Source organism: Tetrao urogallus, assembly GCF_951394365.1.
Source record: "Tetrao urogallus genome assembly, chromosome: 1".
Taxonomy (NCBI): domain Eukaryota; kingdom Metazoa; phylum Chordata; class Aves; order Galliformes; family Phasianidae; genus Tetrao; species Tetrao urogallus.
This window is the reverse complement of record NC_136813.1, coordinates 77277089-77338969: the sequence shown is the minus strand read 5'-3', so window position 1 is coordinate 77338969 and position 61881 is coordinate 77277089. Positions and strand designations below refer to the sequence as shown.

The window sequence follows — 61881 nt, the reverse complement described above, 5'->3', positions numbered from 1 at the left end:
AAAAATGAATATTATTTATCAGTATTATTTTCTCCAATTTCTTATTAGCGTGTCTAAATTAGAAGTGTAGAATCACAGAATCAATAAGGTTGGAAAAGACCTCTAAGATCACCTAGTCCAGTTCTCGACACATCCCCACCATGCCCATTAAACCTGTTCCTCAGTGCCACATCTCCACGTTTCTTGAACACCTCCAGGGACTCCACCACCTCACTGGGCAGCCTAATCCAGTGCTTCACCACTCTTTCTAACTGTTTCCTAATATCCAAGCTGCAACTCTCCTGGCATAACTTAAATCCGTTACCTCTAATTCTATCAGTGGAGAAGAGGCCAATCCCCACTACACGATGGCTTCTCTCCCAGTCCCAGGAAAAAGGACTGGATTGATCATAGAGCTCATTTCAAAGCAGAACACAGGTTCTCATAACACCCTCTGGTGGTGCTCACGTTCACACCATGCCTGGGCAGCAAAGGTTCCTCTCGGATCTTAGAAGTTAAGCAGCCAGTCTCCCCTTCATACCAAGTCGTGGCAGCACGGCTTCACAACAGAACTGCAATAGTGAATGTATGGTACAGCTGTTTGCACTTGCATTTGCTGTACACGACAATTATTCCCAACAAAGAATACAGACAAATGCTCTAAAACATCTTTCTTATTAAAGAGTGTTTTCCATTGCTAGCTAAAAATTAACAGTATTCTATGAAAACATGAAGCTTGTTTGCGTTTGAATTGTGCTACTGTGTGAGCATGATTAAGCAGGAAAATAAGTATCTACCAAAGTGTTAAAAATAACAAGTACTGAGACCCTAGTAATTGATCAGAAAATGGTGACACATGAACTAAATCATCTCATTTGATTGACTCATTTTCCTTTGCCCACTATTGCTGCCTTGGCCTTGAGCGGTGTGAGAAATCTTAAAAGCCGTAGAAAGTGGAAACTCCTGACCAGCAAATCTTTAGAAGCAAAGAACACAGCTAATTAACTGATAACATGGGAAGAGATTTCCCATTATTTAAATCAGACCGTAGCATTGTTTTGGTTTATCTTAGTTGAAAGGAATTTAGTATTTATTATTCTAGTTACAGCTGAATGACAAACCAAGTAGTGTAGGCGTAATGGGCTGAATAAGTCTGGATGACTGTCTTTGAGGCACGCAGTGGCAACAACCATTCAAGGCGCCATTTCTCAGCCGCTCCCGCCTTCCTCCTCCCAGCCCCTCTCCAGCCGCTGCGCAGGCGCTACCGGCTGCCCTGCCCATGACGTGGTGTCTGCGGATCTGCGCATGCGCCTTGGGACAGAGCCGTGCGCAGGCCGTGACGTAAGCCCCCAACGGTCGCTCACTGGTGGTTGTAGCGGCGCGCTGATCGACGTCATCACAACGCGACGACGCGCTGTTTTACGTCATAACTGCGACTGGCGGGGGCTGCAGTAGCCGGGCGGCACCATGCTCAAGGTGAGGGAGCTGTTGGTGGCCGTCACTGCTTAGCGCGGTCCGCCCGCGGCTGCCCATCCCCACTCCTCAGCCTCTCTCCTCGGCTCGGCCCCGCATTTCCTGCCAGCCCTCCCTGCGGCCGCCCCAGCCCCAAGTGAACCTCGTAGTGGCGAAGAGCTGGCGTGGCTGTGGGCGGGCGGGAGGCGCGGGAATCCTCAAGGCGGGCGGCGCAGCGCGGTGAGACCGGCAGGGGGAGCCCTTGGAGCGGTGCCGAGCACCGGGGCGGGTGCGGAGCTCGGCGCTGCGGGCTGATAACGGGTGTGCACACGTTATTTATGACTGCTGTCCCTGCTACTGCTCTGCTGCTTTGGGGCAGGCTGCCCGGAGCGGCGATGTCACTGTCTGTGGTGGTGGTAGTGGCCGAGAACCGTGTAGATGTGGCAGTAAGGGACGTAGTTAGTGGGCATGGTGCGGGCAGGTTGGACTAGATGCGTTTGTCGTTTCCAGTCCTAAGGATTCTGAGATTCCGCGATTCTGTGTAGTAACTTCATATGCTAGGGCAAATATCAGCCTTCCCAGAAGGTGCAGTGGAGGAATCGTTCTGTTATATTCTTCCCCGGCTTTGACAAGTTGATAATAATGATAACAAGTAAAATGCAAAGCTATAGATGTGAGGAAAAATATGGCACGACTTCTCTTTAATCTTTTAGTTCATATTCCATCACTTGTTCTGAGAACTAATATGCGATTTATTCCTCCTATTGGCGTTTTGTGGTTAAGAACTCGGAGGAGGGCAGTATGGAGCCAGGAGGCTGCCCTGTCCCTGGAGCTGTTCAAGGCCAGATTGGACGGGGCCCTGGGCACCCTGGTTTAGTACTGAATGTGGAGGTTGGTGGCCCTGCATGTGGCAGGGGGGTTGGAGATGCATGATCCTTGGGGTCCCTTCCAACCTAAGCCGTTCTGTGTTTCTATGATCACTGTGGGTCCCTTCCACCTTGAGATATCCTGTTTCTTTGAAATGCAATTGCATTTTCCACTTGGATTTTTAGATATAATTTACTTAGGAGTGTTCTGGTGTCTTCAGATAATGTTTATTTCTTCAGTCAGAAACATGTGGTTTTTTTTTTTCATTAAAGTAAATGCAGAGCCCTGCAGAGCACCCAGACAGAGCCTATTGTCCTTTTTTGGTATCAACTGAACAGCTGTAAGACAGGCAAACTGAGGGCACAGCTCTCCAAAATTGTGATACTAAACCAGTTGGTTTGATAATACATGGTTAATGTGGAGCTAAGATGTGAAGTCCAAATGCAGGCTTTGGAAGTTGGAGGCAGAACTACTCATCTCTCACAATGGTGAATATGAGATTTATTGTGCTTGTATGTATATATGGTACTTGATTACTGGTTATGTCTATCCTGGGAACATAGTATGGAGGGCCATTGCTGTGTAGCTTAGACAGTGCATTAAGAAGAGCTTGATCTCAGACTTCTAATGGTTAACATGTAAATATGAAACTGTCAAAGACTTCCTGCACTTCTGTCTTATGATTATGAGCAGCAGTTGTTTTCTGTTTGAGTAGTTGTGTGGTCGGTTTGGTCTCTTTGAGGAAACCAGGGTTGTTCCATCCTTATGCTCCACGGCTTGCATGCAGACTCGTATGGAAAACTGAAGTACACTGAAGCATTTTGGACTTGTTACTTCTGCTGGTGACGTCTAGAACATAAGTAGTATTTGAAGCAGGAGAACCTTGCCTACTGTGTAATGCAGCAGTCTGGATTTGTTTATCATAATGAAACAAATTATGCTATTAATTTTGGTATTATTTTGTGATGTTGCTCGGTTTCGTTGTTACTTTATACAGTAAACACTCGTGGAAACATTACGTGAAAAATGTGCACGTGTTTATTTCATATAACAAACTTTTGCCATATTTGGGAATTAAACTTTAGATACTTGTCTCTATGCCTTTCCTTGAAGTTGTCTTTTAGTTTGAAATTACTCTGATAAAAGTGGATGGGTGTCTTGATATCTTTTCTAGCCATGTGTTTTATTCTTAAGCATTTGAAAAATCACAGGAAGTAATATTTTACTGAAAGCGTATTTCTCTGAATGAAAATGCATCTTAAATCTTTGCCTTTTCAGTGAGAGAACAGCTTTGCAGTGAAAAAAGGCAAGAATGAGGAAATATATTCTGCAATTATGAATGGTTAGTGGTGTTTGTGCATCTCGGCTAATGGGAGTACGTGAAAAGTCTCTAAGCATCGGTGCTGCAGATTGCTCCCGTCTTTCCTTGGCTCTGAACAGAGCTGACCCAGTCTTTGTGGTGTTCCATTATAGTGCTGTAATAACGTGTCTGTAAATACAAATACAGAAAAACTTCACTTTTAAGTAAGTTTTTCCATACCTTTTGATCCATCAGATCCCTCATGTTTTTTTTCTGAAAAGCAATCCTATGACCTGGTTCTTGTGCTGCCCTCTCCTTCTTCACCCTCCCTTCTCAGACTGCACGGCCCTTTGGTGCTTGTCAGCACAAATATGTTCATGAGTAGGCTCAACTTGGTGACCCCGCATGAAGCTTTCCACCCGTGCAGGACTGACCTGTGGCTAAATGGGCCAGGTTGGTTGCCTCATGATAGGAGGTGTCTGCCATCAAAGCAAGACTGCTGGGAATGGGTGCTGTGGGCAGAGCTAGGCCTAGCTGTAACTGCTGCACAACCAAAGCACAGGCTTATCAAGCAGGAATGAGAGCATGAGACGCTGAAAGGTTTCCTGTTGAACTGCATTTATTGAGTAAAGCATTGTTGTTAATAAGGAGATGTGTTTGCTGGAAAATGCACATGCTTGCTTCATTACACAGCCAGTACTTTTTTTTTTTTTTTTTTGTTTTTTTTTTTTTTTTTTGTTAAAGTGCTCTCTTCTGTAAAGAAATGCAATTTGGTGTAGGTCAAGAATATAAGAAGAATTACATTCACCTTCATTGAGATGGTTGTGTTGTGAGGCTTGAATCTGAGGCATTCAAACTCAGTCACATCTCTCCTACAAAGGCAGGCTGAGAGAGCTGGAGAGAAGGCTTGAAGGAGACCTCACTGTGGCCTAGATAGTGATAGGACAAGGAGGTATGGTTTTAAGCTAAAAGAGGGGAGATTTAGGTTAAATGTTGGGGAAATTTTTCTCTGAGAATCAAAGAATCATTTGAGTTGGAAGGGACCCTTAAAGGTCATCTAGTCCAACTCCACTGCAATGACCAGGGACACCAAAAGCTAGATCAAAGTGCTCAGAGCCCAATCCAGCCTGACCTTGAGTGTCTCCAGGGATATGGGGCATTCACCACTTCTGTGGGCAACCTGTGCTTCACCAGAGAAGCTGTGGTGCCTCGTCCCTGGGGGGAGGCGCTCAAGGCCAGGTTGGATGAGAACCAGGGCAGCCTGAGCTGGTGGGGGGCAGCCCTGCTCATGGCAGGGGTTGGGGCTGGGTGAGCTTTGAGATTCCTTCCAGTCCGAGGCATTCTGTCATTCCTAAAATTGTTAGAAATTGGTGATTGATCTGATGCCTTCAACAACTAGAAATAAAAGGCTGAATTCTTTAGTACTGACTGCATAATAAAAAATAATGGTGCTATGGACAGTCATAAAGCTAAAATATGAATATCATATTCTTAGAATTTATACTGGCAAGGTTGACAAATGTGGGAAAAAATGGAAGACCTTTTGTGAGATGAAAGCTTTTACAGCTACTGTCTCCTTTAGTGTTAGGCTTTTCTAAATACCATCCTAATATTCAAGATGTTATCATATAGGTGCCTGACAGCATTAGATGCTGCACTGCTGACTTTCCCCTCTCCCCTGACTTCCATGTTAATTTGTTGTTTATCATCTACTGGGCCATGTATATAGCTTACATGGGTGGGTGTTCAAACATGTTTGCATTCTGTTTGAACTTACAGATATGTTTGTCTTCCCCTAATGTTTATAGGTAATTCGGCTGGGGGCCACCCCAGTAAGCCTGAGCTTGCTTTCTATCCAGGTTTATGCTTCCTCTTCAGAGAAGGGAACGTCCAAAAAAGAGTTGCTGAAAATTGATGAGGTAAGTATGGTTAGAGCAGCTAGCATTGTATCTATGCAAGAATACCTGCAGTATTCTGAAAGATGCTATACTTTGATGTATAAAACTCATTTAGGTACTTCTCTTTACACTTTGTATTCCTGCCTTTAAACTTGCTTCTCAGTTTTCAGCATTAGAGGCATTGATGTGACTGACTATGCTTCTCTTACCCAGGGCTGCATCTGCTGCTCTCTGCTTGACAGCATAGACTTGTCTGTATGCAAGTCTTTTTTGCGTTGAAGCCTTCTCTTCTTCATTGAGAAATTACTTTTCCCATTTGTAGACCTACTGTGGTCATGTTTAAAATCCACAGGACTGTTTTTAATCTAAGTAACACCATATATTTTTAATTATGAATAAACAGTGTTGGAAAACCGTAATAAAATTTCATTTGTGTTTTCCAGTACAGCGGCAAAATCAAAAGGTTTTATTTTTAAAAACACAGTAATTTATTTTCTTTTTTTTCAGGCAAAGTTTTTTCTTGGTAAAGTTCAGTCCTGAACATTGTAGCCTACAGGCTAGATTGCCTCTGCCCAGAATTATACCAGTTTTCCCTGCCTCGCAGCATTCAGGCGTAATTAACAACTAATATGAGAAGTAATGATAATAACTACCTGCTGCTTTATTTCTTCTCTAAGGTGGTACAGAGGTTCTGGCTGTTTCGTAAGGAGAGATCTCGAACACACTGTTAAGCAGTTGTGTAGTTACTCAGTGGCATTGTTGCATAGGTTTGGAACAGCCTCCAACATCGGGAAGGTGTATTTTTGTATTTCATAACCAAATACAGCTTTATGGCTGCCTTAAAATATGAAGTACTTCAGCCCAAGCTCAAGTGTTCCGCGAGCAGGAAAACAAAACGTAACCTATCTGTGTGTGCGTGGGTCATCTGTGTGTGTCTGCATCAGCAGCTCCCATGGGCAGTCAGTCTGAGAGGAGCGGTTGAAGCGGCCTCCTGTCTTCACCTTGGTGATGGTAACCTGGGCCTCTGCGTGCCCCGTGCCACCACTGGTGTGACTCAGTAATGAGGCAGCAGGCTGACATGACGTGTGTGCCGAGTCATTGGCTTGCCAACCAGCAGCAGAGCAGAATGTGCAGCACTGGGTTTCTGGCTGCTGTCCTGAGCATTCACAGCCTATGTTCATTTCAAACCAGGCAGCTGTCCGGTTTCATAAAATGCGTGGGAATTTCGCTCTCCTCCCTGAGACTTCTGTTCTGCTGCCAGGCACGTCCATTGGGGTTTCTGTTGGGGTCAAAGTTACAATGGTTTTGAGTATAGCAAGAGATGACCACATTTCCTGAGGAAATGAAACTTAAGATGTTTGTCTTTGAAAATATTATGGGAAATCCAATTGCACAAGTTGTCAGATTGTATCTTAACTAACGTTAGCAGATTTTTTTTAATGTAAGAGATGGCATTGTTTTCCAACTTGAAAGGATGCTAGCTATGCTTCTTAATGTTAGCTGAGAATAAACTACCAAAGCAAATGTGGTATAAAATAAAAATATCTCACTGTGAACATTTGTGCAGCGTAGAAACCACTAGGAACAGTTTTTATTTTGATCTGAATTTTACTGCTGGGCAGAATAGGCTTCAATCTTTGAACTGAGTGCTACAGTCTCAAATGTGTTTAGGTGACTGTAATAAATACACTGTGATGCAAAACTCTGAACACTGTGTTTTTCTATTTACCATGTGAGGATGCTCACTGCTCTTCAGATTTCTATTTGCTCAGGCGCATGGTGCTATTAATTCTGACAGTTGCTGATGTGATTAATGACAGCAACACTGGGATGTAGCACCATTTTCCTGCTCAGTAATAGCCAAATTTGTGTTGGATGTTACCTGTGTTAGAAACAACTAAAACTCTTTAATGATGGCTTGTGCAAATATAGAAAATGATCAACTGTGATTTCAGAGTGTATTAACTGGGAACCAGCAGTGCTGATTAAGACTAGAAACATTTTTCACTATTATGTTTTGTATTCTTATTAACTAGTTTAATATTAATCTATAACCTGTGACTAGAATCATATAGCAACTATGGATGAATTACGGATGAATGCACAGCAATTAGCAGTCATCTTCATCACAGTGTATAATTAAACTTAGTTCATAATGGTTGTCTCAAAGCTGTACCTGAATTTTTATTGTGCATTGTTCATATAGTAACCACCACGTTAGATGTCCTCTGGTTAGACTGTTTGCACCCTGAGAACTTATTTGCAGTTACACCTTTGTTTTTAACCTCTTGTTTGCTAATATTCACAGCTGTCACTCTACTCCTCTCCAGCTCGTGAGACTAAATATGTGGAGAATCCACAAACCCAATTGGAGGAGGGGGTTTCACAGCTACGGCATGCTATGGAGCCATACACAGCCTGGTGCCAGGTATCATGGTCTTGTGTTGCGTCTGGTAGTGCTTTGGTGGTAAGGGTGGAGGTTGGGTTCTGGTTTTAGGCACAGAATTAATAGATAGCAGCACAGGATTTTTAGGAAGAAAATAACAGCTATGCAAGTATTTTTTATTTTTCCAAAATGCTGCATCTCCTAATATTTTCCACAAGCTAACTGTGTTTACCCCTTATCACTCAAGCTATTTTTTCTTTCTGTTAATTAATTCCCTTCTATTTCCACAATTTCTGTTTAAAAAAAGTTACTAGCTGAAGCTTAGAATTACTGTCTGTAAATTCTTTGCGCAGTTAATTTTCATGAAGTAGTTATCAGGGAACAAAGTTACTTGAGAGGTTGATGATCAACTTCATAAACTGAGAATCAATTGTTATTGTTGAAAGTGCTGATGTCTGCATGAACAAATCTCCTAAGTTTTACTTACAACAGGAAAACTTGCTGTTTTGGAGTTGTTTTTTTTTTTTTTTTTTTTTTTAAAGTTTGCTTTCTAATGTTTGTAAAATGATTTATTTATTTATTTCAGGGTAGCATTACCTCTAAAGGAAACTTGCTGTGCAGAAAGCATTAAAAAAGACTTTTGAGGTGCCCTCACCTTAGTGATAGCACTAGATACTGGAAACTAATCTTTTTGACTAAAAATCTGTTCAAGCACATTAATAATGTAAAGTCGTGTTTGCTCTTTTATAGCACGCCTTTAGACTTGCTAATGAAGCCTGAACATTCTGCTTAGTACAATTAATTAGATGTCCATTCTCTTATATAGAAGTCTGAAAGGTTGAGGTATCACAAGTTGTGGTATATCTGGATTTGGTACTGTCCTGTGATTCAAGAGGACAGCAGAATGATAAATTGGCATTTTGCATGCTCAAGCAGTGTGTTTTGCAGGCAGCTGTACTGAATTGCCCTCCTTGCAAGTATGACACACTACAACTCTGTCAAAGTAAAAAAAAAAAATAAAAAAATAAAAAAAATCAGTATTTACTGACTGGGAATGTTGAGAGCAGGAACTTGGCTCTCCAGAAGAGCAAAAATCCTCTAGCTGCTACTCAGCAGCAAACCTGACCTCTGGGCCTTACTCTGAAACTTGCTTTTATATTTTGCTTAGGCATCATGTTTATAATAAACAGTCATGCAGTACAAGAATGGTCATTGGAGCAAAGATGATAGCAAAGGTCTTTGTAATGAAGGTTTAAGTTATTGATATTAGAGTACTGAGCTGTATGATGGCCCAGGGAGTGTTGAAGCTGACTTTTGAAGCAAGGGCATCCTTGTCATCTGGTTGCCTCTTGGCAGCTGTACATGTTTCTTTGCTTTACAAACTGACAGCTGTGAACCCTCTTGTTAAGCTGCAAATTGTTTCTCTTGTTCTGCATAAACAGCCAAAATGTTCAGATCAGGGTGTCCTTCCTGTCTGCACGTTCTCTGTTGCGGTACTGATCATTAATGGTACCAAAACATTTTGCAGAAATATTCAGAGTTTTTCAGACTAGTGATGTGTTTCTAAAGTGCCATCATCAAGCAGAAGTACTAGTTTCGGTTTTGAAGACAATGGGTGACTTTCTGTTCAGAGTTCTCTATTTTATTTAGAGTTCTGGCCTCTAATTCCCTCTTGGGTTACCTATGGTAATTCTGAGGTGAAATTTGAGATGAATTGTGTTGGCTGATTGGAGTGATTACTCATAAGCTTTGTGTCTCACTGGCCTGCTGTCTTCTCATTTGCCTTTTTTTTTTTTTTTTTTTTTTTTGGCTGGATGGTGGTCATGTACATGAAACGTGCTGTTCTGTTTACATCCAACAAGCCATTTCCTGGCAGTGGTTTACTGACTCATTCTATGAAGAGAACGTGTAGCCTGTATGGGCCTGGGATCACCTTGCTTGCTTAACCGTAGTCAGAGATAATTTGGATTCTTACCCCAGATATGCTAAAGAAAAAAGAAAATCATCTTTTAGTTGTCTCACAATTGTCTTTAAAAACACAACCCACAATATTGAGAAAATTGACTATATTCAGAATTTTACTTTTCTAAAATTACTTAACCCTATGGGAAACAATTCAAAACACAGATACAGAAATGAACTGGTTTTGTGTGAGCTGTGATAGATCACAGTTACTTAGCCTACGTGGTCCTTAGAACACTGTTTGTTTGTCGTTTCCTTCACTGGCTTGTAATAACAACACCCATTTCAGTTTGTTGTGTGTCACATGCTAATACTTTTTTTTTTTTGCCACAAGTTTTTGCTAGGTCACTGTTGACAGTGAGGAAATGGTAGTTCAAAAGATGATATCCAGCAGTATCCCAAACAAATGCTTTTCCACAGATAGAGCTCAAGTGGTGTTGCAAGACCATTCTTTTCTTTAGCTTTGGGCATACATGTTAATGAACCTGTTCCTTAATTAATGAATAGTCTTATACTGTCTAACTTGTTAAAGGTTTTTCGCTTAATAGCAATTAGCAAGGCTGTTCTTACTCAGTCTTTTTTTTATGTGATAAAACATGATGTGAACTCTGCATATATATCTGTTATGTCTTGTATATTTTCAGTCCAGGTAAAACCTTGCTTTGATAAGGTGCCCTTCAATCTACTTAGGACAGTGTACCAACATCTTGTTTCTCCAAGTCACCTTGAAAATTCGTTTTTGTTAGATACAGTTTCTTGAAAAGAGTAATGTATCACCTTGCAAAATAAGCCATGTCTCCCCCTGTAAAGCGCTAGGAAAGAGTTTGTTGCAGTGCTGCACTTGCCTCCTTTGCATTTACTGGAGTACTTTCGCAATGACTGAATACACTGAGAAACCTGAAATTCTCTCTGCAAGTAATTTGGATATGTGGTCAGGAAATCAGTGAAATATTGAAGAAGACTCCTGTGTTTTGAGGAACTGTGTTTAATCTCCATCCAAAGACCACTTGGAGAAAAAAATATGTATGCTAGCATAACCCCGCAATAAGTGAATGGGGAAGTGGGAATAAAAACAAGTAGCTTTCTTAAGATGGGTAAAATTGAAACTGTGAAATTGTTCTGTTTTTCCTCGGTTTCTTTGCTGGTTTTGTATATTGGTACAAAGCAATGCATGTTTTTTTTTTTTTTTCTTCTATTTCTATTTTTTATTAAATGAAAAGTTCTACAGGTAGGTTTTACAGGTCCAAAACTACAAAGGCATTATAGTTAGTTTAATCAGGAGGCTCCAGTAGGGACCCAACAGTTTTTCTTTTTTTTTTTTTTTCTTTTTTTTTTTTTTTTTTTTTTTTTTTTTCCAGTGAAAATCTATGGTTAGTGTTTCATCTGATTGGTATCTGTTTACCATTGTTTTCTTTTCTTTTCTTTTTCTAGGATCTTTATGCCAAAGCTATGCCCAAATTAGAGAAAGCTGTTGAGCATGGTAGAGGTAAATCAGTTTAGTTTTCTTGACTAGCAATTTAAAATGTAGGACTGTAGTGTATCTGTTATCAGAAAGGAATTTCACTAGGAGTGACTGTATATGGTTTTCTTAATCCATTTGAGACTACTTTTCTGTGCACAGTGTATCAATTTAAATTTCCTTTTCTAAACAGCTGAAGTCTGATACCTGCATCTCTCATAACCAATATTATTAAGAATGACACGTAAGGAAGAAAAGACTGACAAAGTATTCCCAGCCTAAACCAAGCATAATATATTAATATTTGCTTGACTCAGCCCAGTAACTGAAATTTACCTCGTACTGCTTTATTTCCTTGAATCTCCTAAGAATTTTGAATTAATTCAAAGTAACTTATTCATTTCTGAATGTTTTGGAAGCATCATATCTAGTCTTGTTGAGACTGAGCATGGATGCTATCTAGGACTCCTTTCAGATACTGCACCTCTTCCTTCTTGCATTCAACAGTCTCATGATCTCTTTAATGGCAGGTGTTTCATCTTCATCAGACTCCCACCCTGGAGTGAGCTTTGTTTTTGCTGTGTTCTTCCTTTGATCTGTGATTTGTTTTATGTACAGTGTTTCACTGAAACTAATACTTGTCGTCATGTAAATGCACTAATCTATTTTGTAAAGGATTTTAAACATTAATTTGAAAAGGTTATAATCAACATGCAAAAGAGCAGAGCAAAGCAGGCGGCCTGGTAGCAAAGGCAAAGTCTTCTACAAAAATTGGTAAATACAATACAATATTCAGTTTCATTCATGTGTCACTAGAGAAGATCTCAAAGGCTTTTGAATTTTATGCCAGCAGATCTAAAATGTGCGTGATAGTTAAATGTGTTTTGATAACTCTGTTTTGTAACAATCGCCAGCATATATTGATGATTTCTTATCACAAAAACACTTTCACATTACATTAATGCACTGTGCTCTGACTTCTTTTCAGAGGGCCGTGAATTTCTGCAAAACCCCCCTGCTGGATTTTACCCTAGGCTCGGTGTGATAGGTTTTGCTGGAATTCTTGGATTGTTTCTTGCCAGAGGTTAGTGGGAACCTTTTGAACTGCTTATGATAAAATTTTGAATAACGCATTTATCTGTGGGATTCTTTCTTGTTACTAATGTTTAACTGTGACACATGAGATCTGACTTAATCGCACAAGCATGTTTCTACAGTATTCTTCAAATTATACAGAACCTTCTTGTAAAAAGTGTATATAACCATTAATTAATGTTTATGAATATTGTATCTGTTATTGGACTCTGGCCTTTGATCCTAGTTTAATATAACAAAAGTAGGAAAGGAATTTATTTTTTTTTCTTAGCCAAAAAATCTTTTTTAGTTCTTGATCACATACGTAAATTACTGTAGAGAACTACAGAGTTAGTTTCATTGCACTAGTTGAAGAAACTAATCTATTATACTTTCACAGAAATAAACATAAATGTTACAAATGTTAAGAACTGTTAATCATGAACAAATATTTTGTATTGGTAGTGGAATATTGTACTGTAGTGGAATGAAGTAAAACAAGATGAATACTTTTTGGTACTGGAACTACGAAGTTGCAGAACTGAAACACTAGGGAGGACTCCCTTTGGATAAAAGTACACATAAAACATAAGTGTTGAAGAAATAAAGCATATGCTTGGCTATTCAGAAATGGAAGTCATTCTATCAATGTATACATTCATATTTGTACTCCTCATAAGATGTAATAATGCTTTCTTTTCTGGTGTGGGCATTTTCATGACAATCAAGATCTCTGTCTTAATCCATTTGACATTTCTCTTCAAACTCCTCCTGCGTCTTTAGTTACACAATTATGAATGATATCAGTTTCCAGTTGTCTGTAGCAGAATTATGAAAAACATGAAGATGGGGGGGGGGGGGGGGGGAAGTATTGAGACTGACTCTGAAATATAAGGTCCTAAGTTTTAATAAAAGCTAAAAATCCCATGTAGTACAAATATCCAGTTGGAGCTTGATGATCCATGAGGTCCCTTCCAACCCAAGCCATTCTATGATAGTTATAACTAAAAACACTAACTGTTGCTAGACATATATATGACTTTGCACATAGAAAAAACTGTTCTATGAGGAACAGAATTATTGAATCCTGACACCAGTGTGTCTCTTTTGTGACCCCCAATTCCTCTTTTTTCTGCTTTACTACTTGCTTTGTACCCATACCTGCTCCCATCTCCATTCCTTGTTAAACTGCGTTGTGCCCTGATTAAAATGTTCAGAATTTGCCTGGTGATTGAGCTGTAGGCATACAGCTTACTTGTTAGTTTTTGTTTTAAAGAAATACTTCAGTTTTTTTGTGAACTGCTGTAATGAAACAATTTAGAAAGACAATTTAGTCATAAGAACAGCTATGGACATATAAGTACCTGTGAATCAAGGTAACTTACAAACTTCATAGTAGAGCTTTACTTGTTCTGTGAGAATGCTGACCTAAACTTTCTTTGCCTGAGCTTTTCTTCTTTGTTTAGAAAAGAATATCAGTTGATAAAATTCTCTTAAGTATCTCTTAACTGTGGTTTGTGCTTCATTAGTTAGTTCCCAAATTTCCCTGGTATTAGTAAGGTAATTAAGGTAATTTTCACCATGGAAGTGGTCAGTGTTCCAGTAATACTTTTTTTTTTTTTTTTTTTTTTTTTTTTTTTAAATCAGTCAGACTAAACAGAAGATGTGCTAAACTCTATATAACAGAATTATGTTATTTATAAGTAAAAGTTGAGTAGGGCCATTCAGTTGTCTCCTAACATATATTCTAACAATGTATTTTTCATTGTGAAACAGGATCAAAAATAAAGAAGTTGGTGTATCCTGCAGGTTTCATGAGTATTGGTGCTTCCATGTATTATCCTCAACAAGCAGTTGCTATTGCAAAGGTCAGTGACTATATCTTTGAAGAAGTGTCTTTTACTTCAAATTATTGCTTCCTTTCAAATTAATCTGTTTTCGTAGAAGTCCTGTCAGCATGCTTGGTGCTTAAAAGAATAATAGCTTCCTCAAAGGGTATGTGGTATGCCTTGAATGAAGGACAGGCATTTTATGGGTGCTGCATCCCTGGAGGCATTTGGAGCCAGGCTGACTGGGGCCCTGGGCAGCCTGATGAAGTGTGTGGCAGCCCTGCCCTTGTTAGGTCTTGGAACTGGATGGACTTTAAGGTCCTTTCCAACTTAAGCCTCTCAGTGACTCCATTTCATTCAATGACTTTGTTTTGTTTTTTAAAATCTGATGTAGTCCTCAGTTTGAGGTACATAACCTCCTTTCTGAATCCTGAACCTCAAGTAATTGTAAATTAATATAAATAAGTACATACAGTTTGCATGTTTAGTTACAAAGAAGCCTGAAATGTCTTGAGAACAAATGAAAATAGGATTAAAAAGAAAAAAAAAAAAAGCAAAAGGAAATTCTGTGGAGAAATCATATGAATAACATTTTGAGATAAGGATCATTAGTTAGGTTTTGCTGAATAGAGTTTGAAGAAAGATACTGTGCACGTTCTGAAATGACGTAAGGGTTCTGCTGCTTATTGAATGCCTTCTCTGTTGATGCCTTTGTTGTTTCATGCACTTGCACATCATTCTAACTTAAATGTACGGTGCATTTCTTGGGCTGGGGAGGACGCAAGAATTACTGACAATTACTGACATTCCCTGTTCATCTTACATGCCTTGCTGTCTACACACTCTTTACTGTACTGTCAGATTCCCCAGTTCTACATCAAATTCTTTTTTTTTTTTCTTCAAATCTACAAAGTGCCTTTTCTTCAGTGTATCTGAAATATTTTTTATTTTAGGCTTTGATAAATTGGCTTGTGTATGATGCTGATATATCAGGATGAAAGTACGATGTTCTCAAGAACATACAGCTTGAGAATTGACAGGTCACTGATTTAAGGGGAGTTCAAATACAGCATTTTTTCCTTTGTCACCATGGTGATATGCTGATCTTGACAGGAATTTTTTTTTAATGCTTCCAGGATTCAGATGCTCTAAATACAGATAAGTCTATTGACTTATCCACAGAGAGTGAAAATTAGACAAGTGACAGGAAAAAGACTCTAAAATTCGAGAAGCTTAGATATTTCTGTTGTGAAATTTGAAATTCTATTTGTCATCTGAACAGTGAACTGAGAAATGATTAAATGGTGATCAAACTGATGTTACTGTATTGAAAAAAAGCTCTGTTCAGTCTTAACTGTGGATTTGCTACTAACAGCTTCACAATACCTTGTTTATTTTGCCGTAACTTTGAAGTACACGGTGTTGCTTTGATCAGTTCATGGGTCTTAGTGCAATCTGAATAACAAAAAATCCAATGAGGGACTCTGAGCCTGGAACTTGATTGAAGCGGGTTTAGCTTTGTTGACTTGGTCAGGGCACTAGATGTAAGAGTTTGAAAACTTCTGTGGAGAGAGTGATATCCTAGGTACACTCTTTTGGTTCCTCTAACCTCTTTCTTAAAGAAGAAAAGCTTTAAGTATATCATATTTTCCTATCTTATCATTCGAATGCTAGAATCTGAAATTGGAAATGCTCCCCTAGTATTGTTTGGAAAAGTTTTCTAGGCATGTGAAAAAAAATTCTGTAAGACTAAAATAGATGGCTGCAGCACTAAGCTTATGTGCCAGGTTAATAGAGGACTATAGGAAATAAGCTGGAACATAAATTTTAAGGTTTTTTATCTGTTCTTCATGTATTTTTTTTTCTTCATTTGAGTCTTTCATCAGCGATTTTCATTTGCAGAGGTACAGTTGCTTTCATCTGGTAAACTAATGGATTTGGCTTTTTTTTTTTTTTTTTTTTTTAAAGTAAAAAATACTTCCTCCTTTTTTAATCACTCTTCATCGGAGAACTGGAAATAAGCACAGCCAAGTACACCTGCAGTTGAGGTGCAGTGTTTGATACATCTGGAAGAAATCTTTTTACTTTAGCTGAAATGTGTGAGTTGAAAACTGAAGTCATAGCAGCAGAGTACAGTGTTAGTTGTATGTAGTTTTCAGACACTAAAATGCATGGACTTGGTGTTGGGGTTTGTTCTTTTTTTCTATCCTTCAGTAATCATTCTAACAAATGGCAAATTTGTAAGGGATTTATTTCCTCACTGTTGGCATTATTTTCATTTGTATACCTTAGAACAACCAGTCAGGTTGTATATGTGGCAAGGGAACCAAATTTAATATTAATGTTTCTTTTGCTGTAGTGGAACCTTTAACTAGTGTGTAAGAGCTGCATTGCTTTTCAACTAGCCGTAAAGCATTTCAAAATGTTTTGCATTAACTATGATTTATCTTCCAACTGGAAAACTTTCCATTATTAAATTACTGAAATCATTCTCTTTGTCATTAGAATTATTATTTTTTCCCTGGTATTAGAACTTGTCACGTTCCATGTAGCAGTATGTGCTTTATGTTTGCTCGCTTCTTGAAATGAGAACTTCCTAATACAGAAGTTTATTTACTTGTAAACACACAAAATTATTTGTTTCTCTTCTGAATGTGTGTCTCTTCCCTTGACCAGTTTATTCTGTGAGGCATAAACAGCTGTGCTGACGCAACTGAGTGCATGACACAATTACAGAGACTATAGATTGAAAAGGAGGAGTTGGGATCAATTGATCCATGTTCACTGCAGAATAGAAGAGGCATGTAAAATTGTACTACTTCATTAGCAGCGTACAGCAGAAAAGGCAGCAGATCCTCAATTTAGTTTTTCAGCATGCAGTTTTGCTAAAGAATTGCTAACTAATTCTCCTTGATAATCTTGACATCCAACATACAGAATATTCAGTATTATCTGCTTACAGTCTCGTGTGGAATTAAAAGATGGAAGAGTGTTCACGTGTGCGTTTGGCCTTAGGATATGCAGGTGGTGCTCCAGCAGGGCCAAATATGGCTACTCAGAGCACAGGGTCACGTTTAAACTATTTCAGAGGCCCTGTGCAAAACCAGTCAATCTGACTTTTGAACACTTGTTCACATTTTAGCACGCAAACTTTCTTGCAGCAGTGCAGTGAACAGAGGTATTATAACATGTAATAATTTAAAGCAAACAAACTGGAAATTATCTTTCAGAAATTAAGAATTGCGGATGGTTGTTGGGAAAAAAACGTGTCCTTGTCTGAAAGGAACTCTGTATCGGTGTTCAAATGAACACTTAGAACAGTTGAATGAACTTCTTGTACTCTTTCTGTTCCTTTTACTTTTCTGGATTGGAAGTGCCACTCCCTAGAATAATGGTGGAGACTGCAGTACCTGCCTGTTTCCTCTGAAACTGCTCTATCAGAAAGGGAGAGGTATAAAGTACACAATACAACACAACCTCCAGCTTTCTGCTAATAAGAGGGTGTATCAGGTGATTATCAAGAATTTCTTGGAAATAATCCTGTTGACCTTGTAACTTGCAGCTTACAGTTTTCTAGAACTGTGTTTCACAATGCATGTGAACTGTGAGCCTCTGCGTGGGTCCTGCCTCTTGAGAGGTGTGTGCAAATGTTGGAATAGTGGTTGACTCTGGTAGAATAACCTATGTGGGTTGCTGTACCTATGGTGTAGCTACTTTATTCCAACAACATGAAGGACCAGTTTGTCATTTAGTATAATTCATAATTAATCATATGACTTCCATCATTAGAATATTTTTAAATGGTGCTGTTCAGTTTTTAAGCAGGACCGAGAGAGATTTTATGGACACTTCTTGTTTCTCATTTTGTGTTGATTGCTGCGTGTCCTCAGTAACACTGCAGCAAAAAAAAAAAAAAACCACACACAAAACACCCCAAATAACCACCAAAGCCCAACCCTGCATTTGTGTTTTGTAGCAGTTATCTTCCAGTCCTGGAAAGTTTATGCTCCTTGCACCATCCTATCAGATCAGGCAGAGGTTTTCAGGACTAGTTTGTTGGAGTACTCGAGAGTGTGCACTCCTGAATACTGTATAAGATGAATGGTTATACCTGTGTTGCTTGCATGGAAGGATTCTGGAGATTTAACACCTTCATCCCCAGAACTATTTGAGTTTTTTTTTGTTGTTTTTTTTCCTGATGACTTTTACAGACTTAAAATATAGGGGAAAACTCTGTGTATTGTATCAATTTGTTTAAAATCGAATCACAGCTGTAATCATCAAAGATGATGACAAAGATCCTCGCTGTTGTATTTGAAACATCCCACATCTCAAATTTAGTTGTGGCTTAGAAATGCTGCTGTTGGTTTACATTTGGATTTCTAGTTCGTTTGGTTTTAGTTCCTGGTATGTTCATTATTAAGTAGCTTCTTTAGTAAGGTTTATGCAGATTTGTGGCTGGCTGTTGAGATCATCTGGTTTTCTCTGTATATTGATAAGTCTGGATTTAGGAATGAGGGATTTGTTACTGAGATGCTGATGCCAAACTCCTTATGTGGTGAATGTGATCTTCATATATCAGCAGAAGGTCATTACTGCATAAAGCCTCTGGGTTTTCAATGCAGTGTTTTTTAGAACCTCGTATGTTTGTGGACATAAGCTGGTCTACTGATATATTTCAAATCCTCATGTTACTGATTTGAGTGGAACTTTAATTGCCACCTGAAAGAGAACTCTATGATCCTTACTATCAAGTATTTATCCTTGTAAGCAGCTTGCAGGTTTTTATTTGCACTTCCTAAAATCTAATGCAGCACTGAAAAAATTATAAGGCTGGAGGTCTCAGTACTGTTTGAAAATTTGTAATCGTAAGCTGCAATACAAAGGTAGCACTGTGATCTCTGCCCACATCTGTCATGGTGGTGGTGCACAATTGGCATAGTTTATTTGGTTCAGACCAAAGGAAGTAGTTCTTTGTGATACGTGCCTAGCAGTAGTACTCCTCAGCACATGATGTTCTGGATGCTAGAAGTTGCATGTGACTCAAGAGGAGACAGGATAAGTTCATAAGGAGGTACATTCATTGGGCATTGTTAGACACAGGAATGGCCTCTGATTCAGGGAAACTCTGAGCAGCACATTGTTGGAAGCTGGAAGAAACTTCAGAAGAATCACTTGCACTTGCTCTGATCTGATAGTGGTAGTTTTCCAGTTTCTCTCTTGGAGAGAGAATTATACCTTCTCATTTCTCAATTTCATTTAGCTTTTAGTTTAATCTGTCTAGTTAGTCAAATTGTCTGTTTTTATGTCCATTTTTATAAGAAAAACGTGTTAATCTGAAAATTACTACTGATGTGAACCTGGAGCTGTAAGAACCTAAAACTCTTAGATGTTAGGATGCTATGTATCTATGGATGCTATGATTATTATGGTTCCATATCACGTAAGGGGTGAGAATTCTCACATTAGACTTAGGAATTTGTCCTGTTACAGAATTCACTGTTGGTGTAATGGTGTAATATAGCAAGCACTATCTTTCCTTAGCTGTCTTCTCTTTTGAGGCTTAATAGCTAGTTTGTTACAGCCATCTGTCAGCACATAAAGTTTTTGTTCTAAATTGCAAATAAGAATAAACAAGGGAGCGCTCCTACTAGTCTATCAAAACAGTGAAAATGTAAAATTGCAAAATAGTATCAAAGTGAGAATGATTTTTTTCTCTTTAAAGTGAGCATGGGCAATTGAAGAAATAATTCATATATATTAAATATGTTGAACTTGTTATAACATTATAAAACTCAGAATTGCTTCCGCACATCATCATTCCACTCCTTTCTATACAGATGTATTTCATGTAGTCTTCTAACAGCGCTTTCTAGCGAGTTGGCTTTTCTAATTTCCCATGTATTATTTTTCCCCAAGGTGTTAATTAAGACTTTATTCTCTGAGCTTGAACAGGAAGATGTTAAAGGTCTTGGGTTCTGGGATTTTTTTTCCACACGAACAAGAAACAAATCAATATTTCTCAGATTAGACTCATGCTTTCAAGTATCTTTTGTTTCAAAGGTTGCTGGTACCCATCTGTATGACTGGAGTCTTCAGGGATATATTGCTGTAGAATCTCTTTGGAAGGATAATCCTAAAAAGAAGAAGTCTGGGAAAAAAGGTGATAAGGTAAGAAGACTGAAAAACTTGATTTCTGGATTAGGAGAAAAATCTACCAACTTGTTTTCAGACAAAGAAATAATTTTACCTACTCTGACTTAGCTTACATTTCTAAAGACAAAGATTTCATGTTATATTTCCAAGTTGTGGAAAAATACGAGGCTTATTTCAGTTTCAGAAAGTGGTTGGAAGTTTTATTTTTGTAGTTGTTTTATATTTCTATCATTGCTTATTTTTATTAGGTCTATGTGTTGTGACTGGATAATAATGTCTGATAGAGCAGCATGCAGTGGCATCGTTATGCTCAGGCAACTATTCATAAATACTTCAGGAAAAAGAAAATCCACAAAATTTGAAGGAAGATGCTATTTTACTTCAAATGCACTTTGCATTCTACAAAATGCAAGATTCAAAAGTAGTGCAGCGTGCACTAATTAGTGCAGTAAGTGATATTAGTTGACAATTAGAATTGACTTGTGAAGAAAGGGGAACTTGTTTTGTTGATTCGTTACATTATGTAATGTCTAGGTCATAATTTATAGGCTGCCTAAAGCTTCTGGAGTTAATTATCATAATGATGTTTGTTTTTTATCTACTACACGTTTCCATTAGGCCTCAGGGGCAGGCTGTCCTTGTAGTTGTACCTCTGATATAGATAAAGAAACTAGATAGATGTGGATGGCTCAGTGAATTGCAGTGTAAGAGACTGAACGATTGTGCTGTTATATAAAATGTGCATGAGGGACAACCTGTAAGATTTTTCAGGGAATTTTTTTAAACTTCTAGTTAAAAATTCAACTATGTAACATAAAGCATTTGAGGTTTAAAATCCACTGCTAGACTCAGTGCTTTTTTTATTCCTAATTTCTAAGCAACTGTGCTATTTCTGCTGATGCAAACTGCTGCCTTAGCAGCAGATTGCTTCCTTTCTCTTATTTTAGTTATGGCAGAACTGAAATGTGATTTGAAAACAATTTTGAACCAGCAGAAAGCCTTGGTGGTTCACTGTGACCTGATAAGTATGTTAACAGTTCATGCTAGGTTGACGATGATGCGTGGCTTTAATGGTGGTGTTCTGGGAACAGAAACCTGAAGACCACAGCAAGATATTTGCAACCCAGAGGTCTAAGAAGTAAGTGGGATGGCCACCGAGAGAAACAGGTTGCACAGGCAACTGCACTTGAGTGGATTTTGAGTACTGAAGTGAGTTTCCTGCGCAGGGCTAGGCGTGGGGCTGGTTCCAAACAAAATGAGTTGGAGAAATGCTCACCTATCTTATCAGCTGCTGAGTCTTAGGGGAGCCATTATCAGCTGACTTTTCTTGTGGATACTCGCCCTGTTTTGGCCCCTAGGCTGTTTAATTAATGCACTTGTGTTACTCTTTGAATAAGCAAAGGTTAGTTAATCATACTGTACCTTTCCTAAAACCTTGTCTGTCAAAAAATGTCTCAAAAAAGTAGGCAACATAAAAATATGTCAGAAAGGCAAACTGATTGCATCAGTAAAAATTAGCGGAGCTTTTTCTTTCATTGTGTCCTAAGATGTCAAAAGGAAAACGTGGTTGTTGTTGGAAGGCAAAAACTTTTGAAGCCTTCATCGTACTATAAGGTTTATTCAAGCACTCACTACCTCAGCAGAAAAACAAAGAACATGCAAAGTTAGAGACCATTGAGTAAACATACTTCTTTCTCTTCCTCCTTGCCGACTCTTTATATCGTGCTCCTCAGTTTCCAAAATGTTATTTGCACAGAAGATTGAACAGTTCCCTTCTAGAGTTAATGTAACTGGTCAGGTATTGTTGGTGTTACCTGTTGTCAGTTAAGTTGGTGATGAGAAAAACCTGCTGGGCAATTTCCTTAGGTCTAAGTTGGTGAAACGGTACCAAATACGTAGTTGAAAAGATATGATTTTGTTTGTTTTGTTTGCTTATTAATGATAGTGTAGTGATGATGTGGTCAGCCATACCTATTAATGAAAACCTCCACATTTTTTTTTGTGCATACAGACCATCACAGCACCACTAAAATGAAAGGGGAAGCCTTCCAAAGAAAAACTTCTGTCCATCTGTAATGCTCTGTGGTTATACTAATGTAAAAAGGCACTTTCTGTTTTTACAGTTGATGAGATCCAGAAAATCGGTACAAACTATCACATCAACAGGACTTCTACGGAAATGTCAAGAAATTTCCCATCCCTGGATGTGTTTAAAAACCGTTTGGATGTGGTGCTCAGGGACACGATTTAGCAGAGGGTTGTTATTAAGATAGTGTGGTTAGGGTGTGGTTGGACTTGGTGATCTTAAGGTCTTTTCCAACCTGAGCAATTCTATGATTCTGTAAATACTTCTAACTATCATGTACCAAAGTTGACAAAGCATTCTGGGGTAGGTTGTAGGACAACAGGTTTTTTTTTTTTTTACCCTAATTTGACAACATGGTGAAATAATTGGGTTGTTTTTATATATTCTTTCCCTAATTGATATAGCAGGCAGCTAGGCTTCCTAACTAGGCAAATGCAAATGTTATTCTTGAATTCTTACCATGGCAGTTGTTCCTGAAACCATGCCAGAGCAAATGATGTTACTTGCTTGTTTTTGTGACATTTGCTCTCGTGTTTCTTTGTTGCTACATAAAGCATCCTTGCAAATAATCAAACTGTGTACGGGTGGCTCTTCTTGGCTTGTGTTAATTTGTTACACAGCTCATAATTTGTTTGATAGTCATAGGTACCACAGCTGTGCATAACTTCATGTTTGTTGATGTGGTACGTGGATTTTCTAAAGGTTTTATGAGGCAGTAAGCTATGCCAAATTGAGGTCATATCAACTAGGTTCTGCCAAGAAAGATGAATTCCAGGACCTTTTGCTCCAGTGTTTGAAATGCTGACTGGAGCCCCTCTGTATACCAAGTTAGTCTCTAGTTTTGAATATGTGATTTGCAGTATAGCATTCTGGTATCCTGATGCTGGTTTACTGAAGGAAGAGGTTGTTGGATTAGAAGTGCTCAACTCGAACTATACAGATACCATAAGTGACAATCTGTGTTCACATTTTTTATTTGAAGAAGGGTGAAACATTTTCTTCAAAAAGGACATGAGGAGGAGTTAATTAGCTTCTCTGTGTGTTACCTTGATATCAAGTGGACAACTTTGCTATATCTTCCCCCAAATAGAGAAGACAGAACAAGAAATGTAACCAGCTAATTGGTAGCCCAGGAGTATGTGAAGCATTCTGTCTTCTGAATATTTTTTTGCCTACCTGATTACTCACTCACAAGAAGTGATTTCGCAAGTATCAGTGAAATTACTGTTAACATTTATATTACCAAGTAGTAAGCCTTCAGGAAAGGTGACAGTGAATTCAAACCTTGTTTATCTTGGTTTGCAGTTGATAGAGAATCACATCTATGATTTTATATGGTTTTTAGGAATGATGAATGCTGTTTGGAGCTCTTTAGAGTAGCCTTAGGCAACACAAACTTTCATTACTGGAATTTTGCAATTATGAAGGCTCATACTTTGCATTGGCTCTGGTTAGTCTTTAAGTAACTGGTCTCTTTGCCCAATAAAATCCATGCAAGATCTCCTCCCTCTACGCTTTTCTTCTTGCTTTACCATTCAAGTCCAGCTGAACTGTTAAGCCTGTGAATTGCAGCTTCTTTTTTTCCCACTACAGGATCTTTGTTTAATTCTCGATGAGATCAGCTGGTATATAATACCTGCTCTTAAATCAGAGGGCTAAAATAACTGTAATGGCTGGACGATTGTTGTGCAACAGCTTTAAGGACTGTAGCTTTATATGCAAAAGATAATAATAACTTCTTTACAGAGAACTGCTTAAACATCTGTATTTCAGAGCTACAGTTTAATACAGCTGACCTGTCAGTTTCTTGTTTGTCACTCAGCTCCTCTGATGATAGCTGTCATGAAATGTGGCCTTTTTTGTCTTTCCTCTTTTGTCTCTGATTTTGCTATTTTTATCATCTGTACTGTTCTGTGGGGTTGTTAGCTCTCGTGCTGCAGTGGTTTCATCTTCAAGTGATGAAGGCCTGTGTCCTGGCACCAAGTCACTTAGGCACGGGTTTTGTTCCAGCCAGTGAGCTGAAACATACTGAAACACAGAAAAACGCTTTATTCTGTCAGTTAGTTCTTTCTTTGTCTTCTCTTTATACCAATCAAAGAGTTAGCTTGCTCTGTTCTCAGATGTTTTGGATTCTCCCTCTTCCTTGTTATAGTGAACCAGGCACCCACTGTTTTTACTGAAATGGCTGAAATGTAGTGAAACAGAACAGCACTAGAGCTCTAATAACATCCCCCTTTTCAGTTTGTGTTCCTTTCTTTGTGTGCTTTTTTCACCTTGTTCAATCAGTAATAAGATCGTACAGAAAACTGATTTTTATTTTTTTCCCATGCTGTCTGTTGTTTATACTTTTTAAAGGAGCTTCAGAAATTCAGAGAAACTCCTACAGCTTATTGGTTGAGTTTCATTCCTGGTCCTGTGATAGCAATTATCTGAAATTTACCAATATTTTCTGCATATACAGAAGTACATATGTGTGTACATACATACCTACACGTGCTTAGTTAAGCACAGCTGTTAGAGTATCTTATTAAGCATCAGCTGGTAACAAAGTGCTCTGAAACCCAAAGGCTGTTCAGCTCTGGGTTGCTCATTTCTTGCACTGGGATCAAGGGAGTGGTGAAAGTGGAAGTTGTGGTGTCAGTGTCTTGACTGGGTAACTTAACCATGGGCATCATTAATGGTCATCATAGCAAACCTAAATCGTGTTTTGGGAGGTTTGAGTCACTTGTGGTTTAAGTATATTTTAAAACAAAGCATGAGCAGCTGACAGATTTCCTGTAAATACCGAAGATTTGTTGTTGGTGGCTTCTTAAGAGACAGCAACCTGAACTGAATGATAAGCATCTACTTCTGAGAGAAAATACTGTCTGCTGTCATACATTCACTTTTTAGTGTTTTGGTAGTAAGAACAAAAACAGAAAGGAACTTGAAAAGGCTGCAGTTTTTTAGAGGCTGAGTCCTTAGTTTGGGTCGTGATGAATGTAAGTGTTTGAGAGGAAGAATCTACCCTATGAAAGGTTGTGCTTTCTAGAGTGACTTAAAATACAAGAACATTTTTATAGTGCTCCATATTTCTGAGAGAGCAAATTTCAAGCTCAACTAGAAGTAAGCAACTGAGAATGTGTTACTATTGACTGACTGGGAGAGGGATGTCTTTATTCTAAGCAACATTTGGCAAACAAAAGAGACAGAAGAAAGGGCAAATTAATAATCTGTGAGCCTAAATGCTTTGTTTTTCTTTTGTAATTGTTCATTTCTGGGACCAGACTCTCTTTTGCAAGCCCCACCACTCCCCCCCCTCCCCCCCTTTTTTTTTTTTTTAACTAGACCAGCTTGCTTTTGAACTTCTAAATACATTAGTAAAAATGTTATAGCAACCCTGTCTGATGGCTTCAAGTCTAGAGCCTAGGTCTCAGTAAAGTCAACTTGACTTTTTTTTAAATCAGTCACTGTCTGAAACTATAAAAAACATTGTGTATGGTCATCTTACTTTCATTATTTTGAATTTCAAATAATGAATTTCTTCTTTAGATCTTGTGGAATCCTTGTGTATTGAGTACAGGAGCGCGTTGGGGAGATTTGTTACAGTCACCGTGCGTTTGAAAATGTCAGTTGCATAAGAGTACAAAATATTTCCGCTCCTGCTGTGGGATAGAAATCTGATGCACGAACTCCTCTGTTCACCCAGATGTGTTATGGAGTGGTTGTGTTGAGCCAGAAAATAGGAAGATTTTTGACTATGTGCCTGCTTCTAATAACAAGAAGGCATTGTGCCATGGAGGAGGCTGTCTTCTGGGTCATTGACCTAACCGTGTTAGTTTGCTTCTAATTTGTTTTGGGTGAGACTTGAGGACCTTGGAACTTGGTAAAATTGTGTTTATATCCTGTGCTAGCTCGAAGGACTTTTTTTTCTGTCTACCTGCTTTAATGCTTTATCAGGCTCACTCATTACTGATGTAGTAAGCAGGGGCAGCGAATGGAGTTAAAAGAATGTGTTAATTGCTAATTGAACCAACGTGTTTGTATGTGAGGAGTGACAGTTTAGCGGTGGTTTGACTTGAATTAAACAACTCCTGATGGGTCTGGTGAAGACAAGTCCTGTGATGAGACCTGCTGATCTCATCAGCACAAATGAACTGAGCAGAATCCCTGTTTCCCTACACTTGTTATTGTTTGTTATATTGGCTTTTTTTTTTTTTTCTCCTTCCAGAGCCAAAAAAGCCCCAACCACAAAAAAAAGAAAAAGCACTCTACCTGGGTATCATTTTCATTTTTACAAGTCAAAACAAGCAAGTGGAAGAACGCAGAACCCTCTGTGAACAACTTATTTCTAGTTCATTTGTTCAGGATTGAGTAATCCCTGAGATGAGGCATCATGAGTCACTTTGTTCACTGTCAGAACGTACAAGTTCCTGTACATGAGAATTATAAACTATGTCACTGCTTTGAAATGGGTGTGTTCTGTGGATGTGACTTCATTTACTATGAAATATCCGGGATAGTGATCAAATCAGTGTTTTTTCTTTCTAAAGAAAGACTTACCTTCTAAAAGTCTTGCTAGTGATATTTTGAGTAGGAACTGTAAGAGTTATATTCATAATTCAATCTATGTTTTTCCATCACATTTATTTAAGGCGTGTTGGTAAAAATCTCTTTTCTGAATACAAACAAAGGACAATTTAATTTTAGTGCTGAAAATGTAAAAGTAACTTTTACATTTGAGGTTGGGTGTGGCCTCCCGTCATTTCATCCTTCCTCACGTTCAAAGGAGATCCGGATTTGAAGATAGATGTGGTAGCATGGACCTTGTGCAGTCACGTGGTGAATATCTCCAAGGATAGGGATTCAACAGCTTCTCTGGGCAACCTGTGGTGTGATTTATTTCCCTCTTTCCTTATATCTACTACTAGAAACTTGCTGTACTGCTCCCGTTTCCTTTTGGTGTGAACCTCGAGAAGAGCCTGGCTCTTCCAAATATGTAGATGGCCATTAAATGACTGTGTTTAGAAATTGGACTTCCCCTTTGGCTGGTCTTGAGTCTGAAGAGGCCTAGGTCTCTCAGCCTGTTCTCCAATGTTGTGTTCTTCGTTCCTCTGTCTGTGTGGATGTCCCTTTAAGTTTTTTTCTTTTTTTATTGACATCTATTTAAAACAGTAATCAAGTGGCTGTTTGTTATAGCATACTTGGCAAATAGATAAACCAGATGCTGTAACAAGCATCTCTTCATTCTTTGATTTCCATCGTTTATTTCAGAGAAAGTGTGAGAACACTCTTTCAAAGGATATGTATAAAAGAGGCCTATTGTATAAGTTCACACAGAATTCAAAGAATGCAAAATAGCAACTACTCTGTGGGAATTCATCCTCTGTTATTAGTGCAGGCAAAAATGAGTCAATTAAAGCATCTTCTGTTGAGCTGCTTGTTCTTTCAAATCCATTAATTGCTGAGCTAACTACAGGAAGACTAAAATCTCAAAACAGTTTGGGAAGGGTATCACAATGAACTAACCTCATCAATCACTTGATTTTTTGCAAGAAGTTTTTGTTCCAGCTTTTGACAAGGGCTCCTGTTCTAGCAAAAATATTAATAATGGCTTGCCTCAATTGAAATGTTGTGCCTGTTTTTCTCTCCTTAAGAGTGAAGTGGAGGGTGACAAGCCCCTGGAAATCCACGCTGCTTCAAATGAAGAGCGAGCCCTGAAGTAGAACACCGGATCACTTGATGTCAAACAGGTAGAGGATAAAGATCAGTAATAGTATATGACCACAGCTGTGAAGTAACACAAACACTTGCAGATTGGACTTGTATGTAATTATCTTCTTCATGTTGATGTAGAGGGGAAGAGAGGTAATAATTTCAATACTGTTTGTTTGTTTTCTTCTCCGCATCCCATTTCTGCCTCCAGTACCAAAAAACTGCTTGTCTGTGCAGGTATAGAGAAGGGGAGAGGAAACTATTCTCTGCTCTTATGTTTTCTCTATAAAGTTTTGCCAGTTTCAAGGTACAGCCTCATCTTACAGCCTGTAACAATCTGTGGTGTGCCTGACCTTTCATGTTGGTGCACTTCACTAATGAAACTTGCTTCTTCAGTTAGGAACCATAGTGCAGGAAGTGGAGGAAATGTTTCAGTGCTCTGAGCCAGAAGCTGAAGTTGAGACTCCAGTTCTGGTTTAGGCTGCTTTCTGAGCTGCAACAAGTCCTGTGATTGTTACAGTTGTCTAGAAAGAAAGAAAACAAAACAAAAGGCAGAAACTCCTAACCTTTTGAAGGTAGTTCTAGTTCATAGAAGAGAAATAGCTGTGTGTCTAAGGCCTGTTATCACTAATGATTATGTAATTGGACATCATTTAGGACGACATATCAGATTATCTTCTCACACGGAAGATAGTAAGGATGTCTTTTTTTTTAACATGTTTTTTAGTTGCCTGTCTTTGCTTATATTACTTCCACATTATGTTAAAGAGTTATTTTTCATCAGGATTCTAGCATTGTTGGGATTTCTCTTAAGTTTTTTTTTATTCAGTGTTCTTTTTACTAGTAAAATTCTTTTACTTTTTTTCCTAGCTGCTAACTGTCTAAATAGAGCTCAGATTTAGAAAACTCCACCAGTTTTTATTCCATGCATCGTCACCACTCGCAAACACTGCTCAGTACACGTCTGCTGAACAAGTGTTCTACTTTTACAGCTTTACCAGCTAAACTAGTTTTTAATGTTGTGCTTCCATTAATAAATATTTAATTGCTATAGCTAGTTCGCAAAAGGGCAAAGATACTTTGAGTGGCTGATTTACTGAAGTTTTCCTTCAGACACAAGAATTAGTTTTCTGTCAGTATATGAAGTCTCAAAATGTGTTTTCTAGTATCTTAGACAGCCACATAAAAATACACAAAACAAGATATATATATATATTTTTTTTGTAAGATATCAAGAAAAGCAAGGAAAGCTGCTCTGAAATTCACTAACATATTGTGCTTCTTTTTAGCTAGGACAGTGTTAATAAGTGATAAAAAGCCAGGAAAGCTTTATTTTTGAATATTTATGGGATGCTGTCCCAATGCTCAATACAAACAGAAACCCATAAATAAATCTTATTTTCTTTAGCATATGAGCGTAATTTCTGCCAGGTCTTTACTCGCTTTCTGAGACTTCAGTGCTTGTGCTTATGGCAAGTTTTCTTTAGAAGAAAAATAATTAAAAAATAAAAAATAAAAAAATAAAAAAAAAAAAAGTAGGAGGAAAAGCTGTCAGGAAGATTTATACTAAAGCTATCCAAAACCTTTATCCTCAGGATTTCAATCATTAGTATACATGTAGAGTATGCTGTATAAGTAGAGGCATGCTTTTTTTAATAGCTGCTGCCTCAGATGTTCTATTGTCTTTCTTGCTAGAGTAAAGATTGCTCATGTGTTTAAAGTATTTGGGTGCTGCTGGTTTTGAAATCTGCTTGCTTTGCCACATGTTGTTTCTGCATAAATACACCTACTAGAGTTTTTGACCTAGAGCAACCAAATGATGGAAGTTCAATTCAGTCTCAATTTTCAGCTGTTCTGTGGGGGTGGCAATTTGTTACTTCTGCTTGAAATCAAATCCGACTATTTAACTCCATACTCAAGTCCAGCTGTATTGTTGGATTTGGGTGATCCCAAATGTTGGAGAACGCTGCTGTGATCTTTGAAAAGATGAGTTTGTTTATTCTGAATGAGATCAGTCCTGAGAGTCTCACTGTGTATTAAACTGTTGGCAATAATCCTAGTTGAATCTGGTTATAAAGTAAATGTGGTCTCATTTTCCTTACAAGGATTTGTCACAGCATGGGTCTTTGACTTTTGACTGATCAGGGACAAAATTGCTTTGGCTTGGAAGCAGTAACGTGTTTCTCTGTTCCAGCAGCATTGCACTTCAGTGCATGTTTGTAGTTTGCAGTTATATGCAAACTACAGCCCAAACCACATCCATCCCATCATGGGAGAAACAAGCTTTAATTTTATCCAGTTGTGCTGGTGAACTTTATGGAGGTGACAAGAGTTTGTGTTTTTCCATGGCATCTGTCGTTTTTAACCTGTTCAGGTTCATTTTTATCTAATTTGTTCCAATTGAATTACCTTAGATTTATACCAGAGTAAATCAGATTAGAGAAAGTATATCTGATGGGAATGAAATAGAATTCCATTTGAGAATGCTGATTTATTACAAAAGATGCCAGTTGATGCTTTGTTACTGTGAAATATTCTTTCTCTTTTATATTTCCATACAGCATAGCTATAGGAACCAAGGAACTCGATGATCCTTGGAGTTCCTTCCAACCTAAGCCGTTCTAGGATTAGTGCTGTCATGTCAGAAATATGATTACTTAAATCCCTACACAAGATGTTAATAGTGAGAGTGTTCATCAAATGGATTTTGATCAACTTTCAACATCAAAGAAAAAAATATAAATGCATTTTGACAATTAAAAGAAAAGGCCTACGATACCATAATTCTGTTTTTTTTTTTTTTTTTCTTTTCTTCACCCTTGTCTCAATATCAGTTATGCCCTTTTGACTTCAGGCGAATGAAAATATAGATAGAAGCAACGAGTTCCTAGGAAAAAGAGGACAGCCATTGGAATCCATTTTGAATGTGACTAATCTGCCTTCTGCCTCAGGAAAGACTGCCAATGTGCTGCTTGGGCTTCTGCAATGGTATTTGTGAAAGGACGCTGTATTTTGGGTCAATCTTGAGACCTTGTCCTCTGTTCTGCAGTGGGAGTTAAGTCTGCCACGCTTGTCCTGTTGCAGGATCAGCACTGCAAGTAGCAAGTCCCAAAATTCCTCAGTCTTGTTATTATTTATGTATAAAATAAAATTCCTATTACATAAAATGGTTATGATTTCTTTTCCTGTGTTCTTTAAGCTTGTATATGTGACCTTGGTATAATCTGGGAAAGGTTCTTAAGGTGCTGTTGACAATGCCAGTACATCTAACAGTGAGGAAAAGAAGCTTGAAGTAGCACGATGTTTTGGTTGACATTAGGTAATGGAATTATGCATTACAGCAACTACAATGAATCTTGTGTTTTGTCGAGTCTCCCTCTCCTTTCTGTGCAAATCTTCTGCCTCACCAGTGCCAGTGGGAGGTATATAATGAAGCATCTGTGAATTCCTGTCTAGTAGACGGGTGGGAATGGAGCTGTTAATGTTTGTTCTCGTTTTTGCTTGAATGCACAGCTCAATGGGAATGAGAATATTGTGGTGGTGAGAACCAGCTATAGAATAACTTGTCTGTTTCCTCATTCTGGGCTAGGGAAGGGAAGTACAAGAAGATTTCAAACATCTTGAAATCTTTTCACTATAAAACCATTTTTCACAATAAAATCATCATTTGTTGCCATTTTCAGGAATGTCTCCCTTGGTGATGCTTGAGGAGATACTGATACACAGTCAGTTGTGGCGCTTATAATCCAAGCAGCTCGTAACGTTTAAAGTTCTGTGGGTGAATCTTAAATGTTCCTGAATGAATCATCGGTGAATATGAGGAAAGGATGAAACTAAACAAGTGCTGTAAGATGAATTCTGGAAGAAAAAGGCATGTAAAGGATTTAAAATGTTTTTAAACATCTTTGTAATTACTTGCTGCGGTGTTCCAGCTGACTATATTCCACAGACTTCCACAGAGAAAAAAAGAGATGAACCTTGGCAATGCTAATGCCAGTCTGTCTGGGCATTATAAAACAGGCAAATTCTTTGATACAGGGCGTAAGGCATGTAGTTGCCTCAGGCAGGAAATAGTATCTCACAGAATGTTCAGCACATGTTTTTATGAATGTTTTAGGCTGGTGAATAATTGTATGCGTTGTTTAAAAAAATCCCAGGTTAACTAAGTATAGTGACTCAAATGCTTTTCGTTTGGGTGCATCTTCATTTTGCCTGTTTACGCTGCTTCTTAGAAATGTCCCCAAACAATAGGCTGCAAATGCTTTTATCTGGCAGGAAAAGGCTGCCTTCAGCCACCTGCATACTCAAATGAGGAGATGGTTCCAAAATTGGAACAAGATGTCCCTAACTGGACTCCTTACCTCTTCTAGCAACGATTTTTCACAAGTACAGAAAAGTAATGTTGCGTGCTTTTGAGAGTGCACAAGGTCATAGGCTTTCAACACTTGGCACACTCCTCGTGAGGAACAGGAGAGCAGTTGGCTGCTGTTTGATATAGATATATATAGATAGATAGATATACATATACAGATGCTGCAGCCTCTTTTTTGCATGCGTTATCTTTTGCCAGACTTCACTTGTGAGTATTACAACGTAAGATGAAAGCAGTACATTCACCTCCCAAGTTTCACATCAGCAATTTGATCAACCTTCCACCCTAAGCCTTTCGACTTGGTAACTGGAGCCTGTGTAAATGAGGAAACTGTCCTTATCTTAGCACCCTCAGTCACACTGTCAGCAAATTTACTAGGGATGGGTTGCAATGCTGCCTGTTAAAAACATGATCTTTAAGCTCTGCAGCTTGTGGAGATGATCTGGTTATCCAATTCAGCCCTTGGTCTGGGATGGAAATTCCTATATGTAGTTTCTTCTTTTCTCTGAGTAAATGTGGATAGTGCAGCCTCTCATTTTGCCAGAAATATGTTGTTAGCTGACTAATCCTGCTAGCCCATGCAAGTGGAAAACCTTGCAGCCTTGAATAATATCACACTATTTTGACACAAGTGTTTACTGAAAGAAAAGAAGTTGGCTCAATGCTCTGACTGCAGAAGGCCCCCAATATGAACTTATCATCAGTATTTTGAAACCTTCCTTGTAGCTGTCACTACTGAAGAGAGTTATAATTCTTCAGTGTGAGAAAGCAAGATTGAGACAGCAGGAGTGGTACTTTAGAGCTGGAGAAATGGCTTGCTACAGCTCTGTTTATTAGCCGTGGCACAAAAAATTGTACGAGTACTTTTTTTTTTTCCTTTTCTAATTCATTGCTGTTATTTCCATACCTTCCTATAAACTACAAGCTCCTTGTAAAGCCATTTTTAATATAATAATCTGCTGTTAGCAGAGAGCATTTCAGTTCTTCAGGCTTGCCAGAGGAGCCTATGTACTTTCCCACTGGGCCTTTCTGAATCTTTCTGAATTTAGCATCTCAGAGCAGGATTAACTTTTGCACCTGGATGGCCTGGCAGCTGCCTGGGTCAACAGCTCTGTGTAGTGTTTTTGACAGGTACAAAAGCTGCTTGTTTACAAGGAAAACCTTTGATAGCAATATCATAACTACAAAGCAGAAGAGATATCTCTTAGCAGAAAAAAAAAAGTCTTGTGTAACAACATCCTGTCCTTGTGCATCTGGGCAATCAGCTGATTCTAGTGTTTCTTGACTGTGTACTGATGTGTCAGGAGCTGACTGCTCTCTCAAGGCCTCTCTGAAAGCCGTGTTGGTGTATTGATGCAGTTGCATTGTTTTCTCCCATTCCATGTCAGTGAAGTTTATTGTTGGTCATTTTGTTAAAGACCGGTGCCTAATCTGGACTTTCATCTTGCTATCTTGATGTTATGGATTCCACCAGAATGCTGCTTTTACTACCACGTTTTCACCCGGTGTTACTGGTAGCTGTTGCATTGGGCTTGAAAGCTGGAGAAATCAAAGGCGGGGTTGGGATGTCTCACAGGTGGTTATCAGTCTTCTTCCCCTAAAAATGGATTTTTTTTATAGTGCCTGCTCCAGGCCAAGCTGTCAGGCTCTTTTGATTTCTGCAGACCTTTTTTCTGCCGACACCCGAAGCAAGGTGGGTGTCTGAAGCATATCCAGCTGCAGCAGGTGAGCTGGGTGTGATGCCCCATCGTGAGACCCAGATACCGAGGGATGATCTTGATAGATGGTGAGGTGTCTTGGGGGCACAGGCTGACAAAATTTTGGTGGGTGTTTTGTTTTTTTGGGTCTATAAAGAGGGAGCCTGCCCCTGGGCAACTTGTTAGTATCTTCCCAGGAGCAGCCATGCAGCAGACTGAGCTACACACAAACAGTATCCCAACGTTCAGGTCTCTGCCCACTGTAAAGACACTGAAGGTCTGGAAACTATGTTTATACTTGTTTATACTATGAATATAGGAACTGCATAAGCCTCAGGAGTTTAATGTGACAGGGACTAACGCTAAAGGATGTGCTTTACTTGTAGTCTGAATGCTGAGGTTAGTAACAGAGACACAGAAAGTAGCAAAGTGGGCAAGGTGGGTCGTTTGCTATGGTGCAATGTGTGGCAGAGGGCAGTTGCTCCAGAAGACTCTTGCTGTGGTCCTTTAGCTACTGCCCTTCTTCAGTCCTTCTGCCCAGGGAAGGCAGCTTGCAGCTTAACACTGGGGAGCTGGTCCAGGTGTTGGACCAGGACTTGCTCAGCATGCCTTTTAATACAGAAATGAGTGACCAGGTAAATGAATTAACTTAGAAGGAAGAACGAGAAATCTTTTTTCAGTGTTGCTGCATGATGGCTACACAACCACACCACTTCCCATACTGGAATTCTTTGAAATCCTATGGTCTCTGTCCCATTGTAGTAATAAACCCAATGTCTGTGTAGTCAACGTGATGCACTCAGCTCCAGGGCACAGCACCCATGCTATGGAGGAGTCACCTGCAGCATGGAGCTGACCTCAATCCCCACCTGGACCCAGATGGAGCCTGCCAGGGGGCAAAGCAGGCCTGGAACAGAGATGCACAGAGTTACTGCCTTATGATGGCTTCCTGGAGGGTGCAGGTGAGCACTTTCATCTTCCTGGGGGTAGGGAGAAGGATTAAGCATTAAGCTGGGCAAGACTAAGTGGCTGCATGCATGCACCAATCAAAGCTTGTAAGCAGAAAGCTATAGAGGCTGCCCAGGGAGATGGAGTCACCGTCCCTGTTGGTGTTCGAGAACTGTAGAGATGTGGCACTGAGAGGCACGGTTAGTGGGCATGGTGGGGTTGGGCTGGTGGCTGGACTAGATGATCTTAGTGGTCTTTTCCAACCTTAATAATTTTACGGCTTTGTGTTTCTGGATCCTTTCTTCTTTTGTTAGTATTTGTGTATAGAAATGCACGGAGCTGTGCATCCATCCATAGTGAAAGGGATTCTTCCCTTCCCCCACCATCTGCCCTAGATTAAGTCCACAAACGTCTCTGTAAATACAGCCGGCCTCAGACTCACTTCCTGAGGGAGCCATTTCCTGACTCGTAGGGCGCTCGAGCAAGTGCTCATTCATGCCGTGAATCATAAAGGTAACCTCCGTTCAAAGCGCTGTGCCATGCTTTGGCTTCCTACAAAAAACGGGTTTTGTTGTTGAACACAGCCTGCTGACATCAGCTGTGCGCCTACCCTTGGAACTGTTCCCGTAGGGTTTTTTGATCTATCTTAAAAGAGTAGTTTCCAACTGCCTGGACAAATGGTGGCTGCTGAAGGCAGGGAGCAGTCCAGGAGCAGTATGGTTGCTGTCATGTATCATGCATGACACATTTTTAGAGTGGCATTAGCCCCTGCAGGACCTGTCCTTATGTTCTGAGGTGTGCTAGAGGATGGCTGATGCAGGAGCGTCCTCTGCCAACCCCTGCTTCCCCAGAAGCCCTGCAGACCTGTGGGAGGAACAAAGCCCCCATGTCTGTTGGTCTCTGGTGCCTGCAGTAGGTTGCAGCTCCTCGGTGTGGAGCAGGCCATGTTTAGAGCACAGGGTTGTCTCAGCAAGCTGTGGGCCAGCAGGCCTGCGACACAACCTTGGTTTTCCTTGTGAGCCCACGGCAAGGCCCTGCCCAGGGCCCAGCTCAGAAGCCTATCCTGAGCATGCCCAACTCTTCCCCTGGGGCTCCCCTGTGGGACAGCCAGTGACATATCCAGGCTGGGCTCTTAGGGTTTTTGGCAACAGCCTCATTCTGGCCCATGGCCCCTTTCTGGCTGCTTTCCCAGTGCTGCTCTGACCTCTGGCCCTTCCCAGAGTAACTGGGAGAGCTGTCACACCTTGGCCTCCCCTGCTTTCTAGGTTCCTCTACCACAGGTCCTTCAGGCTCCTCATGTGCAGTTACTGCTATGGCTTTTGTCAGCGATCGCATAACTACATTTCCTTAAAATGCAGGCCATTATTACCTTCAGAGCCAGAGAACAGTAAGTTCACTCTTTTATGTTCATTTATTTGGAACATGGAGCTTTTCAGCTGGGTTAATTTGTCACTGTGGCGGCCCTGTGGCATCGCTGACCTATCATGGGGCTGGGCTCTGTGCCAGCTCCGTACCTCCAGCTGTATGGCTGGGCTCCCCAGAGCTCTGGCTGCATTGCCCTGTGCCAAGGCAGCTGCCTGAGGCTGTCCCCTGCTGCGCAGCAGCCTCTCCTCTGCCAAGGATGGGAGGCAGTGAAAGCATGCAAAGAAGCTGCTGGCTTCCTTTTGTGTGTGCGTGTTTGTCCCTACTGTCATTTAAGGTCTTTCCCCCAGCAGTAAGGGTGGGTTGCTGGCTCCATCTCTTCTCCTCCCTTAGTCACAGTGTCACAGGATGGCTGAGGTTGGAGGGAACCTCTGAGGTCACCTGTTCCAACCCCTGCCCAAGCAAGGGCATCCAGAGCAGGGAGCTGGGGCCACTTTCAGGCAGCTTTTGGAGATCTCCAAGGAGGAGACTTCAGCTCTGTAGCAGGGGCAAGGTCATTTTCCTCCCAAAGCTAAAGCCTTGGGGGCATTTTCATGAGTGACTTACAGCCAGGTGAGGGCTGTGTGGCTTCTGCAGGGAGTCTGAGGCTGAGGCTTTTCCAGGCTTCAGCAGCCCTCATGCCTTGCTGTCACTGCTTTGTCCTCACATGCCCCTGTAGCTTGCTATGTGCTGGGGCATGGCTTGTTTGGAGGAGGCCTGCCCACTTGTGCATAAACAGAGCTTTCCCCTTCCTTAGGGGGGAAGTTCTTTACTGGAAGCATCAATTTTTCCAATCTACGTTGGTATTAAATGTGAGAATCAGATCAAGTTTGAACTGTGGAAAGGCAATGCTCAAATGCGTAACTTGTGCCCAGTTTTGATTGTTCCAGATAACATATTCTGTAAGCATTTTGACATTCAAATGTTTTTAACTTCAGGAAAGGGAAACTAACATGAGATGTTATAGACGTTCCTGGAGGACAGCTGACTCGTATGTGGTAAGGTGGACAGAAGAGCGGCTCACCTCTCTTGGAATAGAGATTTACCTATGGGTTTAATCATCAAATCTGTTGTTCTAAGGAAAAGTTAAGAACAGAAACAAACAAACAACAACAACAACAAACAGACTAGAAAAACGGTGCTTATGGCAAAGAAGAAACTAACTGGTCCTCTCCTGTTAGTTATGCTGCCCTAATTGTTTAACAAGCTTCAGCCATTGGTTAGTTTCCTGAAAGCAAAACTCAACACCCTGAAGTAATTTATTGTATGATAATTCCAACTTTGTGCTTGTTCTGGTTTTGTAAATGTTGTGGAATGCTTTGCTGAAAAGAGCACCAGATGTTTCTTATGGTGCACACTTGAAGGTCACAGCTGCATCTCATAACTTCGTAGCAGATGTAGCAAAGGCAAGGATTTCCTGCTGAGTGCCGGGCTGTCAGGATGTTGTTTACTTCAAGGTGAGCCAGCTTGGCAATGGGTCATGCTGGGCAGGAAAGAGCAGATAAACCTCATGCAGTGGAGCCTCTGCTTGAAAAGAAACCGTTGAGTTTCAGATTCCTGACCGGTATTCTTATGGCTTCTTTAAAGGCACCTGGCACTGCAGGAACTGCTGGTGCTGACCCGTCATGCCTCACTGTGGAGCAGCTGGAGGAAGGCATTTCTGCAGTGCAGGACTTTATTCTCTTTTCTGTGGTGCCCAGTGCCAGAGGCAATAGGCACAAACTGTGGCACGGAGATTCCCTCTGAGCACCAGGCAGCACTTCTGTGCTGTGCAGGTGACAAAGCACCAGCTGGAGCCACCCAGAGGCTGTGGGGTCTCCTCCTTGGAGATCTCCAAAAGCTGTCTGGCAGTGGGCATGGGCATCCTGCTCTGGGTGCTGGACAAGACCTGATGGACCTGGAGGACCCAACAGCCTCATCAATCCTGTCATTCTGTGATTCAGCCCCCCTGAGCACAGCATGCATCTGCAGGGAAGAGTGCACTATGTGCAGCACTCAGTTGCAACAGGTAAAGGCTCTGTGCCTCTGATTGCCTGCTCTGTGCAGGGGAACATGGCCAAGGTGTGTGGAGTTGAAGATGGTCCTGCTGGGGCATGCAGCAGGGATCATGAGGGCGTCCAACTGCAGGGTGAAAAGTTCTTTGGCTTTGCACAACCTGAAGCAACAGCCAAGTCCAAATGGCAAGGAAAGCAGTTCTGGGAATGTGGTTGTTGCACAGCTTCCTTGCACATAAAGGGCTTTCCTTGGGCATAGCTTCCTGCAGGTCTTCTGGTCAGATTTCACAGTTTGATGATGGCAAGCTTGGCATGGAAATGCAGAATCATTTTACTGCTTCCCTGTGCTGAGAAGGTCATCACCTGATGCCTATAAATCCTGCATATTTGCTTATGGTAAGGTTTTCTTCTCTGGGACTCTCTAACCTTGGTCTCATTCACTTTCATTTGAACTGGCTGCACTGTGTCATGCAGTGGACTTCATTCCCTTGGCCTGTCAGCTCTTGGAGATATGTCGTTACCTAAGATGGGTGTGTTTCCCTGCAAGGCTGAGGAGCAGTGTGTGCTGCCATTACCCCTGGAACCTTCAGCCACTTTTGTCTAAAAGTGGATTAATACAGTCTTACTTCTAACACTTGTTTCTGCCTCTCTGCCAGGCCTGCCTGGTGCTGCTCAGACACGAGTAACCCCTGCTTGCAAATCCATCAATGTGTGACTGAAGAGATCAATGGAAGGTAACAGTAATGCAGGGGGTACTTGATATATTCCAAGAATTTATCTATGAGATGTCTCATTTTGCAAAGTAAGAGCCTTCTGTTTCTGGGCCATTTTCACAGCCAGCCCTGCACGTGATGCCCTGCACTGCTGCAGACACTCTTCCTGCCCTTCCTTCCTACTGCATTGGCAGACCTCACATCTCAGGGACCCCCCAGGGGAGACACCAGTGGGCTCATCCTGCCACCCCTTGGCTGTTCCCACATTGGCTGGGTGTCTGTATGGGCCATTTCCTCTGTTTCTTTGCAGTTTGGCCTGTGCTGATTAAGATCAATCTAGTAAGCAATAAAAAGTAGCAGCAATTAAAAAAAAAAAAAAAAAGAAAAAGAAAAAGAAAAAAAAAACCCAACACAGTAACCCTACCAAATATTTTGGGTTGATGCACATGGAAACTGCCAGTTTGTTTGGGCTTTCCTTTGCTGAGGGCATCTTGAGTGCAGGGAGGCTCCTGCAGCATCTTCTGCTGCTCCTCTAGAATCCCAGACAAGGAGGGAGCTTCTCATTTGGGGTAAATCTTCTTGTAGTGGTGTTGTTTTTTAAGGGACAAAGGGTGTTTTTTCTGTAAGTGCAGCAAAATGTATTCTGGCTATGTGGTGGTTAATATTCTTGCAAATCTGTGTTGGCCCGTGTTAGGAAGTTTGGTCTGGGGAAAAAAGTGGAATTCAGCTGCCCAAACTGATTGCGCCAAGATTGAGTCTATAAGCCAAAACTGAGAAGGTTTTCTGTTTCTTCCTGTCCAGTTGTTGTTGTTGCTGTGCCAGTCATTTGGAACAGGGCTAATGCAAAGGTTCATGGAGATCACAAAGACCCAGGGTGGAGTCCATCATAAGCAAAGCTAGAGGACGGCGGTTCAAAGGTGCCTCTGTAGTGGTAGTGGGATGCCAAGTGACAGCAACCAGCCTTGAAAATCCTCCCCCTGCACTTTAACTGAAGTTTTTTTACTGCTTCCCTGTGCTGAGAAGGTCATCACCTGATGCCTATAAATCCTGCATATTTGCTTATGGTAAGGTTTTCTTCTCTGGACTCTCTAACCTTGGTCTCACTCACTTTCGTGTGAACTGGCTGGTTTTGAAAACACCTCAGTACCTTGGGAACGCTGCTGGCACCTGCTTCTGCCCACAGTGGGTTGGGGACAGAAGCCACCTGCTTCTGCCCACAGTGGGTTGGGGACATCCTGCCCCCCTGCTCGGCACTGGTGAGGCCTCACCTGCAGTACTGTGTCCAGGTGTGGGGTTGCCAGTACAGGAGAGACATAGACCTGTTGGAGTGTGTCCAGAGGAGAAATGATCCAAGGGATGGAACAGCTCTCCTACAAGAACAGGCAGAGAGCTGGAGCTGTTGAGCCTGGAGAAGGCTGTGAGATGACCTGATAGTGGCTTTTTTGTATCTAAAGGGGAGTGGTAAGAATGAAGCAGTCATAAGCAGGGTCTGTTGTGATAGGACAAGGAGAAATGGTTTCGAACTAAAAGAGGGGAAATTTAAATTGGATGTAAGGAAGAAGTGCTTTACAGTAAGAGTGGTGAGGCACTGGCACAGGTTGCCCACAGAGGTGGTGGGGTGCCCTGTCCCTGGAGACACTTGGTGAGGCTGAACAGGGCTCTGAGCACCCTGATGGAGCTGTGGATGTCCTTGTTTATTGCAGGGGAGTTGGACTATATTGCCTTTAAGGGTTCCTTCTGTGATTCTATGACCACTGCCTTGTGCCAGGGAACAAGCAGCAGACCTTGCCTCTCTGCCTGGGAGAAGGAAGAGGGCCTTGGGAAATGGAGATGTAGTTTCCTTCTGAACAAACACAGCCAGCTCACAGTAGACGTCCAAGTGCAAATAAACAATCTGTGTAACTTAGAGGCAGTTCTGCAGCCTCTGAGCTTTACATTCTCATGAGTTAACCACCCCCTGGGGCTTTTTTATCTTAAATCTTTAAAATGAAACTGAGACTGGCGTGAAGATGAATGTTATCTCCCCACCCTGTTTTTGGAGGAGAGGTGTACCTGCGCTCAGTTCAGCTACCAGATACGGCTGCTGTGTTTGCCAGCAAAGAGCTTGGATCAGCTGGGCCTTGGGGGTAGGGAGGGCCTGGGGAGGGAGCTGTGCCTGGGTGGCAGAGTTGCAGCCTGCTCTGAGATTGCAGAGATTAAACACCAGCTGCCAACCTGCTAGCTGTGTTTTGTTTTGTTTTAGGGCACCTGATGCTTTTACTGAAATTACATCCTCTTCTCTGAAATAGAGTTCCCAAGGTCTGTTGGAGCACCAAAGTGCTGGCAGAAGGTTTCTGCACCACTGGTGAAGCTGCAGAGTGCCCCATGGGCTGGGGACTGCAGTGGTACAGGGCATGGGGGCACAGGGTAGCACAAAGCAAGGGGAAGCTGGTTTCATTCAGCTGAAGTCAGGTGCTTGGTGTTGCAACATTTCAGGCTCCTTCAGACACTCTGTAAGATTTCCTCCTTTAGGGTGTTCGGGTCTTGTGCATTTCCTTCCTTTCTCATCAACAGAGGGAGATGAGAACCAGTATTATGCTAGCATCCAGCCCATTTGCATTATGTTTTGCAATGGCTTTCTGCACTTGGCTGCACACGTCCACGGGGTTTTCCCAGCACAGCCTGGGTCAGCAGGCAATGTGCCAGGCTGTGGTGTCCAGGGCAGCACGTGGGGCCATGCAGACACTGCTGGTTGCTCTGGGAGAGGTCCACAGCCACAGCAAGAAGAAGAGGGGAGGGGGCTGGGCTGTTTTTCTTGCACGTTTTATGATTTAAGTGAAATGGGCAAAAAAAAATCCTCCCTCGAGGCTGTCACTGTGGCTACAGTTGTGAGGGAGCCTGTGAACAGGAAAGCATCCAGAAGGAGGGGTGGGGAGCTGTCCCTTTGTCCTTTCCCTCATCCTGAGGTCACCTTTCCATCCCCACCTGATGGGAAGGTTTTAGTTGCAAAGGTTTCTCTGGCTTGCTTTGCACAAAGCTTTTTTCCCAATGTTTCTGGGAGGGCAAGGGTTTCACCTTCCTGCAAGCATTACCATCTGTCAGTACACCCCTTTTCTAACTTCCTCAGAGGCAGGAAAACCATACCATGCAAGTAAGATAAGGCAGGAGGCTGAGATACCTTCAGCCCACACGCATGTACAGGGCTGGTTTTCTGCTTCCTGCACTGAAAATAACCGGTTTGCCGTCAAACAAACCGTAGCACTGCTGTTTTCTTGAGCTATGCCATCCCTCTCTTAGGGGCTGGTTTTAGAACCCGTACCACAAACCACATCAGAAAGGTTGCCTTTACCTCTGCGTGTGAAAGTTTAGCACAACTGCAGCTGGCTGTCTTCTCCATTACCACCACCTGCTGTGTTTTTTTTTTTTGTGATGCCTTTAGAGTCTGCTTCAATGGAATTCGTTTAGAAAAAAACAATGCCAGACTGTAGGGGCAGAAGAAGATGAGCACGATATGAGAAACACTTTTAAATTGCTTGAAAATGTGTCTAGGGTGTTTGCTTTCCTAATTACAGTGCCTAATTAGTAAGCTTGTTGCATTCAGTCATGCTGCTTTGATAGCTTGATTGTGCTACAGGAGTGGGGCTTGACACTGAAGCAGTTCTGTCCTAGATATCTAATGAGCTGTTAATTTGAAAATAAAAGCATTCTTAAACTGCTCTACTAGGAATCACCCTCTGGGCTGACATGTGCCCGACTGCCAAATTTAGGTTAGGGTTACCAGATGCTCTTAGTGCCCAATGCTCTAGAATGAGGAGACATCTTTCAGAAAATGCAATTTATACAATAACCAAAGTCAGCGTAGAACTTCATTTCCTTTAACTCATTGCACTTAACAAGATAGATTAAATCTCCTTCCTTCCTTAGACATGAAAGCAGCACTGGTCAAAAGAGGCTTTTCATTGTGGGCATCCTATGGAGCAAGACGATAGAAACATAAAGATCTCATGCAGCCATTTCCACTGGCATTTTGGGAGGAAGGCAGATAGCGTACTGCAAAGCAAAGTTGATACATTTACTTTCAAACTTCAAAGATTAAGGAGTTGATGAGCAGTACAGCTTTATGCACTCCCTAGGAAGTATGTTCAAGCTTCAAGCACACCCAACACTCATTAGGATGTTCCCCACAGTGGAAAACATGGAGATGTCCAGCCATTGCAGTACCTCAGCCCTAGGTCCTGCAAACAAAACAGGAGCGTCTTCTCTCCCTTCTGGGAACAGCAGTAAGCAGTGCTTCACATGTGAATCTATGTCTGGGTGACACAAGTACTGTTATCCAAAATGAAGGCTACACATGAGAATTAAATCAGACCACTGCCATAGAGTGAAAACTATTTATTTTTATAAAAGGAAATAAAACAAACCCTACCAGTGTGTACATTGTACACATTTGAATGACACTTACAAGAATGAAGTTTCCATATACAAAGATTACAAGCCCACACTGGTAAAGGATGGATACAAGCACATATTCAACTTGAGCTGCCTCCACTCCAGCTCACAGTACCAATTACTCTATGACCACAGTTGCATAGTATTAGCATCCACACTATTTTATTCCACTACAAACACAGAAAGCAAGGAGTTTATTCAGAGAGCATGTATATTCATTTGAAGAGTTTAGTTGCTGGAATCTTCTCTCACTACTCTTCTGTCGCCATCTTCAAGAGATACTCTTTGTCGATTTTGAAGAGCCTCCAGCCCTCTTCAGTGGACAGATCAGAGGCACCCCTTCTCTTGTAGAACCTGATGGAGGGCTCATTCCACTCTGCAACTAGGAAGTGCATACTGCTGCAGCGGCACTTGACAGCAACCTGCAGAAGTGCAACAACATTTCAAGTAGCAGCCACAGGCCAGTGGGTCTTACTGGCCTTACACTGAGCAGCAGCCAGCTGCATATCACTGCAAGTCATGAAGTTCATTTTATCTCTCAGTTCAGCACTTGTCACTGTTTATCTGTCTCTAGACAGTATTTAAGGCTGTCTGGTGCTCTATCATCTCTCTTAGTAACTCAGATATGCTAATCCTGTGTACTGCTCAAGGAGAAACTTGATTGCAGCTAACAGAAAAGCAAGACCAGCAAGACTGCTGTCATGTGTCCTCAGTGCTCTTTGTTTAGACTTATCACTCAGGCATACCTGACTCAAATTCTTCAGAATTTCTGATCCAATGCCAAGTCCTAAGGAAAAAAAAAAAGCAACAAAAAATACAGTTGAGAAAAAACAGTAAGAAAGTTTGAATTTTAAAGTAGCCCTATAGGAAGCAAGTCATCTAAGCCTGCAGTACTTACCTCTGTACTCAGCCATTACATAGAAATCTTCAAGATACAACAGCTTTCCAATCCATGGATCATAAGTGAAGTAATACATAGCAAAGCCCACAATGCTGTGCCCTGAAACAAAGCATGCAGCTTTAGCTGGTCTGAAACTACTACTACTACAAGTTAAGTCTTACATGCATGTTTAAATATACAGATTGTGACATGCAGCCATTTGCTATAAGGTTAGAATAAGAATTAAGCACAACTGAAAACATAAGTATAAACTTGCATCAGCCTAACAGAAGACTGCCCTCTTCACACCCTGAAATGCTCAAGAGCAATGTTATAGTAAGCAGTGAACAAAGGCTTTTTTTTTTCCCTATAAATACATACCCTACTGATTTATCAGTATTTCCTTTCTGAAATACAAAGCATTACAGAGCAGTTCAAAACCTATGTAATCGCCCCAACTCTGCCTTCTTGGCAACCCCAACCATCTATGAAACTTTACAGAACAGTTCATCTTCCAATGTTCCTCTCAGTAAGTACTGTGAGAGAAAGTGTTCTCACAACTGTTTCAGCAGCATTTCTGATACCTTAACTTATGTGCACACTGATGGTATTGCACTATTTTGTCTTCAGCACCAGCAAGTCAAGCTAAATAAAGCTGCATCTTCAAGTACAACCGCACTGCTCAACAGGAAAGAGAAACCAACTCTTCCAGCAGTAGCATACTCAAATCTAAGCCTTAAAAATGGTAACATCTACCATAATACTCTGCACATACTCTAAAGGAAGCGTGCATAAACTTCTGATCTACTGTGTCTTTGGTAAAGGTTTGGGAATAGCACTTGTCCCTGTAGACCTTACCTCATATTATGATCATCTACTTTATTGTGTAACGGATCTTTTAGTTACCTCCCCGCCCATCCATGTACACAGAAGGGCCATGTACATGGCGAAGCTAGAGACTGTAACCTGAAGATTGGGGACAAATTAAAGAAAACATGTGATTCAACAGGATTACATAAGGTTAAGTTAGGGTCAAACAAGAAAAGCCATTTAATTACTTGGCATTAAGTACAATGTTACACCTGATCATCCAACATCTCCAAGGTTAGCAACTACTTCAGAACAGCATCACTCTATGTTACGGCATTTAAGCTTAGCCTGTTCCTCCTACCCCAGCTCCTCGCTGGAACCTAACGTCAGATAGGTCACAGTAAGCACAAGGCATCACTTGCATAAAAACGAGCGTAAAAGCAAAACCTCACCTTCAGACGACCACTGTTCTTTTGGCACTTCCGCAACGAGACAGTGGTAGAAAGGGTGCTCGCCAAAACCATCCTCAAGGAGCTCTACGAAAGCAAAACAAACGGACAGCTCAGCCGCGGGCGCTGGCACCGAGCCGCAGCGGGGCGGGCGGCCGCCGCCTGCCTACCTTTCTCGGTTAGCACCACTTGATCCTCCATGTCCTCGTACTTGGCTAGTTCCTGGAAGAGCACAACAAATCAGCCGCCTCCCTGGGGCCGCTCTCCCCCTCCCCCCCCCCGCAGCCTTGCGCAACGCCCTGTTTGCGCTCAGCCGTGGCCTGCCCCGGGACCGGCCGCCTCCCCAGCCCCCATCCTCCCGCCCGCCCGCCCGCACCTTGATCAGTCGCAGCAGGTCGGAACAGTCCTCGGGACGCGCGGCGCGGATACTGAACGAAGCCATTTTCGACGGCGTTTCCCCCTGCGGCCCCCTCGGCTGACGAGTCCCCGGTGCGTGAACAGGAGGAGCAGCTGCTTCTTCATTCGTGTCCCGGGCGCGGCGGCCACCTGCGGTCAGTCAGGCTGCGAGCATGTCCCGGCGGCGCTCGACAGGCAGACCACTTTCCCGCGGATACGGCGACGGCTCGAACTCCAAGTGTGCCTGCGCTAGCACCGCCGCCTCAATTTATAGACGACCGCGCTCCGCCTCTCCCCGAACGAGAGCCAATGGGAGCGCCCGCAGAGCTCGCCCCCAGCCAATGGCAGCGCCCCTCCCCGGAATCTTGCCTCGCCCTGCCAGCAACAGTTGCTGCGGATGTCTCGTGACTCGCCCCCACGGCGCCCCCTGGCGGAGGCGGGCGGCGCAGCAGGACAGGCCCCTCCCTTCTCTCGGCGGTGGGGGGGTCCGGTGTGCAGGGGGCTTTGTCACTTGTTTGTCACTTGTTTGTGACTGAACCAGATCCCTTGGAGAACAAAAATGCCCGATACTGAGGTACGCTCCTGGCCAAAGCTGTCACCATGCCTGTGATGAGGGCTCGCACAGTGCCCAGCCAAGCTGTTGTTCCCTGACCAGATCAGGGCCATAAGCCTGACATTCGTTGGAGAAATTCTGTCTTAATAGAGCTCTTCAAGGCTTTGGAGTATGATGTGTAATCTACAGATAATGTAAATGTCCACTGGATCCTAGCCTAAATGACATGCGTGGATGTAGGCCAACCAGATAGGCCACTTGGATGAGAAGTAGAAAATGACTTGGAATATATGTGGTTTTATTTTCACCTTTTTCTATAAACCTTGCAACTATCACATCCACTCCTGCATACTGTAAATGAGCCTCTCCTCTCCTCTCCTCTCCTCTCCTCTCCTCTCCTCTCCTCTCCTCTCCTCTCCTCTCCTCTCCTCTCCTCTCCTCTCCTCTCCTCTCCTCTCCTCTCCTAATTTAGCTTTATCTGGTTTAACTGGTTTCAGGAGTAATTTGGGGTATGTGAAGACATTAAGTCATGCAGAATAACAGTTCTTAAAACACAGATCTCAGAACATTTTCATAACAGGGCTCTGTCACCCTCACAATGAAGATTTTCCTTGTGTCTGTACAGAACTTTTTGCATTCCAGTTTCTGCCCATTGCCCCTTGTTCTATTGCTGCTCACCACCAAAAAGAGATCGCCCCATCAACTTGACTCGCACATGAGATCCCCTCTCAGCCTTCTCCACGCTGAACAGTTCCTGGACTCTCAGCCTTTCAGTCAGTGGCCAGTAGAAGATAAGATTTGTTCGGGAGGAGCTATGGATCTGAAAACCCTGAAAATCTGGTAGAGAGACAACCAAAATGAGCTACCAAAAACAGGTCCAGCCTAACTACAATGGATTTCGTGAACAGATGTATTTTCAACTCCTAGAAATAATCTCTCTGGGATCAGAAATGGGGAATAGTATCTGTCAAAAACAGTACATGAATTGTCCCAACTATTTTTTATTTCACAACAAGGAAGTAATACTGTCTTACTGTTGTGTAAGAGCAGAAAGTGCCTGGTTTCTTTCATTTTCAAGTCAGAAGAGTCGTGATTTTAGAAATTTCAGAGAAAAAACAAACAAACAAACCCACATTTTCCAACCTGAACATTTTTGAATCTTGCTCTAAGTAGCTTGGAAATATGCTGACATTGTGTTAACCCAGTTCATTGGAGTTAGATTTCAAACTCACAAGGCACAAGAATAAAATACTGTAAGAACACCAAGCCTCAAAAATAGTTTTATGAATCAATGGCAAATACAGAAAAAATCAACCCAACAACCCTACTCCACCCCATAAAAAAAACTCACGATTAAGATATCGAGATCTCAGACTTATGATGCAATTCTTTATTTATATGTTACCATTGGTATTTTTTTCAGTGTAATAGCAAGCATATTTAACAAAGTTGTTCTGAAAGAACTCAGTTTTGTGAGTAAATCTGGCTGCTGAGCTTTGTACTTTTGAAGCAGCTTCTAACACTTGCCTCAGGTCCATTTGGCTTTAAGAATGTTTCACGTCATCTTAGAATCACGGAATGAGTCACCAAGTGCTTTGAGCTGGAAGGGACCCTAAAGATCATCTATTTCTGCCCTCCCCCTCTGTGGGCAGGGACACATTCCACTAGTTTCGTTTCTCAGCGTTGCTGATGTCACTCCTGGTGTAGCAGAAATTGATACTTAAACTCCAGATGATTTCCTGAGGGCTTGGTCAGCCTATTTATTTGCACTTCTGATGGGAATGAGTGTAAGTGTCCTGGTATTAACTGGTATTAATACAAGCATATGAAGCGCCATGTATCTTTCTAAGGCATGTTTTCCCCATGTCCTCCACAGAGACAGAAGCCCAGTCTGGTCTTAGCCCACAAGAAACAGTCATGCTGGTTCCCCAGGATCCTTTAATGGTGATGTGATCAAATGTTTGATTCAGAGTTGGGAAGCTCAGCTCGACACTTGCACTGATAACATGTTTTTAATTTGCATCTAATTGCCTGCATTTTCTCCTCTGTTGAAGGCTGGAGGGAAAGGCTCAAAGTGGGCACCAGCTTTCTTTCCTTACTTTCCACTAATCAAACTCTTCAATTTTTGATTTTTTCGGTTGCTGGAAGTTTCCTCAAGTTACTAAAGTAGTGCCTCTCTTATGCCCTGTTGTTTATAATAGATAAAGAAGGGTAAGAAAAGCTTGTCTGCATTAAAATGTGGCAAGTTAATGTTTGTGTTTTTTTTTTAATTACAGTATTGTTTATAAGTACTTCAGTCCAAATTATATCTCTTTGTCAAATCTCCAGAGCAAAATATTCATATTCAGATAATATTCAGTGTTGATCTGTTATTTTTCCTGACCAGTTTTAGGACAGCATTCAGGGTTCTCTTAGCATTTCACTTGGCTATTTGTTGTTGTTGTTGCTGCTAATACTTAGAATTGATATTTATAAGTTCACAGTTGCTTTCAGATATTTTTTTTTTCAAGCAACTTACAGTTTATCAACACTGGCAAAAATATCCATTTATAGCAGAGTGGTAAGGAAATACTGCGATAGTACTGCTCAGAATGTGGGGTAAATGCAGAATTTACAGGTCCATGCAATCAAACTACATGGAATATCCATATACTAGAAATACAAAGAGCATTACGGTATTGCTTTTGAAGACGTATCGCAGAATCATAGAATCACAGAACGGTTTGGGTTGAAGGCAGTTCAAGCCCACCCAGCCCCAACCCCAGCCGTTGGCAGGGCAGCTCTAGCAGCTCAGGCTGCTCAGGGCCCCCTCCAGCCCGGCCTTCAGCGCCCGGCACCTCCCTGCCTGGGGGCGGGAGCACCCCAGCGGAAGGGCCGCGCAAGAGCGCTGCCGCGCCGTCCAGCCGCGCCTCTATGGTGCTGGAGGACCGCGTGCCTGGGGCAGGCGTGGCGCCGCGGCGGTGCCTAGCCGCGGTAGGGACGTGGGGAGCACCATGCTGGCTGCACGGTAAGGCTGCCCCGCGGCCTGGGCGGGGCAGGGCACGGCAGGGCACGGCAGGGCACGGCAGGGCACGGCAGGGCACGGCAGGGGGGCCATACTTCCCCCCCGTTAACCGTGCGGTCCGCCGGCCAGGGGGACGGGCTGTGGCGGAGCGGGATGCGTCCCGTGGCTCCTAACGGCAGGGCTGGGCGCGGTCGTCGGCTGCGGTTGCAGTGGGGGGAACGTGGGAGCGAGCAGCGGGCTCTGAAGTGAGAGGCAACAGGTCGGCTGCTGGCTGGGCTGTGAGAGGGGAGCTTAGCCCCGAAGCTGGGTCCTTACGGCGGGCTGTACCGTCACTACCTCTCTCATCGCTGTGTATGGCAGTCTGCGGAGCTGTTTGCTCCCCAGCCCCGGCTTAAGCACTGGCAGCCCCCGTGTCTTGCCAAGGGGAAGCTGTTCTATCCGGGGTTTTATTCCTTTATCCTGTGCTGTATTGTCACCGTTCTGCTTGCTGTGGTGCCTGGTTAAGCACTCGGTGAATTGCAGGGTGCGTTCTGTTCTGTGAAAGGTTTCATGCTTATTTTTATCCCTTTCTGCTGAGCAGCTAAGGGATAATCCTGCTCTTTGGGCTTGTTCAGTGTTGCACCCATACCAAACCGTGAGCAGGAGCACCAGGGTTAGCTGATTGGCGCTGACTTGGAGGCTGTGTGACAGGCACCTCAGGTTACTCCACCTTACACTTCTGTGCATTCCAGCCCCATGCAGGCAAAGTGTATGTTTGGGGTCATGGTTGATTTTCCAGATGTGCACAGATCCTGTCTGTGTCAGGATGCCTGTGGTGTAAAAGCTAGAGTTTAGTCTGAGCTGGTTGTCCTAGGGCATCAGAGAATCATACAGTTGTGGAATGGCTTAGGTTGGAAAAGGCACTAAAGCCACCCAGCCCCAACCCCTGCCATGGGCAGGGCTGCTCCCCATCAGCTCAGGCTGCCCAGGGCCCCATCTAACCTGGTTTGGAGCTCCTCCAGGGATGGGGCACCACAGCTTCTCTGGGCAGCTGTGCCAGTGCCTCATCACCCTCTCAGGGAAAAATTTCCCCCTGACATCTACTTTAAATCTCTTGTTTATTTAAAAATTGTCTCATCTTGTCCTATCTACCCATGTAAAAACAAAATGATTTCCCTCTTGCTTCTGAACAGTCACAGTCAATATTCACCTCAGTGAATCATTCATCCTTCCTGTTTGCAGACGGTAGCAGCTGGCTTGAATTGCTGTACAGATTGCATCTGGTTCTAAAAAATCAGACTAAAAACAAGACATGGGGGTTCTGAAGTAATCGGTGCCATTCCAAAGTAAATCTTATATTATTCTCACAACTTTAAAACTAATCACACTGAATTCCTCCACATAGATTGTACACCATGCGGAAACTTCCTTCTCTTCTGGCTAGAACGTTGGTGTCTAGGACCAATGGCTCATCATTGCTTCCAGACATGGCTGAAGGTAAAGTAATTGCCTGTACTTTGAAAGATTTATGAATGTTTCTCAGCAGCTTACTTTGTTTATATGGTTTGCGTACACTGTGAATGGGCATGCCCTTGACTCTTACGTTATAAATGTTTAGAAAGTGTCAGAAAATTACTGCATGTTTTTGGAGATACATGGCAACAAGTACGCGTAGGTCACTGAAGTTACAGATGCCTGAATCTTTAGTCTTGGAACAGCAAGCAATTCTATTTGGAGGAACAAGTCTAGATAGAAAGTCAGTGCGATAAAACAAGGTGCCAAGGAGCCTGAGTAGAATGGCCAAGAGACAGAGGAACTGAGTGGAAACAATGAGTGGTGCAGAACTTTTAAGTTGTCAGTACTGCTAATTTTATAAAGTTAGAGAAACCTGTTAATCTGATTAGTGTGATTGCCTTGTGAAAACGCGCTCAAAGCTCAATGGAGCTTTGTGTGGAAAGATTCTTTTAACACTCTCCTACTAATAAACCACACTGTTGCTGTTTCAGAAGCATTAAAAATGTTCCCTTGCATTCTTATCCCATGTACTGAGAAACAGGGAGGAGGAAGAGCACTGAAAATAGCACTCAAACTACTTCTTTGTGGACTTCTGCCTATTTCTGATACTGTTTTTCCCTTTTACTCTAAACAGAAACCCCAGGTTATCCAGTTAAAGAGAAGATGAGGGCTTTCGGTTATTAGATAGCTTTTCTTCAATATTTCTTAGAGACAGTAATTTAAGAGGTTAAAGGAGAGAAGCAAGGATACAGGACATTGCATAATTGCAAATATTGCCCTGCTCTTTTATTTGGATGTTTTGTGATTATATCACCTAGGAGGCCTGTAAAAGTAGCAAAGCTACCCTGACCTTGCCTCCATATTGTGTCTAAGGAATACTAAGATTTTTTGGACTATAATAACAGTAAATATTTCAGGTTCTGATCTAAAACTGTAGCACTTAAGTACGTTATGCAAGCTTCTGTTGATAAGTTAACTAGTTTCCTTGAATTTGGTAACTCAGTTGAAACCACAAAAGTATCAGCTATAAATCTTTGGTGACGTGCAAAGACAAATTGCTTACAGTTGTTTACTAAGCTTCAGGCCTATCTAATTAAATGGAGTTTAGGCAGGTAAAATAAATAAGTAAAGGCCCTTAATGGATGTAATTTCCATTGTTTATTTTAATTGTTTATCTAACCTGTGTTTTCCACTCCACAGGACACTTACCCATTCATGTGAATAATGGTGTGTTGTGGTAACCTGTATATATTTTAATATTTGCTAAAATGCTAAACTTCCTTAGCTACTGTTTTGCCTTACTTCAGCACTACTGAAAAGTGAAAACCTCTTATTTTCTGTTGACTTGCCTAAAACCCCCTTTGCCTTCTTTAAGGTTTGTTGGTTGTTGACATGTGGCTTGTTGATCATGACAAGCGAGTGGCTCTGGTCATCTCTGTGACCAGACTGTTGTACTAGACCTACTACACAAACTGGTGTTTGTTTCTGATAGCATGCTGGATAACACATTTTTAACTGCCTCATGGGATACAAAATCTCTTACGTAGCAGCTCCTGCAGTACTTAGCTTCGTGGTAGGTGTTTGAGTGAAGAAGGCTGTCAGTCATACAGATGCAGTGGATATCTTCATCCTTCCCAGAAGACCAGACCAAGCTCTCTACGCCAGATCTGGTGGTAAAATGTGTCCTGGTAATGTGCCTCAACCTGGGGAGGCCCCTGCATGAGGGAGTGGGGATGGCAAAGGTGGATGCAGTGAGCTTGTCCAGCAGCCCTCATGTACTTTGTTACTGTGCTGCACAGCTTAAACAAACTCAGGCCCTGCTGCTCTGGATTTAATGATCTACTGACCACAGATGAGGAATTAGCGTGAAATACACAATGTGATAAGAGATACAATCCATTTGTTGTAATTGTTGCACGTGTCTGAGATATTTGCCAATTAAAAAAAAAAAGTGTATGAATTTTTATGCTTAATTACTTAATTCTTTGCTTTTCTGGATGTCGATTATTTTATAACAATGTAGTTTTCCCAGGGAAAAAAAAGAGAGGAAATATATGCTTATGAGCCTGTAAAATGGACTAGATTTAGATCGGCAACATCTTAGAAACACTTTCACAATACATTCTCTTATTGTTAAAACAAAAATTATGTGGTTTCAGCTTGGCAAATGTATGCCTAGAATTGAAATCAGAAGTATTAAATTATACTAACAGTGTATATACATGTTTGCAGGTGTGGACCCACGGTATTTCAGAGCTTTTTACCTCTCTAAAGCTGACAAGGAAGATGAACCTAGTTTAAACCAAGACAGAGAAAGTGCTGTTTATTCCCTTTCCATCCCTGCACAGCCCACACGCTATTGGAAATTGGAGGTTTTGTGTTCTAGAAGCTAAAACAGTGTTTCTGCTAACATTGTATTAATCAGTGCATGCTATGGCAGCTTCACAGGTGGGGTGTGAGTAACAGGAAAGTAGTACTTATTATGTAAGCAAACCTGCTGCTTCTTGAGAAAAAGGAGTCAGAACTTTCTGCCTCTTTAAAAAAAAGAAAAAAAAATCAACTCTTCAATTTCCAATCATTTTTTTTTTTTAATTGACATTTTGTTGTTGGAATTAGTAGTAGAACTTATTTCAAAACATGTTTAGCTTGGTTTCCCAAATAAATGAGGCCTAAGTGATCTGTTTTTTTGTCTGTCTTCTTGTCCCCTTCTTCTTCCAGAACTCTTTGTTGCTTGGTGCCAGCAAAAATAGATGAGCACAAATCTCGAACCGTGTGTCCAGAAGGTTTGTGGAAATTGCCTTTTGAATCAGGGATGACGAGGGTCCTAGAGCTAGTGTTGCAGGTTGGCCAGTGACCTGATGGCAGTTGGCAAGTACCTGGCCTCTGTATGTATGGCAGCTGGCTGTCAGGCTGGCATAGCTCTGGGCTGACCACAGCTCATGCTGGTGCTTGACTAGAGGGTGAGCAAAACAGATCTGGGGGGTGTCCAGAGAGAGCTGAGGGTGCTGCAGGTAAGGAACGAATGGAGGGCTCTGTGATTTAAATTTGTAGGGAATCAGGCTTTGCTCCAGAGTTTGGTGGTCAGCTGGCTGATCTGTGTGAATACGCACAGAAGTGTAGGGATTGGAAGGAACTTCTGGAGATCATCTAGTCCAACCCCCAGGCATTCAGTTTGTAGTGTGCAAGGTCTGATGGTGTCTCATAAAAATAATCAGCTCATGAGTCATTAGCAGCCTACTTTCTGTTTCCTTGGGAATGTTTTTTTTTCTTTTTTTGGTAGCCCCTCCCTGATGTGTCAGCAACTATTTTGTCATAGTATTTAAACCCTCTTCTGTAAGCATCTGTGCTTTCCAATTCTCAGATTTTTCTTTCTTTCTTTCTTTTTTTTTCTTTTTCTTTTCTGAATTTGGGAATTTTTGCTACTTGTTTTAGATGTTTCCAAGAAGCATACATTCACCTGCCTAACAGTGATGGAGAATTGTCATAGACGTGATGAGACCCTAGCTCACTTCATAGTCCTATCTAATGAAAGAGTAGAATAACTCTCTAAGTGGGTTATTCTTGAAATTTAGGAAAGTCCTGGGCAGAGGTAATATTAACACAGATAGTGTAGACAGTGTGGTAAGCAATTTTACAGAGCTCTCTTCAGTGCTGTTCTTTAAGGCTGCTAGAAATTTAATATAGAGTCCTCCTGGTAACAGCCGGTGTGCAGGCATTGCCTGCCCTTCATGGGTAGATCTAGCTAAAAATGATCTTTTTTCACTCTGTGTCTCCCAGCTGCACAATTCTTTTTATGGTCCTTTAATAAATTTCTGATCTGTGTTATCTTTGTTTTCTGTTTGTGTTTAGGCTAAAATATTTTCACGTCAGAATTCAGTGATCTGGTCTTGATCTGCTCTTTCTTTCATTCAGCTGTTAATTAGCACTGCAGGCATTCGATTGCATTAACAGACACTCAAGATGCGTTCTTTGTTGGCTGTACAAAATAAGCTACAGAATCATGTTACTCAACCCATTACTGTGATACACCTACTAACAGCATCGGTGGATTTGGCCAAACTTTCTTTTTTTCAGGCTATTACTTGCATGAATTTACTTAATTTTCTTATTCTGGGATGAGGATTGTGCTTTTTAGCACCAAGCAACCTCACATTCATTACGTGCAGAACCAAGCTTGGTTTGCTTTGATTTTTTTGTGTTTGTTTTGTTTCAGTGAGAAGCAGATTGAGGGATATAGTGGGAGCATCTACCAACTGGAGGTACAGTGTATATTAAACTTATTTCTTAAACCCTGAGGGAGCACAAAGTTGTGGTATTAGAAATCAACAATAATCACTAAGTGATGGGAAGAAAACAAGATTGAAACTAAAAAGTAATGCAAACAAAGTTTCAAATTGTTACTCTGTGAATCACAAACTTCTTGGATTTCTCTGGCAGATCTTCTGCATCAAGGGAACAAAATACATGAGCTTGACGCTTACAAGATTCTCCTGTTAACTTGGAATCTGGTGGAAGTTTAAAAGCTTCAGAGCTATACTAGAAACGTTATGTTGCAATTTTCTCTTATCTCTTGGTAGATTATCCCCATGTTGAATTTATGCTATACTGGATTTCTAGGCAACTGAGTTAGTTCTGCTTGAAGCAGCCCACGCGTGAACGGCCTGGCTGCATCCATGCAGCCATAAGAGTGTAACCTTGGGGCTTGTGCTCTCCATTTGGGAGTATCTCAGGCATTTTCTCACTCTGCTGTAACTTAACATTTAATTTGGGTCATCTCAAATTTTGCCTTTATCCAGGCTACCTGCCTCCCTCTCTACTCTCTTGGATAAGCCAGAGTTTACTATTATCCCATAACTCTGAAGAGTTCTGAATAAATCAGCGTGGCAATCAGGGGAAAATTTGTTGCTGATTGGTTGGTTCCATGTTTATTTTCTTGATCACTGATTTTCTTATGACTATATTTGCTGAGCTCATTTCACACTTAGTGCACTGATAAGGAAATGTGGAGAGGCTTGCCTCGGTGGAGTAACTGATATATCCTGGCTCTCTAACTAGATTCATCTGAACAGTATTATAGGCACACTGAAGAAAATACCTGAATCTGTGAGGCTGGTTTTCAGTTGGTAGGACTGATAATCAAGCATGGTGGGGCTTGAAATTTGTGGTAGGTCACCTGTTAATGGGTTGAGAAGTTTATAGAAGTCTTTCCCTCAGCCCAGAATAGCTAAGGAGGAAATGTGCTATATGAAGTACTGTCTAAGGATCAAAGCCTTACAAGGCTCTGGAAAAATCTAGTCCTCTATCATTTCTTTTCCCCCCACTGACACCCAGTCTGAAAGGAGAGCTGGCTGAAGCCGGGATCACCAAAGCAGTGTTTTTCTTATATAGGCATATTTCTTGTGCTGTATAAAATACAACGTAAGTGGTTTGCAGGGCATTGTACACTTCAGTTGTCATGCAGAAGCAAGGTCATGGAGCCCATAGTTGGGAGTGCTGGAGAATGACTTAGGCTTACTGTGTGGGAAGGTTTGTATGTAAGAAGGCCTGTAAAATTGGTCTGGAGTATAGGCTAATGCCAGATTAATGGGATGACTACATGAACTGTAATGAGGTCTAATGTAAAATCGTAGCCATTTCAGAAACAAATAATGTCATTTTGCAGAATGTTTCAGGCAGTTATTAGCTACTACTTAACTTAAATATTATTGCTGTATATAGAAGTATTATCAGTTGAAAAATAGTATTGCCTTGAGCTCGATATTTCTGTATAATGAAGAGTATATTCTGAAGCTGAAGGCCAGAAGAGTTGTGCTGCTGACTCAAAGGAGCCTGGAAGGCACTGGTGAAAACAGAATGTAGTTGAAATGTTGTTGTTTTTCGTGTGCTTGCAGGCAGATTTTTGATTGCTTCTGATTAATTTCTCCTAAAGCTTTCACTAAAAGGCCTTGAATACAAGTATTTTTTTTTCTTTAAAGCAAATGTAAAGGTGCATCATCTTGGACACTGCACCTTTTCTTGGTCAACTGGTATATTCCATTTCTGCACAGTGGCGTAACTTAGAAAATAGTATTTTAGAGTGGGTTGTTATCTTCTCTCTTTTTTTGAAGTCTGTGGTAATCTTGTTGCCCAAATGAGGTAAAACATTTCATTTTTTTTAAACACTAAAAAGAAAAAAGACATTTTTTACTAAACTTCTATTGTTTTTGATTACATAGTATTACTGCTTTCTTCCTCTCCTCAAACGTAAAAACCCAAACCAAAGAAGTCACTATCTCACGGTATGACTAGTACTCAAAATCAGTCCAAAGCAAAAACTTAAGACAAACTATCTATTTGGTGAAAAGGTTCTTCCATTTTATTAAAAAAAAATATATATATATATATATTTTTAATTGACTTTGTTAAACAGAATAGCACTCAAACCACAGCAGTGCCTCATGCACTACTGAATGAATGGCACATATCCACTACAGGTTTACAATTGAGTTTGGTTAGTGTTTTATGCCTTCTCTTGCACTGTGAAATGACTTAATAGTTGTGCATACACATCTTGCTTTACTCCTGAAATATCGTGTGCTTAACCCTGAGTTTTCTAGTGCTTTATTGTTGATTCAAAGGATGTTGTGATCTACTTGCTTTATTCAGTTAGGCTGCACTGTTAAGGTGAGGATGCTTTGGATGAACAGGTAAGAGAATATGATGGGCAAGGTTGTTGCATCACAGATGGTTGTGCAAGGAACAAGCCTGGAAGATTGGAAGGAAATGACAGCAAGTTGGCTGCACTGCCTTGTGAGACTTGCAGCTCCTCTGGACATGGTGGGGATGGAAAAGTAACTGAATTATTGCTCCCTTTCTTGTATTATTTCTTTTCACAACTTTCCAGTTTAGCTGTAAGATAACTGAATAGAAAGAGAAAGGGAAATACCTGGATTAATTCTCGAATTTTTTGCATGCTAGATAAGTGTATGCTGCATGAATTGATGCTGAGAGGGAAGAAATCATCTGTAGATGACAGCAATTCTTAGCAAATTAGTTCTCTTAGTTCTTAGTACTAACCAGTACATCTGCTTTACTTCTTGGGTGAGATTCTAAGTTGACAGTCCTTTAAAACTGACGGGGTAGGAAGAGCTGTAGTACAGTAGCTATGGAAGACATGAATAGGCACAAAACATTACAGTTCAATTGTATGTAAGTTATGTTGTTTTTTTTTTTAAACTAAGTTGTTCTCAAGGAGAATCAATTTTGTAGCGCTCAGAATTGGATGTGTTTTGTTCATCTCTGTATTGTAAAGTGTGTGTTTGCCACTGATACTACTTAATCCTTTCCTTCAGTAGTCTTGCTTTGTAAATCAATGTATGTGCCTTTCTCTTTCTTTTCAGGACACACTTGTTTTGCTTTAGAATGCTCAATTATTTTTTATTTTTCTTTTGGTTATGTGGGATCTGTTAGCTGGGGTTTCAGCTGTCAAGTATACTGTTGTCATAATCCAGAGAGTGTATCTTTCCTTGCCAGGGATCATGTGCAAGCAATGCAAGAAAGAAAAGCTCTTCATACTTTACTGGCAAAACGACAGGAAGATCTCCCTCCTAGAAGAATGAAAGATAGCTACTTGGAAGTTCTTCTGCCTCTAGGAAGTCAACCTGAAATACGAGAGAAGTATCTGAATGTACACAACAGTGTAAGGTAACAGAGCAAGTATATTACGCCTACAATAAAGTGTTAACTTTGATGTAGTATCGATTCATTTATGTAATTATAAAACAATGTATCTTACAGGTTTGGAAGAATACTTGAAGATCTTGACAGTTTAGGAGGTGTGTATATGAGCCTGTGAAAAGAATATGGTAATAATGCAAAGAGAGTAAGTTTGAGTACTGCTTGTTATAATATGGTGTGTCCACAGAGGGAGGATCACATCAATAACTTCTCTAGGGCAAAGAGAACAAGATAGCAATGCTGAAAGAGATGGAAATCCCAGAATCATAGGGTTTGGAAGGGACCTCTGGAGATCACCCAGCCCAACCCCCTGCTAAAGCAGGTTCCCTAAGCACGTGAAGGCATAAGGGCATTGGACCATCTGCAGAGAAGGAGATTCCACCACCTCTCTGGGCAGCTTATTCTGATCATTTATAAGATTCTGTCTTTGGCAATGGGATTCTGATAAATCCCATTCAGACTCTTATTAACTGAATTGATGCCATGAGTGATAGGCATAAAAGTTCTTTTGAATTAGGGAATTTTAGGGAAAGAAAACCTTGCATTTCCTGAAAATCTCCTGGACAGAGATCTTTTATCTCATTAAATACAGAGAGATAATTTTGAAAACTGTACTGAATGAAAATCACTTGAATACTAAGAAAAAAACCTTTGCAACATTGTTACTCTGAGTCTGTTTACTTGCATATACTCTTCTGAGCAAAGCTAATTGAGTTAAATAGTCATTTGGTAGCAGGTATTACAGTGTGATAAATACCTCCAACCATGACTTCATGCCTGTGAGGCATAGCTTATCTAATCTGGCACCTCTTCAGAAGAATCAGTATTTGAAAACAAATCCTCAGATAGTATCCCTGAACAACCTGCATGAAATCAAAGTAGGCAGTGAGAAGGTTATGAAAGATCTGTGGCAGACAGCTGCAGGGATAAGGGAACAGATGAGCTGGGAATGGAAGGAGTGGAGTAATAGGTTAATTTAAATTTCTCTTTATAGTAAGTAAATATGCATATAACTGACACAGCTGCTAAATTACTGCTTTTTTTTTTAAATAGCAATCCCATGAATTATGTACATGAAAATGTGGACGTTGTGCACTCCTGTAATATGATACTTCAGTTTGGGTTTTGTAGGTGCCTCTTATGCTTCACAAAGATGGTTTTGATCTCTTTTGCTAAAGTTCTTGTTTAAAAACAAAAACAAACAAAACAAAAAAAAACTAAGAAAACTAAGATCTGACTCCATTTTGGTCTCTTCACAGTTCTTATTTGCTATACTCACACCAAGCAGGAAATGCAGCCGAGATCTCCCTTATCCATAGTTACAGCCCTGGTAGATAAAATCAGTAAGTGGCAATTTGATCAGTAGAAATGTTTCCATCTGTTTATCTTGCTCAGCAGCTACTGTGTTGCCATGGTTGTTACTGAGGATACCTTCTTCCCTCTCCTGTTGAATTCACCTTATAATGGTTTTGCTTTGAATTCTGGAATGCTCAGGGTTTTCTTGAAGGGAGGAACAGAAGAGGATGCTTTTCAGAATGTCATATTTCCCTACCTTTAAAAACACAACTTTAATGTCTCCTGCGCTTCTGTGTTTGGTTTCGTATTAGCATGTGCATTTCTTAGCTTGGTTATTAAACAGTGTTTGTTCTGGTGCAGCTGGGCCTCACTCCTGTCACGTTTTGCTGAACCCCTGTGTGGGTTGGCCATCCATCTGACAGATGCATGCCTGTTTCCTCTTTTGGTTTTAGTAAAAACAGGTAAAACAGAAACTGCAGTGTTGTCCTTTGCAGCCCTATCTTTTCTGACTTTTCTTCATGTGTATTGCTGCTCACGTGACACAGAAACACACGTCCTAGAAAAGACTTTCTAATATGAGCTGTGAGTGAGTTGTCCCCAGCATTGTCCAATGTTTGTCTTGTAGATTTGTGCAAGAAAGTCATATATCCGGACTGTGACATCAAATTTACAGGCAATGTTTCTTGGGTTGGGAAGACCTCAATGGAAGTGAAGATGCACATGTTGCAGGTTAGTTCCCGTGCCTCTGCTGTGACAGTTACAAGTTGCTGCAGAGTGAGTTCTGGGTGATTACATTAGCAGTCTAAGTTACGCTTTCTAAAATGACCAAGATGATTTCCATTGGTCTAGGTGCGGCAAGGTACTCTTCAGTACTTTAATTTGTCTTAAGCAGCATTTTGTAATTAACTTTGAGAATGGTATACTCATAGAGACAAAATGGGTGGCTCTAATGTGGAAGGTAATGTTACACACTGCATCCCGGTGCTGAGAGTGGTGCCAGTTTGGCACTGATAACAAATTGTTGTTTTGGCATTTCTCAGAATAAAAGGTAAGTCATTTTATAGTGCCTATGTTAATTTTATTCTATTTTATTTATTTTATATTTTAGATGCAAATAGTAAATAATTAGCATTCCTCTGCTTAATGTTTTTGTTGCAGAATTCCTGAAGCTGGAGTTTTGTGTTCTTTTCTGCTTAGCTTTTTGTGAGAGGTTTTAGATGACAAACTGAAAGTTAAGTGCAATTGCATTGGTGATGTCAGCTGAATAACTTGCTAAAAACCTTTTGTATTTTGAGAGTTTAAGATATTCTTGTTTCCTGTCTCTCTCAGCTACACGATGGTGATTACAGCCCTGTGTTAGATGCAACCTTTGTCATGGTGGCCAGGGATCCAGAAAACAAACGGTAATTTATAGGACAAGGAAACAGTCTTAACAGACTGCTACTATGGTGAAAGTGTGAAACATGGCAGTTGTGTATGTGTGAAGCTGTGCAGAGTGAAATGCAAATGAATTGTATGGTTGATATATTCTCTTGGCAAGTGCTACTTTGCTAGGGCAAGCTTCAGAGCATTGAATTCAGGAGTCAGG

The 61881-nt window shown here is 41.2% G+C and overlaps 3 protein-coding genes across 4 annotated transcripts in view; 2 read left to right on the top strand and 1 right to left on the bottom strand.

The window, feature by feature from the left end:
- Nucleotides 1-1826: 1826 nt before the first annotated feature.
- Nucleotides 1827-28153, top strand: APOO (apolipoprotein O; the record flags this gene model as incomplete). Its single annotated transcript, XM_079547998.1, has 8 exons — nt 1827-1877; nt 5407-5517; nt 7805-7924; nt 11276-11330; nt 12292-12387; nt 14154-14245; nt 20270-20377; nt 28085-28153. The coding sequence occupies 8 exons, from the start codon at nt 1827-1829 to the stop codon at nt 28151-28153; spliced, it is 702 nt and encodes a 233-aa protein (XP_079404124.1).
- A 15610-nt stretch (nt 28154-43763) lies between these two features.
- Nucleotides 43764-46276, bottom strand: SAT1 (spermidine/spermine N1-acetyltransferase 1; the record flags this gene model as incomplete). The annotated part of the gene is made up of 6 exons (XM_079535510.1): nt 43764-44117; nt 44442-44482; nt 44594-44695; nt 45838-45921; nt 46005-46056; nt 46211-46276. The coding sequence occupies 6 exons, from the start codon at nt 46274-46276 to the stop codon at nt 43947-43949; spliced, it is 516 nt and encodes a 171-aa protein (XP_079391636.1). The 3' UTR covers nt 43764-43946.
- Nucleotides 46277-51175: 4899 nt separating this feature from the next.
- The window catches only part of ACOT9 (acyl-CoA thioesterase 9), a gene marked incomplete at its 3' end in the record, with an annotated part of 16435 nt that continues 5729 nt past the window's right edge, over nt 51176-61881 (top strand). Inside the window, exons 1-8 of one of the 2 annotated variants that reach the window (XM_079545766.1) lie at nt 51176-51263; nt 52482-52508; nt 55495-55540; nt 58794-58964; nt 59058-59095; nt 60257-60340; nt 60919-61022; nt 61623-61696. In XM_079545766.1, coding sequence (XP_079401892.1) covers nt 51182-51263; nt 52482-52508; nt 55495-55540; nt 58794-58964; nt 59058-59095; nt 60257-60340; nt 60919-61022; nt 61623-61696 — 626 coding nt within the window. In that variant the 5' untranslated portion in view covers nt 51176-51181. The remainder of the gene's footprint in view (nt 51264-52481; nt 52509-55494; nt 55541-58793; nt 58965-59057; nt 59096-60256; nt 60341-60918; nt 61023-61622; nt 61697-61881) is intronic. The other variant, XM_079545767.1, reaches the window with a different exon arrangement.